This window comes from Oncorhynchus kisutch, linkage group LG4 (assembly GCF_002021735.2).
Source record: "Oncorhynchus kisutch isolate 150728-3 linkage group LG4, Okis_V2, whole genome shotgun sequence".
In the NCBI taxonomy this organism is placed as follows: Eukaryota; Metazoa; Chordata; class Actinopteri; order Salmoniformes; family Salmonidae; genus Oncorhynchus; species Oncorhynchus kisutch.
The window spans coordinates 65060511-65131573 of NC_034177.2; the positions used below are offsets into that span (position 1 = coordinate 65060511).

The 71063-nt window shown below is 41.9% G+C and overlaps 5 protein-coding genes and 1 long non-coding RNA gene across 18 annotated transcripts in view; 4 read left to right on the top strand and 2 right to left on the bottom strand.

The window, feature by feature from the left end:
* qkib (QKI, KH domain containing, RNA binding b) overlaps window positions 1-9016 on the top strand; it is a 104399-nt gene extending 95383 nt beyond the window's left edge. For 2 of the 4 annotated variants that reach the window (XM_020481583.2, XM_031823407.1), the window contains exon 7: window positions 1-4683. This exon is cut by the window's left edge. Coding sequence is in view for 1 of the 4 variants with exons in the window: in XM_020481584.2 (XP_020337173.1) it covers window positions 1387-1461; window positions 5492-5508 (92 nt within the window). In the remaining 3 variants the exon portion in view is untranslated. Of the gene's footprint in view, window positions 4684-5491 lie in introns of those variants that run through there. The other 2 variants (XR_004209821.1, XM_020481584.2) reach the window with 2 other exon arrangements.
* A 6498-nt stretch (window positions 9017-15514) lies between these two features.
* On the bottom strand, window positions 15515-20675 carry LOC109889842 (zinc finger protein 883). Of its 4 annotated transcripts, none has more exons than XM_020481588.2 (2): window positions 20493-20675; window positions 15515-19243 (listed from the first exon to the last, which is right to left on the bottom strand). In XM_020481588.2, the coding sequence occupies exon 2, from the start codon at window positions 19165-19167 to the stop codon at window positions 17767-17769; it is 1401 nt and encodes a 466-aa protein (XP_020337177.1). In that variant the 5' UTR covers window positions 19168-19243; window positions 20493-20675; the 3' UTR covers window positions 15515-17766. The 4 variants fall into 4 exon arrangements, with proteins under 4 accessions (XP_020337177.1, XP_031679270.1, XP_031679269.1 ...); XM_031823410.1 differs by lacking the exon at window positions 20493-20675 and adding an exon at window positions 19555-19617; XM_031823409.1 differs by lacking the exon at window positions 20493-20675 and adding an exon at window positions 19427-19527.
* On the top strand, window positions 19674-29554 carry LOC109889843 (uncharacterized). 5 transcript variants are annotated; one of them, XR_004209824.1, is made up of 5 exons: window positions 19674-19840; window positions 23338-23396; window positions 26196-26254; window positions 26396-26511; window positions 28968-29554. It is a non-coding gene; the product is annotated as an uncharacterized LOC109889843 (long non-coding RNA). The 5 variants fall into 5 exon arrangements; XR_004209823.1 differs by lacking the exon at window positions 19674-19840 and adding an exon at window positions 22334-22739; XR_004209822.1 differs by lacking the exon at window positions 19674-19840 and adding an exon at window positions 22336-22841.
* An 825-nt stretch (window positions 29555-30379) lies between these two features.
* ncoa4 (nuclear receptor coactivator 4) lies at window positions 30380-43431 on the bottom strand. Of its 3 annotated transcripts, none has more exons than XM_020481585.2 (10): window positions 43111-43431; window positions 36027-36153; window positions 34899-35039; window positions 34639-34727; window positions 34276-34384; window positions 33600-33701; window positions 33344-33466; window positions 31990-33159; window positions 31741-31833; window positions 30380-31649 (listed from the first exon to the last, which is right to left on the bottom strand). In XM_020481585.2, the coding sequence occupies exons 1-10, from the start codon at window positions 43146-43148 to the stop codon at window positions 31644-31646; spliced, it is 1998 nt and encodes a 665-aa protein (XP_020337174.1). In that variant the 5' UTR covers window positions 43149-43431; the 3' UTR covers window positions 30380-31643. The 3 variants fall into 3 exon arrangements, with proteins under 3 accessions (XP_020337174.1, XP_020337175.1, XP_031679268.1); XM_020481586.2 differs by lacking the exon at window positions 43111-43431 and adding an exon at window positions 37979-38180; XM_031823408.1 differs by lacking the exon at window positions 43111-43431 and adding an exon at window positions 37602-37852.
* A 6581-nt stretch (window positions 43432-50012) lies between these two features.
* yipf3 (Yip1 domain family, member 3) lies at window positions 50013-58646 on the top strand. The gene is made up of 9 exons (XM_020481593.2): window positions 50013-50273; window positions 50624-50833; window positions 51037-51143; window positions 51257-51302; window positions 51429-51521; window positions 51810-51941; window positions 52049-52162; window positions 52731-52854; window positions 57673-58646. The coding sequence occupies exons 1-9, from the start codon at window positions 50202-50204 to the stop codon at window positions 57810-57812; spliced, it is 1038 nt and encodes a 345-aa protein (XP_020337182.1). The 5' UTR covers window positions 50013-50201; the 3' UTR covers window positions 57813-58646.
* An 8111-nt stretch (window positions 58647-66757) lies between these two features.
* lrrc73 (leucine rich repeat containing 73) overlaps window positions 66758-71063 on the top strand; it is a 9423-nt gene continuing 5117 nt past the window's right edge. Inside the window, exons 1-3 of the mRNA XM_020479936.2 lie at window positions 66758-67836; window positions 68220-68380; window positions 68873-68995. Coding sequence (XP_020335525.1) covers window positions 67565-67836; window positions 68220-68380; window positions 68873-68995 — 556 coding nt within the window. The 5' untranslated portion in view covers window positions 66758-67564. The remainder of the gene's footprint in view (window positions 67837-68219; window positions 68381-68872; window positions 68996-71063) is intronic.

Genomic DNA, 71063 nt, shown 5'->3' on the forward strand with positions numbered 1-71063 from the left:
GAGAATAAGCACTGAGCCCCACACTGCTGGAGACCCCCCTTGGGGCGGGGTCCCCCGTCACCCTCTCTCTTGGGTGTGGCTCTGGGGCATCGGGAGAGGTAACATGCGGAGGTCGGGACAGAGTGGTTACGGAGCCAAGGGAGTGGTGGGGTGTGTTGGTGACGAGGTTAAAGCATCTACTGTAGGCTTGACAGGCTTTATTCACAAAGGGATTTTAGGACTTTCTGTCCCCACACTGAGTCTTTACTTCACTCTTATCATAATATTCACCGAATGATTATTTCAGCTCAAGTGTAGCCACTCGAAACAACAGTATGTGAGTGAACAACATGGCCCTTTTGTATAGAGCTTTTTTGTATCGACTCAAAAGGAATGTCCTAAAATGGCTTTGGGAATAGGGCCTGGTGATGCTTCTCAAAGGACCGCCGGACACTCCTGGCACTAATTCCCGGTTCCCTTCCTTTATTCTATAGGTGTGGCTTTCCCCACGAAAGGCTAAAAGAATTTCAAGGATCCTTACTGAGCCCCTCATTCGATCTAAGTGTTAACACACAGACACTTTTGTTTCCCAAACGGCCTCTTAGTATATCGAACCATGAGTCAGGCCTATAGCAGTCAGACAGACAGACCCCCTCACTACTGATGTTTACACTGGCCCAACCTCCCCAAAGAGGCACAGCTCTTTATACCATGCATGATGTGTGTGTGGTGGTATGTGCATCCTGTACACACGCAGCCACACATGTATATGTTGTTTCACTGACTGCTATGTCTGGGCTTGAGAATCTCGACAAATACTGTCTCGCTTTACTAATCACTTAATTCATTGCCTTTTTTCTTCTTTTTTTTAATAAGAGATGTTACTTTTTTTATTACTGCAAATGTGCCTAAAAGCTTTCGTCTCTGGGCTTTAACCAGAGAGTGAGTGATCAGTATTATATTTCAAACGAATAACTAGAGAGATGCACTTCCTGATGCTCAACCTGAGATTATGTGACTAGTAAAGCTACCCTCTGTGTGTGTGTGTGTGTGTGTGTGTGTGTGTGTGTGTGTGTGTGTGTGTGTGTGTGTGTGTGTGTGTGTGTGTGTGTGTGTGTGTGTGTGTCTGAATGCATAAATGCCTAATGTCTGTGAATCTGTAGCAAGGACTCGAGTAAACAATGCTACTCCATTGTCATGGATGTTAAGTCCAATATTTCTCCTTGTTGGAACAAAATATATGAGTATAATTTGTGCCTTAACATGTATTTCTAATGATTTTTCCTAATTTTGTTAGATGTATGGTCATATATAAGCCTTTATGATATGATGAATTGAATTGATGGAAATGGTGAAGGATGAAATGACCTAATCCTTGTTTTGGTCATGTTGTTGCAATCCGAGCAGGTGCAGTGACTACTAAAGTTCGAAGGCACGAACTGCGGGTCCATCCTTACCAAAGGATAGTGACCGCAGACCGAGGTTAGTTTAGCTCCTATGCTTTTGTGTTTTATTGCTAATGCCTGCTCACTGTTGGTCCTGATCTGTTTTGCAATATGTACAAATTGTTAAGCTAGTCGTCCCAGTTTGTGATGTGATGCAACATACTGCACCCCCTTCCTACTCTTGGCCTCTGAGAACGTTTATTTAGGTGATTCTGAGGAATAGTGACCACAACACAGTAGGATAATGATGCTTTTGCTATCTAGGTAGAGACACAAACACGCATACCTGCATTTATAAAACAAACTACTCCACTCCATTATTTCGATGACTTTATGAATCTGACATGATGTTGATGACAAATAATGGACTATACCCCTTCTAAAAGAAAGAAGATACAATTATCTGTGTTTTAGTTTCCCCCTCTGTTGAACGAGAAGTTTGCAATTTTATGCACTTAAGTCTTCAACTCCTTATTAAGTGGATAATGTAACACTATAATTGATCGAGTATGTCCATTTGTATTTATTTGTTTGCGGAAATTACTTTTTGGAGAATCTGACCCATTTTATTGTCAAAGACAACACACAAGTGGGTGTAAACCTGTCATGTCCTATTTGTTTTTTGTTTTCACTGTCTAATTGGACTGCAGTAGCTTCCCATTTTTACTACAGTAATTTAGATACAAAATTACATTGTTTATTTAGTGTCAAAAGTCTCAACAGCGGCCTTATGAGTAGAGAGGGGTGGACACGTGGTGGGCTTTAGACTGGAAATAGCTTCTTCTGCAGATAGGTAAACAAACACAACCGCCAAACCCTTTACTCTCTGAAGTCTACCCATTTCCTGCCCTCCTTTTTTTTGAGTCCATGCAGAACTTTTACTACCCTTACTGAATAATTGAGAATAATTGAGGAAGTTATTGGAGAAGGAACCATGTGTGAAGTTACACAGGCAACTAGGAATTTGCGGGATCTGTAGTCTACAGTGTCTTCTCTTTTTTAATCCTTAGACCTCAGTGCTTCAAACAACAAGTGTGCCTTGTACATGCACACACTGTGTATCATCACATTTACATTTCATTACAGATCATTTCTCGTACCTAATCAAGGAAACGGTTGCAATGTGCCAGGGGATTTGATGCCAATGCCAATTGAAAACAGCCGACAAGCAGTGTATTTATCAATAAGGCTACATTTTAGTACATACATTGAAATAGAACAATCCAGTGAAATTAAATGAAAGTTCAATAACCAATTTTTTTGCTGCTAAATGATATGGAACACTTAAAGAGAGAGTTCACCCAAATTACAAAATAACATATTGGTTTCTTTACCCTGTCAGCTGTCGGACAAGGTATGACACAGCAACACATGTTTTGGTTTAGTTTCCCAGACACTGTGTCCACAGTAATCCATTTTGTAATTTGGGTGAATTATCCCTTTAACATATAGCACTGTATGTTCATCATGTACAGTCATAGTGTCGCACTTTATACGTTGTTGGACATTGCTTGAATCCTTTTACTCTTAAAAAGAAAACGTATTTATGCCTATCATCAACATGACCCGTCACAGTAATGAGAGTCAGTGATTGTCTTTACAAAAAGAAGTTCAGATACACACAGTATATTATACAGACTGTATCTAAGGATATTCAGATTTCACTGTAGAGCAGACTGTGAATTGCCTCTGAAAACATTACAGGACGAATCTGCCCTAAAACAAATAAGTCATGTAAAAAATAACTGTAACATGGAGTTCCTTAAGAAGTGCATATTATTACTAAAAGGTCAAACCTTAATCAACAGTAAAAAAAATCTGATAATGGTAACGGATAGGTAACACTGACTTAATTAATGAGAAACCAACATCAGATTAAATTGCACAAAGGCCTGTATTTAATCTACCTCTTCATAGGTTTGGGCCCCATACTCTGATTAACAGTTTTACAACATTAAAAGTTTGGACAACACTTTATCCAAACATTAAGGTAATACAATATAATATGATTGACATTTGTGATTCAGCGCGGTTCAGATGGTGAACCATGAGGCAGGTGGATTGAATGCAGGCCAACCAGTCAAACCTGTGTGTTTAGAGGTAGGCTGTCTCTGATGGAGACAGATGTAAAATGGCATCTGAAATGTGGGTTTCTTTATCAGCTCATGTTGGCAAAGATGTTGAACAGTCTCAGTATAGTATCAAATAAGTGCATCAATTGGGTCTAGAGATTTATACAGTATATTCTGATTTAGATTTTCCTCTGGACATTTTACAGTGCATTTGAAAGCGTTTACAACAGCTCTCAACGATACACAGTTTTCTCAAACTCTTAGTACAGTAGGATTTACAGTCTCTTGTCAATCTGGTGAAGAAACCACACCTTTCTGTTTTCTTTACATCTGTTGCACTCTGCTTCATTTGAAAAGAGAGACTTTACGCCACAGAACTTATTTTGCACTGAATGATTTTAAAAAGTTAAAAGTTTTAAATCTCTTCTGCTCCAGTCAGAAGGGCAGACATGTTTCAAAAGTGACAACTACGACAAACCTCAGACGATGAAATAAGTAAATGAATACATGTATGATCTAAGCTGAAGAAGTCTTAAACGGACCACTGTGGAGTGGACAGAGAATTCTAGGGTTCCACTTTATGGGTGAGAAATTGCCAGAGTATGAATGCATTTATTAAGAAGGAAACAAATCACCTTGAGACATTTTTTTTAACGTTTTACTGTAAGCTTCTTTTTATTTGTTGTTGTTGCAAAGAAAATAGTATATACTTGTGGCTTCTTGAAATATATATATAAATATATATATTAAAAATATAAAGCAGGAATGTATATGAAATGTCAGATTTTACTTGTATTTTGCAAAGAAATAGCCAGGATTATTCTAGAGGGCTATTTGTAGGAAAGACACATAGCAGCTTTATAGAACCACTTTAGAAAATGTCCTATATTTTTGAATATATTTTAGGGCTTTATACAAAAGACAGGACCTTTTCAGTGTTTATATGCAAGTGCATTTTATATTATGTGTCCTGTGAATTGTCTATTGTCTCCTAAGCTGAGGGTACCGGCTGAAGTGACAGCTTTAGCATGCTCACGGCTTCAACTTCCATGGCTAGTGTGCTATTCTAGAAAATACCATGTAGTGTTGCTTTGTACCATTAAGGCAAGGATTTTCATGTTTGTTGTAAATAGAAAACATACTTTAAAAAGGCAATAAAAAATTATATTGAGTAAAAAAAAACTATACACACTGTTTTGGCCCTAAATGATTTTGTCCACAATGATGTGGTCTTCTTGAATTTCTCATTGTATCCTCTCTAAATTCATTTATTCTATAACAATAAGACTTATTAATATTCGTTTCCATCACTACTAGCCGCTTGACTCTTGAACATCTGAAGGGCTCTAATGACTCTTAACAGTCAGTTAACAATCATTTTACTGACTGTTGTCCAAGACTATTCCTTCCTCCATCTCATTTTGATCTTTTCTTCTGCCTTGATTTACTGTCTATTCACTTGACTGCTACTAACAATTAGACATACTGTTATTGTCTTATTTAAATTTCCTCCTTTTTAACATTTGAGCTATGGGGGGGTGGGGCTGTCGTTCATATTATGTAAAATCATGCTTTCATGATTTTATGACACTGTATTAAAATATATGAAGAGTTATTCCTGAATTATTGGATTCAATCAACCCACCATATGAATTGTCCTGTATCTATACTAACAAAAGAATGCCTTCCTTTTTTTTCTCCTTTTTTTACACAACATTCTCGCTCCAGCGCTCTGGCTTTGGTCAAAGGTGTTGTGAAAGATATGGAAACACATTGTGACACGTGTAAGTTGGTCAGTCCCAGTTATGGAGAAATCGTATGGTGGGTTGAATGGATGCAAGGTATAGCTCTGATTGGTTAAATCATATTGTCATCCTGCTGTCACTAGCCGAGACTAATCTCCTCTCAATCTTTGTTCTTTCCTTTCCTTTTTGTTTCTCTCCTTTATTATTTTTCTCTCCTTTCTGTTTGTTTGTTTCCTAACCCTCCCCCCAGCCGCCACTGGCAACTAACCCCTGACCTTCTGACCTCTGAACTCTTCACACATGATGACCTGGCCATTGCCTGCCCGCAGATCAGTTCTCCGGTAGAAAGAAAGAACACATAAAGCAGCCTTGGCTTGTTACAGTCAGTCACGGCACAGCTTCTCATCAGCCGAATAATGGACACACTATAATGGCTTGGCGGGCCACTCCTGCCTGCCCTGTCTGCTTAATAGGGGGACTGACCCTGGCTCTAGACCTGCACTGAATCATTGTTAAGCAATAAGGTCTGAAATGCCCCCTCTGAGCATCACTGAACGAGTCCCCAGCCAGGCAACTTCCAAACACACCACACCATACTCTAAAACACCCTGGTAACGGCTGGTCGCCTCATCCGGACTGAAGATGAAGAAGGTCGACACCCTCCCACCCCTCCGACCGCCCAAACCCACCGTACGCATGTCGCCCAGGTGACTTTTCCACTGTCATGGTAACGGAGCTGGCTCTGAATGTATAGCAGCGCGGTGAGGCCTTCCCGAGCAGAGTGCATGCACCTCTCTCTGTCTCTCTGTCTCTGTCTCTGTCTCTGTCTCTCTCTCTCTCTCTCTCTCTCTCTCTCTCTCTCTCTCTCTCTCTCTCTCTCTCTCTCTCTCTCTCTCTCTCTCTCTCTCTCTCTCTCTCTCTCTCTCTCTCTCTGTCTCTGTCTCTCTCTCTGTCTCTCTCTGTCCACCCATATATCCTTGCCAACTGATTACCCCTCTCCCTTCACTGACTCTCTATGAAATCCTGGTTCTGTTTTGAAATGGAAATTGAGGGGGGTTCATTCTAGCAGGACTTGAAGAGAGACTAGGGGTCAAAAAGAGTATCAAGCGTATAGAAGGTGGAGTACCTGTCCCGTTACCTGGCATTGTTGTTGTTTTTCTACCATGAAGGAAGATCTTGCAGTCAACTGTTTTTTTTTAGGATGTAAAAGCCATGCTTGCCTATCTGCTGTACAAATGTATTGAAATTGTAGATACATGTGTAAAAATGGGGGAGAGAACACCCTATGTAAAGAAAATAGACACTTTTATTATACATGGGTGCTCATGGCAAAGAGAAATATCTATTTTTCAAAAACATAGTCTTTTATATCTTCAAGTATTGTAAAGAGAAATTAAAAATTAAACCCTTTATGTCATGAAAACAATCCTGTTTTCTTTCTGTGGATGGAGAGGTGAAGACCAAAACAACCTTTCATTTGATTTCGGGGTTGAGCATTTAACTGAAGTGGAAAAACAACAAAGTGCCTTATTATGGTTTCTGATATCTGAATGTGTCATCCTCAGCCTTTAAGCTGCAGGCCAGGTCAGTACACACAGTCTGTCAGCCACAGAGATGCCCTTAGACGGAGTCAGTCACCTCAGCCTTGTTGCTACACTAGTCAGACACAGTAGGTCTCCTTCCACCATCATTTAAGTGTGACTCTAGGTAGGTACACAAGTTATTTTTGGTGGCTCCATAGAGTAGTAATATCAGTTAAATATTAGTAATATACCAATTGTGTCGGAGTCTAGGTCATTAGACCCTTTGGTACAATGTCCTAAAGCAGGGATCATCAACTAGATTCAGCCACGTGACCATTTATTTTTAAGTGGATGGTCAGGGGGCTGGGACATAAATACAAATAATTTGTAGACTGCAAATGTACTGCAAGAAGCCCAAACAGAAATCATATTTGACTAAAACATAATAGTTTCAAACTTTGCTCACATTTATATATGATCACAAATATCACTCTATTACGCGTGGTAATACTTTGGAAGAGATGTCCAAAATTAAAATCACTTGGAGCTGATTTGCCTGTTTTTACAGTCTTGTGGGGCCAATTAATATCTCCTGTGGGCCAAATTCAGCCCACGGGCCAGTTGGGTAACCCTGTCCTAAAGGGACAAATATATGATAAAAGAGAGCTGTAACATGTCCAGTTCGTATCTGAACTGAGAAAATGATTGGCCTTATAGTATTTCACTGTGACGCCCCTGAGACTCCGGTTGTCTTTGTCTGTTGAGGATGGCCTCAGAGTTCCCCAATTATTATTTCCAGTAGTATGGTACTCATGCCAGTTCCTAGGTTTTACACACAAGGACATCTTGACATGCATCGTCTTTACAGTTAGTAGTGTTAGAAGTGTCATTTTGGACTGCCTTATGTAGGAGTTGTCATTGGCATAGACATCCCACTACCCGTGGAGCTGACATCACACATCCCTCTACCATGATGTATCTCTCTACCACCTATCCCATTAGATGAGGACGTGTCTGTTTCTGCCCTCCTGATTTACTTCCTATAAAGGAGTATTGGGTCTGTAGTCTTATTGCTGACTCGACACGTGCTGTGTTAATTGGAGGAGAAGGGTTTATGTGATTGTGGTACCTAGTGATTGACTGTAAAGCCTGTGTGTACTTCCTGGTCTGCACCAAAAGATTGCTCCACATCCCCCTCTTTATTTACTATGCAACAGAATGGCCTCTGGTGGTGTATGAAGAGTTTCTGTGTCACAGATTGTCTTCATGTGTGCCATTTCTTTTCAGTTACAGTATTTATGTTTGCGAAATGATTCTGCAGTAAAATTGCATATTATTATAATCCATTATAAATGATGAATACGAATGGATTCTCAATCATTACTATGATATGTGTTATTATCATTGTTATCGGAAGTCATTATTATATAAGACAATGGATTGACTTTGAAGCGAGGCGAATATGAATATTTTACATATAATTGTACTGGTGATAAAAGAATGGTAGCAAACAAATGGTTTCCTTGGTTGTGAGTGAAGAGACATCAGAACCCATATAGAATGGCATCCCATCCCTAAGTAATGTTACTGTTATGCTATTATCTGAGATTTTTTTTTATCTGTGCCATTTTGACAGCATTATTCTTGACCTGGTGTTTTTTTTCCGAGTGTGCAGATCAAGCGTGTTATTCTGTAGGACCCCATGCTGTCGAACAACTGATCCTGTTAGCATTTACTCCATGGATGGTGTGCGACCATACCCAAATGATTTCCTATGAGAAAACGATATGTGTATTTGCAGCCATTGTTACAAGTTTATAATGTATTTTTCTATCTTGTTTTATATGTGTGTAAGGGAAAAAAAATGTTAAATGACTTACATAAACGACAAAAGCAGCTACGTTGTTTGTTTGATTTTGAGATTCTTTGTAGTTTATTAAATCTGTTTTTTTTTTCCCTAATCCTGGTCCTGGGGAACCAAAGAGGTGCACACCTGATTCCTCTAACGATCAACTCATCATAAAACCTTTGATTAGTGGAATCAGGTGTCTAGGGCAAAAACAAATATGTGCACCTCTTTGGGCCCCCAGGACCAGGATTAAGAAACACTGCATTAAATTGACTCCTTGACAAAGTCTTATCTCTATTACTGACTCAGATCATTTAACTTTTTCCTTTCCTCCTATGTTTTGTTGTGACGTGTTAGACTTAGCCAGTATTATTTAATAAATGATTCCAAACAGACGTATTAATGAAGATGTTCTGTTTTATTAACATTCTGAGGGCACTGCATCATTTTAGAAAGAGAGGCTATAGGAGTTATGTACTGGGTGGTTTGAGCACTGAATGCTGATTGGCTGACAGCTGTGGTATACCACGGGTACGACAAAACATTTATTAGTACTACTCTAATTACATAGGTAACCAGTTTATAATAGCAATAAGGCACCTCAGGGGTTTGTGGTATATGGCCAGTATACCAAGGCTAAGGACTGTGTCCAGGCACTCTGTGTTGCGTCGTGCTTAAAGAACAGCCCTTAGCCGTGGTATATTGGCCATATACCACACCACCTGGTCATTGCTTAATTATCATGCATCTGTATACTGTAGTGGTAGTTTGCAGCTATGAAATGTTAGATGACACATGAACCATATCTATGAAGGAATATAGCCTCTTAGACCATTTAGCCATTTGATTCAATCAAACATAGCAGATGCTTATTTTATAAGCATGTTGTTCTCTTAATAGTAACTTATGCAACATCCCTCAATTTCAGAGTTCTTGAAATAGTTTTGAAAAATCCTATTATGACTTGTCATTAACTTATTTTCTTAGGCCAAAGTATTAATCTTTGTTTCATTTCAAACCCCCCATAAAATACCCAAGTTGGAAGTAAATATGAGATGCTAAGTCAATGTTTTTCAGGGTGGCTTTGTTGACTTCACTTTGCTACTCCCCTCTACATCCAGGGTAAAAACTCAAAAGGAATTTCCATAGTTTGTTATGGATACTCTGAAGTTTCATGGAGGAGTCCTATCGAATCCTAGAAAATGGGGACATCCCAGGAGAAGGAAGCTCTATGTCATTGGCCTAGAAAGTTTATGGAAATGGCGGAAAATGCAAGCGGTGGGTGTGGCACAATTTTGGTAGGTCAAGGGTCATAAACAAATTTAACTTCAGGAAATATTACTGCAAGAACTACTACTTAGTGTAGAACAACATTTTATATTCAACACTGGCTTAACCAGAATAACAATGAGAAATGATCCTAGTGAGTTGACAAAATGGTGAATTAAGCAATAAGGCACGGGGGGGGGTGGTGGTATATAGCCAATATACCATGGCTAAGGGTTGTTCTTAGCACGACTCATTGCAGAGTGCCTGGACAAAGCTCTTAGCCGTGGTATATTGGCTATATATGCAATCAACCCCCGAGGTGCCTTATTGCTATTATAAACTGGTTACCAATGTAATTAGAGCAGTAAAAATAAATGTTTTGCCCTACCCGTATTATACGGTCTGATACCTACAGCAGAAGACCTATAGCATCTGATGTCACAGGAAGGCCAAAAAGATCATCAAGGACAACAATCACCCGAGGCACTGCATGTTAACCCCGCTACCATCCAGAAGGCGAGGTCAGTACAGGTGCATCAAAGCTGGGACCGAGAGACTGAAAAATAGCTTCTATCTCAAGGCCATCAGACTGTTAAACAGTTATCACAGTGAGGCTGCAGCCTACATACAGACTTGAAATCATTTGCCACTTTAATAAATGGATCACTAGCCCCTTTAATAATGCCACTTTAATAATGTTTACATATCTTGCATTACTCATCTAATGTACATACTGTATTTTATACCATCTATTGCATCTTGCCTATGCCTCTCAGTCATTGCTCATGCATATTTTTTTATGTATATAATATTCTATTCCTTTACTTAGATTTCTGTGTACTAGGTAGTTGTTGTGCAATTGTTAGATTGCTTGTCTGATATTTACTGCACTGTCGGAGCTAGAAGCACATGCATTTCGCTACATTCGCAATAACATCTGCTAACCATGTGTATGTGACCAATAAAATTAGATTTGAGTTGATGTCATATGCCATGGCTGTCAGCCAATCAGTATTCAGAGCTCGAACCACCCAGTCTATAATGTATCTTATACAATGAAGGACACCATAAAATGGGCTTCGAAATAGGGGGTAAAATGATCTCCGATCCCTGATGTAGAAGCGGACAGGAACACAGTGTGGTACAGATGTGAGGTGGAGTGCAAATCAATACCCTCCTTCACACTATCTGACATTGGAAGGCATGGAGGATATGTAATTGGGAATTGTGTGATTACTATCCGCTGTCATCTTTAAGTCAATGGAGCATCCTCAGATGCTCAAATGTCTCTCTCTACTCAAAAACACACAAAAACACCTCTGCTCTAGCAACCTGCTGTTATGAGTTAAGTTATTGTTATACCGGTTACGCCTGTCAACATTTTCCATATACAACTACTTCTTAGCATGGCAACTAGTCTACAAGTCTCCCTCCATCAGAAACACACACACATACTTTGTCCATATCCATACCCGCACATTACAACCCTCGCCCTTTCTGGGTTCTCATTCCTTGTTTCACTACTCATTCTCTTTTTCCCCGGTCCTCATCCTCCAATCCGGAGCTTTCCAGGGGAATTGCCATGTCTATCACAGGGTTTAAATTGCCTGGGCTGCAGTGGGCCTCTGCTCTGTGTTGATAAGATGTGCTGGGGTTCCTGGCGGCTATTTTGGGGAAGAAATCGCATCTTGTGTTGCCACCGGGTGTTGAGCCATGAAAGTGTTTGTGTAGAAGAAGTAAAAAGCTTGGCACCCAGATCTCTGATTGAGTTGTGGGATTCTGTCTCTCTCTCTCTCTCTCTCTCATTATGGAGTGTTAAAGTACATGTGAGGCTCCCTGGGCATCAAATTTTAACTGCTGAGGAGGAGAAATGAGAAGTAAAATGTTGAAGTTCACCCTGCCATAGATCAACAGCAGCTATAACAGCAACGCCGCCATGCCATGGGGTAGACGAGGAGAAGAGGATGAGGAGGAGAGGAGGGTTAGAGCAGAATACTGGCGTCTCCGCTCTGCGGATTGATCTGTAAATTGCTTCAGCCACTCCCAGCAGAAACCTACATGTCGTGCAGAAACCATGCAGTGATCATAGTGTACTTTGTGCTCAACGTGATTGAAATGTAAAGTCTATGTTCCCATGTTAGCGGAGACTGCATCGACGGTGAGCGCTGCATATGCCGGCTCAATCGGAAATGACCTTTACGTTTCTGACGTGGAATCTGTAACGCTTCAGCGATACAGATTGAATAGAATCTTTTGTCTTTCCCTGCCATTTGTTTTATTCAACAGAACAGTACCAGACTCTGGCTGTGATACATCCAATATTCTGCCCCAGAGTGGGGATCAATCAGATCAGACAGAAGTACTCATCCACTGCTGCTCTGAATCTACATATGAGAGAGAGAATGGTTGAAATAATGTTCCCCCTGAATCAAAATCTGCAGACCTCCCATCCCCAACTTGGAGAATGCCCCCCCCCCCCCCCTAATAAGTAGGTAAGTGTCCTCAAGGGAGGGTAGGGAGGGGTAGACAGCACTGGCAGTGAGGAGGAAAGCGGAGCTTGCAGGGGACTGGGTAAAGAGTCCTGGGAGGTGTTCAGTCGCTGCACAGGATGAATTTAGTATGTCCCAGAGCAGATTTGACCTTCATGTTGACGCTGGCTGGGATCTTGGTCAGCTTTCTGGTGGCGGTTGGGAAGACTGAAAAGTGATGCATTGCTACACCTTATTGGCGTCAGTCACGTCAATACCATATTACCATTACAAACTCTTAGCTCTGTTAGTTTCTTTTAAATGTGTCCCCTGGCCGCTCTTAGAAAAGGTTATTAAAATATGTTATTATAATGCAGCGGTCTTTTTAATGCTCTGTATTCAGTTCTCTTCACTATTTTATAATGGTTTAATTTCCATCCGTTTGAAAATACCCTTCTCACTTCGTGTTCTCCAACCAAAGCAAATTAAACGCATCTGATTGAGAAGGAAAACAACGCCATGGAACACTGTTATGGACATGTGTAGTACTGTGTGCCGGGCAGAGCTCCCTTTCTCCGTATTTAGCCGAACCCTTGATTTGAACGTGGCTGCGGGGAGATGTTGTAGCCTAAACATCACATAAGAGAGAATGAGCTCCACTTGATTGTGAGAGTGAGTAATTAGCTTGTTGCTTATCTAATCGTTTTGCCCTTTGTTTGGCACTTGTTGGTTTTCACCTCATTAAAATCAGCCTTATCAGGGATTGGCACAATGCACCACCACCTACTGAGCTGTGTGACCATGTTAACAGGGTAATATGTTGTTTGTTTGTTCTTCCTGCCCGTAGGGGCATTTATATCTTTATTCAGTCTGTATCGCTGCAGCGATAGATTGCGTGATATAAATGTAACGGTAATTTCAGATTGAGAGGACATACGCAGCGTTTACCGCCAATGCAGTCTCCGCTAACACGGGAACATTTTTATCACGCTGTACCGCTGATTGAATAGAGCCCTTAGTCGGAGGTGGGTGATCAACCAGATTAATGGGGAAACGGGCATTTTGCATGACTGCAATCACACCATGCAGGGCCTTCGGTATGTGGGGAAACTAGTGGAAGAGGATGACATGGAACAACAAAGGATGGAAGAAGATCAGATGCTGAGAAATACATACAAATTAATGGAAATATAAGAACATTATTGATGTCAGGTTCTCTTTACTGCACCAACCAATAAATGATGGAAAAACTGTCATTTTCATTTCTCTCCACAGGCATGTGGTAACAAGTAGCATTCATTATTCAATGAGGGAAGTGAATGAATAGGTCCTTAATCTCCAAACCAAGAGTGAGCACAGGCTGGATCCAACTTAAAACTCCTTTGTTCAAGAAAGAGGCCCATAAATCAGTGCTTACAAATGTGTTTTCTAAGGTGTCCAAATTCCTACTGATCTGCCCTCTCTCTCACCCTTTCCTCTATCTCATGTCCTCCACACTGGTCTCAAAGAGGAACTGACGCCCCACAGCACTGTTTTCCTGTTTCCACGGAGACCGTGCCTCGCTGAGGTCCTGGGCACTGGGCTTTAACTTATTATTTATTTATTTTTTGCATTGGTCGGCTCCCAATAATGGAGCCCAAATGAGACAGGAAGGGCACAGTGGATGGGGGGGGGGGTTTCGGGACAGGGATGGGGGCAGAGAGAAGTAAGCAACAAAAACATTCAGAAATGCATTCATAATGACATCACTACCATTTCCCACAGCGGTTCTCATAGAGCGAGCCCTCTGCCTTCATTCATTGGCTCGGAGTTGGCTTTTCAGGAGCCCGGGGAGGCCATCTCTCCCCTCATCTCAATGCCCTTTTTGTTGCAGAACACAGAGCTCGTTTCTAGGCCCACAGAAAAGCCTGGGTAATTTAGTTTAGGGTTGCCAGGAAGTCTGAGCCCTCTAGCCTGGCAACAATGGCAAATGTTATTGCCTCACTTTGAGGGCCCAGAAACTCCACAGCTGCAAAGCCTGAATTCTAATAGAAACTTTATTTTTTTTGGCCCACTCTCTCACTCTGTCCTTACAAATTCCTTTGAGTGGTTGCAGAGTAGCCTAACAGAAATTAGAAGAGCACTTTTCTGGGCGGTGTGGGTCCCCTCAAGGTTTTAGTGTGCTATAGTTGTTTGATTCAAATCGCTGTCTTTCTCAATGTGACAGAGGTTGTTGTCTGATAAGCTGTCCCAATATCTCTAGATAAAATAGCATTTGACTTACTATTTATGTAGCTGACACAAATCTGAATCAACATAAATCAAGAGGAACAGTGAGTAGGATTCCTCTGGGACAAATAGCCTGGGTCCCAGTCTGTTTAGCTATCATTCCATTCCTTGCCCTGCTAAACGTGTTTTCGGCAATGACAAGGAGTACAAAGAGCGGAATGTTAGCAAAACAGGTTCTGCATTTCAGGCTGTGAGACAAATACTATTAGTTGCATGTCTTTTACACACGAAGGGCTCCATTCAATCTGGATGGTGGAAATTCAGCGTTACAGCCTGATTGAAATTGACAGTCAATGTTCCTGCGTTAGCGGAGACTGGATTCACGGTAACCGCTGCAGACGAGGGTTCAATAGGAAATGACCTTTACATTTCTAGTGTGCTGTCTGTAACACTTGGGGCGATACAGATGGAATTGAGCCCTAATTGTTTGTGGCCCTGTGAGATATTTTTGGAAGCAGATAAAGAAAACAAAATGTCATTATAAAGTTGAGTTAGCCAATAAACATTTAATTGTCTTAAATACTAGTAGAAGACCTGATAAATAAAATCTGTGCAAAAACAATTCTCTAACAATTGTTTGTAAAAGGAAGAAAAACGTCTTCTGTTTCTGTAATGGGTCAAGCTGACAGACTTCTTTTTTATTTTATTTGAAGTGTTTTGCTGCCATCTAGCTGGGGGACATCAAATCACAGGTGAATTATCAACAGTAGCTGAACAATTTAACTCATTCAACATAATCCACACAACAAAAAATTATACTCATTAGTCAAGAACCACTGAATAGTGGTAACGCACAATCGAGTTATCAACTTAACTGATTTAGTTGTTCCAATATTCTGTAATCAACAGAAGGCCTACTCATTTTTAAATATATCCAGGACATCATGGAGCCAGCCTTTCTTTCATGAATGGTTTATTACAAAAACGCAAGACAAAAACAAGTCAACTGTATTCTAAATGGCAAACACAATACAAAAAACATACACCTCTCTATAGGATGTAGGTCCGCTGCATCAAAAAAAAGAAAGAATGACAGCGAAAAAAGAAAACGATATGAGTTTCAGAATCTAAAAAGGCAGAGATTACTGAAAAACAAAAGAGAGGAGAATATTGTTTGCCACTGGAGAAAAAAGGCCAGAACCACAACTGAAAACCAAACCAAATAAAACTGAACTCAATGAAGGTCTGTTTTGAAGGGAACCAGGGGAATTTAGCTCTTCAAACAAACATTAACTTACATAAATACAAGGAAGGTACCAAGTTTTTTTTCATCATTTTTTTCCTCTTCAATTATCAGTGTGGATGCAATAGACCGGGTCTGTGCTCGATACATGCCTCTATACACTTTCAAGAAATAAGAAAAAGAAACAGAGGTTAGATGTGACAATTAAATTCCAATTTAAACAGTAAAAATGGTATTCACAAGGTCAAATGTCAATAATTGTTTAGAGTACCCTGGTTGTGTTTAAAGCAAATATAAACATCAAACAAGGAGATAAGTTGAGCACTTTCAACAGATAATTGAACAGTTTAACTGGAAAAGAAAATCCATCTGGCTATGCATGTATACAAGCATTATTTGAAAGCTTTGATGATATACAGTAAGTAGTTGACAGCACTTGATAATATTTCTGTGAATAGTAATGGATTTTGTGAGAGGTTACATCTGAAAAGGTGGAACTTTGGGGCAAATGGGGAAGGCTTTGCCACCGAAAAGATGTTTTCAACTATAGCCATTGTGAATCACATTCACTGCCATTTAAATTGCACCTTTGTTCCCAATTCATAAATAAGTAGTGCAGTTTCCCCTATAACCTCAATAGACAAATACTTGTACAAAATATGAAATCCCTAATCCCAGGAATATTTGAAGGTATTTGTCAAAATACACTGCACATATTAAATATCTCAATTATTCTCACTTTCACAATTGCAATGTTTTACACACACGCACAGCAGATGTAAAAACAACATATATTGTAACTATTCTCAAGTTATATTCATCATGCATACATATATATGGAGTCAATTTTATACTTTGTGGTAATTGCAGTCAGTATATGTTGACAAATACCACATATAGTATTTTCAAGTTCTAAGGATATGATTGGACTTCATATTTCGACATTAAAATCCTTAAATCAACAATCTGAATGTTCATCCGAACTCTTTGTAGTAGAACGAAACTGTCTAAGCACTCATACTACATAAAAACTTGGTTGAGCACTCGATGCTAGCAATTTTCAAAAAAAAAAGATGCAACAACGTAATTAAATCCCAAATATATAGAAAAAGATCTATATTTTGTTTTGTTTTTTAAATTTCACCACTGTGTGTTGCCATTGAGATCATAAACAAGTGATGTTGAGTAGGGGATGGGAAAGTAACACGTGCCAGTTCTGATTGAAGGATTAATCTTAGCACATTTATTGGAAATGCCTGGATTCAATCAACCTTCTTTAGTTTCTCATAAAGTACTTCACTGTTTTGATTTTATTGATGGTTGGTTTGAGCGTCATAGATTACTTGCGTGAACTGAACAGATACAGTAAATCTTGAAGATAAACCATAGAAGCTTGATTGAACCAGGGACTATGTGTGGTGTCATGCAGACATCACATCACATCCCCTAGAGGTCAAATCCTGATTTAGTTTGATGGCAAGGTTCCTTTTGACCCTTGTCATGTCACAGAGATAAAAAATAGATTATATACAGAAAAAGAGGAAATGGGTTTGCTCAACAGCAGAAGCATTTTATAGCAGTTTTATTTTGATGATGTGTAGCAAGGGTGGCTTCCTAACACGGCTGATATACTACACAGATGGTACAGTATACTTCACATCTGGCAAGACTCTAGCAACACTTTCACCCTAACCCTGTAGCTAACCCAGACCAAAAGGGAATGTGAACAAAATAAATCTAAATATTTATTTGCATGGGCAGCAGAGGACAACACAGTCAGTGTAATCTAGGAAAAGAAATATGCAATTTGCTGATACCATACCATAAGTCATCATCACACACACGTTATATACTCAAGAGTAATGCCAATTTAAGTCCGAAACAAGATCCCCAAAAACCTCCCAACCCCTGAAAGCCAGAGTAGTAAGCTGTGTGTGGGTAGTTGAGAGCAGACCACTACTGCTCTCACTCAGAGTCTGAATCAAGTGGTGCCATCTCATCTATGCCCTTCCACTGGCGCTGGTGGGCCTCCTCGGCATGCTGCCGCTTGTGCCTGGAGTAGCTAGACGAGTGCACAAATGTCTTGTTGCAGGTGGTGCATTCGTACTTGCCCCCTGTGGAGTGAGATCTCTCATGGTGGTGGAGGTTGGACAACCTGGCGAAGGTCTTTTTACAGTAAGAGCAGCTGAACTTGTCTCCCTTGTGCATTTGCTGGTGCCTGGCGAGGCTCTGCGCCTGACTGAAGTGCTTGTCACACTGCTCGCATGCATATTGTCCTTCCTCTTCCTCAGAGACTGATGTTTGGCGCTGCCGCTGGCGCTTGGCAGCTCTTGACCGCTTGTTTTTCTTGCAGAGGGTGTAGAAGTTGGGTTTGTCCCTCGAGCACAACTTGAGGCGTATTTTCAAGTCTGAGGACTTGGTGAGACTGTCTTTACCCTGGGCATAGTTATTCAGAAGATCCTTGACATGAGAGACTTGGTGTTTCGAGAGGCCAATGGAGTTCTTGAAGGTCATGTCACATTGTGTACACGCGTAGAACTTCTCTCCGGAGAGGTTCTTCACGATCGGGATCTTCTTCTCGCCAGGGATCTTCTTCGCGCCAGCCTGCTTTTTATTTTTCCTGCTGCCTGGCGGGCGGCGGACATAACTGATTTCTGCAGGTCGAGCACCAGAGGGAATACCCTTCCCTTTTTTGTGAATGAGCCTATGACGCGACAAGCTGGAGCTGTGGTTAAAATCCTTCCCACAGATGTTGCATGGGTAAACTCTCATGCCCCGATGTGTTCTCATATGAGTGCCGAGAGCTCTTCTGCTTTTGAATCGCATTGCACACTGTGTGCATTTATATTTGTTCCCCTCACCTGACCCTGCATCCATTTGCTTGTTTGGGGGTAGGGGTGCCTTTCCTGTGTGCAATTGCTGGTGTCTTGAGAGGCTTGAGGAATGACTATAGCACTTCCCACAGTAGTTGCAGCTGTAGTTTCCCCCTGGTGAGCTATATTCCCCTTTCTCCGAGCCTGAATCAGAGCCATCTCCAACAGGGACCAGATGGCTACTCCCTGGCTCAGTGTGGTCGTCCTCATCAGAGTCGTTTACTATGACACTCTGTTCTGCAATGTCACAGCCAGGGAACTCCTCCTCATACTGGGCAAAAAAGGGCTCATCTGGCTCTGCCTTCACCTGGTCAAGATTCAGGCCAGATCCCTCATCCGCCTCCTTTTTCACACAGGATATTGTGAACTTGGACCCGACCTCTGCCCACTTGACAACATATTCTATGGGCTGGGTGTCCAGTTCCACTGTGATGAAGTCTGCACCAAGTGCGTCCGGTTCAGACGAAGTCAAATCAGTTTCCGAGTCCTCCATTTGACCAGGCCCTAAATGTCAATGTGTGTAACTTGTGGTCTTGTTATAATTACAGGGTCAACAGATTCCACCACTCCTAAAAGAGAGAGAGAAAAAAGTAAAAACTACTGTCAGCTGCCTAGCTAGATAGCTGTATGTCATCGTAACAAATTAACATCACATCCAATATCACAAATAAACAAGAACGGTTGAATATCACAGGTTAAAACATTGACATAATTGTACTTTCACTATCGAAACGTGGAGTTGAATTGTGTACCGAGGAAGTGCTTTGCATTACGTTGCCTAGAGGAAATGAAACAAAAAAACGACTGCTTAAGTAGGTGTGGTGAGCTTGAGCAAAACAACAAATTATTGATAATTACAGACTGTTAGTTAATACATTACATTTGAGGTTGATTTACGCCACAATGACAGAAAATTACCAGACAAAGCAGCAACAATAAACAGGAAATACAGTAAGGGCTGGGATGAGCACAATGCATGATGGGAGTGGATTAAATCGGCTGTGACTAAAAGGCCGCATTACAACAGACAGATGTATAAAAAATGATTGCTTTCTTGTGCCCAAAACATAATCAAATCCTAAAATGACATCCAAGAACTATAGTGAATGACAAAGCAACATTGTCGCAGGGCGGATGCCGGTAGCTATATCGACCAAAGAGAGCTGGTAATGTATGTTTTATTAATTCCGCATTTTTAGCTCAGAAGGCGCTCTAGCTCAGACTAGACACAAATACTCAAAGCGGCGTGAATTCATCCCCCCCGCCATAAAAATAGCACCGAGCATTCATCATGGACTGTTTTTTTGTTGTTGCGTATTCATGCATTATTCAATTGATTTTCTCAGACACATATTTCCCTATTGATCAAGCAGCATAGTACTGATCATAGAAGCATAATACATTAAACAAGGAACATGTCTTCAGTCACTGATCATGTGGATCATCTTGGAAGGTTGACAGACTCAAATACAGCATCGATGACACATGCAGCTAGAGGGCATAAAACGAGAGCCAAGGCTCGAGAGCTGGCTTCATACGATTTTAAACAGCAGATTCAGTGTCATCAGAAGTCCCCCCCGTTACGAGAATGATTTTTTTTGACAGGAATTGCCACCAAACCGTGGCCCGAGCATATCACCCGGCATAATGCTCATTGCAATAGACATGGCAAGATGGCTATATTTCGCATAACCAAGACGTTGTATCGTCATGTTTTAAAATTATAAGTCTGGTTATGTAGTCAAATTTGACGTATGAACAATTATACCGAAATAAGCGATGGTGCAAGTTAATAATGTTCTCGAGATGACTATTTACCGGGCTTTTATCCTTCTAGATTCGTTGTCTTGACCCTCGACGAAATTAGTCGATTCTGCCGCACCTCTGTCAGATCACAACCAGCGTCCACACGGATATCAAGCCTTGGCAATGGCTGCGTATCGTCACTGATTTTAAATACTGTGGATTGTCTTAACGCGTTGGAGGACAGTGTGTGGCAAGCCAGCCATATGCATTTTCAATCCATGATATATACCGCTCCTGCGCAGCACGCAATGTATCTCGAATTTCATTGGGCAATGAACCAGAGAGGAACAGACGTCATTGGACAGGACATAGCATGTGCCTGGTGTCGTGAAAACTGTCGCAAACACTATTAAAACAGTTACATTATTCGTCTTCAGTCTATTACTTGTTAAGATAACATTTAAATATTACACATTATTAAATTAAATCGTAATAACCTCCACCCTTTCATTTTCGAACCACCTAAATACCAAATGTATTTGTCGAGCCAAACAAAGGACATCGAACCTTGGCTTTACGGCTTTTTGAGTGACGTCTTTTGGTGGCTGCAGAGACGAAAGGGGAAGCAAATGTCTACTGTTTGCTGATGATCTGGTGCTTCTGTTCTCAACCAAGGAGGGCCTACCGCAGCACCTAGATCTTCTGCACAGATGCTGTCAGACCTGGGCCCTGACAGTAAATCTCAGTAAGACAAAAATAATGGTGTTCCAAAAATGGTCCAGTTACCAGGACCACGAATACAAATTCCACCTAGACACAGTTGCCTTAGAGCACACAAATTATACATACCTCTGACAAACATCACCGCCACAGGTAACTTCCACAAAGCTGTGAACGATCTGATAGACAAGGCGAGAAGGGCCTTCTATGCCATCAAAACGAACATGAAATTTGACATACCAATTAGGATACTTGAATCAGTTATAGAACCCATTGCTCTTTACAATTGTGAGGTCTGGGGTCCGCTCACCAACCAATAATTTACAGAATGGGACAAACACCAAATTGAGACCCTGCATGCAGAATTCTGCAAAAATATCCTCTGTGTACAACGTAAAACACCAAATAATGGATGCAGAGCAGAATTAGACCAATACCCGCTAATTTTCAAAATCCAGAAAAGAGACGTTCAATTCTACAAACACCTAAAAGGAAGGGATTCCCAAACCTTCCATAAAAAAGCCATCACCTACAGAGTAATTAACCTGGAGAAGAGCCCCCTAAGCAAGCTGGTCCTGGGGCTCTGTTCACAAACAGACCCCACAGAGCCCCAGGACAGCACCACAATTAGACCCAACCAAATCATGAGTATAAAGGTGAAATTAAATAAATAAATAAAATGAGAAAACAAAAAGATAATTACTTGACACATTGGAAAGAATTTACAAAAAAACAGCACAAACTAGAATGCTATTTGACCTTAAACAGAGAGTACACAGTGGCAGAATACCTGAACACTGTGACTGACCCAAAATTAAGGAAATCTTTGACTATGTGAAAGGCCGCTGAAGGCAGACCTGGCTCTCAAGAGGAGACAGGCTATGTGCACACTGCCCACAACATGAGGTGGAAACTGAGCTGCACACCCTAACCTCCTGCCAAATGTATGACCATATTAGAGACACACATTTCCCTCAGATTACACAGACCCACAAAGAATTTGAAAAACAAATCCAATTTTGATAAACTCCCATATCTATTAAGTGAAATACCACAGCGTGCAATCACAGCAGCACGATTTGTGACTTCTACCACAAGAAAAGGGCAACCAGTGAAGAACAAACACAACCTACATTTATGTTCATTTATTTTCCCTTTTGTACATCATTACAACACTGTATATAGACATCATATGACATTTGACATGTCTTTATTCTTTCTGAACTTTTTTGAGGGTAATGTTTACTGTTATTTTTTGTTTATTATCTATTTCACTTGCTTGTGCAATTTAAACATATGTTTCCCATGCCAATAAAGCCCCTTAAATTGAAATTCAATTGGAAGCGAGGTACTACACTCGCTGTTTTCCCCCAGCTTTTTTCTAGTTTAATGAACGTCAACTAACTATGTAGACCAGACCCAGCTGCTATTGCATTGATGTCTAAGGGAGACACACCCAGTTAAGTAGACTGAAACTGTCAACGCTAAAAGGCCTGCGTGAACTCTCTTAAATTTATCCACCATCTTTGGTGGATGTCTTAAACAAGTCTGCTAACGTTACTAGCTAGCGGTCACTCTACTGTGTGACTAACTAATACTGTAACTAGCTACATTTTTTGAAACTATTATCTAACTGTGTCGGAGTTGAGAAACTAATAGTACACCCAACAATTTCAAAGAAGCTAACGGTAGCTAGCTAAGGTATAGAGATAAGTATTTAGTAATAGTAAGTTAGCTACCGTACCATACTCAGAAGATAGCTAACGTTAGCTAGCTCGCGTTAAGATAGCTAGAAACAAGACGAGGAAGCGCTAGCTAACATAGCATAGATAGCTATCAAGCAGCCTGGGTTTGAATTAAATGCTCCCCAGAATAGCTGGTATATAGGCTAATGATAAATTGCAAGCCATCTAGTTACCTTTACCTAGGTGCGCTAATAGCTAATTCCTTGATTAAAGTAAGTTAACTAGATAATTTCACTAACTGAGACAGGAAGGAAGACATTCACAGGTAAATTAGGAAACATGGACAATACATCAAGTGGACCCAGTAAGGGTGGAGCATCGCCTGAATATCCAAACACTGAGTTCGGCGTAAATTGTTTCTCAACGTGATATGGAAAGACTGCAATTCAATTCGACCTATGGCCATGAGCATCAGCTGACTATTTTCTGTGTGTTTTTCTCTCCTCACGCAGTGGCTGGGATGAGCCCCCTCTCACCGTATCTTAATGTGGATCCAATATATTTTACACATGTGAGTTCCAGTTAGTATAATGAATGACTTTGGTTCACAAATTTGGAATCTGCCAGATTCAGGACCTGGATCTACAATACAACACATCGGGTGTGTTTAGTTTTACTGGGGGAGGTCGGGTAATGTAATTATGTGCATGAGCACAACTGTAATTTTAGTCCCGTCCGAATCTGCCATGGCAGGAGAGTAACAATACCAGCCAGAATAACCTATTGTTTTGGCAAACTCCAAGGTCCTCTGATAATGCTAGTCCCGTGTTTCGAGAGAAATGTCTGAGTTTGACAGGTGTTGCTCGTGGTTTGAGAAATAAAACAATAACTGATCCTATCAACTTAACGAAGTGATGCGCATGGGCTATATACTGTATGAAGGCCTTCATGTATCAACTTTCACAGTGAATGCTTTTGTTTTACGTTTGCGAATGCATAACCATCGCCAAATGCATCATTTAAAAAAATAGCGCAAATGTAATGCAACCTTTGCTGTTAATAGATCGCAAAGCCGCATACAACTGCGCTAAACGTTTGGAAATTACGAGTTCGCTTTCTCATCCATAGCCTAAAAACGCATATCAAGTGCGCTGTTTGATGCACATCTGAAGGCTGGGGGGCGTTTAGGACGTCTTCTACTAAGGATCGCTAAACTATCCTAATGATTATGATCACACTTCCTCTATTCAAATATTATGGCGACTATATATGGTTTAGAAACTTTGGAACCAAGCTCAGTGTAGCCTGTTATCGCCTGAACCTGTTGAAATATCTTCACGCCTAGAAAAAAAACTCCATATTTCCGTCACAATGTCAATTTATTAAATAATCCGAATCGTCCTCTGGAATAACGCACATTATGGGGGTAATAATTACATACCCAACGTTCTCTAGTAATACTAGTCCGGTGCTAATAACTTCTAATAGATTTGAACATTGCTTTCTTCACCATCGGAGGCTGTTGTATTACATGTGAAATCTTGTTTTTACCCTTAGTCTCGCTCTGGAGCCTGTATGAAATTTCAATTATACGTGTGTAAATTCTTGTTTGTGTTGCTTTTTATGTGCTCAACGGGCTCCTCATAGGACTATCCGAGACCAAAGACATGGCTTGGTCTAAGCCACGCAATGTACAGTCAATCCCCCGTCTTTGCACAAATTAATGGTCTTTTGGAGGCCGTGATTAAATTGGATCTCCTTCACAAATTATTTCTGGATTTGAAAGACAAAGCAGATTAAGAGTTATGTTCGTCTCAATCACTTTTTCAGTATACGATAAATACTCATTCTGGTATCAACCAGCAGAGGGCAGTCTTCACCAATTTGTTCAGTATGTGTCAAAATATTTCATATGGCTGGTTGATAACTTGTCATGTTCTCCATTATGATTGCGCTGGCACAATGATTCAAGGGTTCCATTTGATCTTTTTAAAGGTTTAAAGGTATTTAAATGCATCTATATGGGTAATAATGTAAGCAGCAAGATTTTTTGCCAACCTCAATCTTATCGGTTGTGTGAACAATCTGCATTCTGTATTGGTTCCAACTAAACTCCAAAAGGATAACCACTTGAAAGGTTAGTCTTGGCTTTCCCTTACAGATATGAGGCGATTATTTGGGACTTAAATCTACTCAAAGTATATGCTGCTCCACGCAAAGAAGAAAAGCTAAGTGACATGCATGGACAATCTGACGTGACATGGCATGATATTAATCCATCATGTGTAATTATTAACACTGGACCTCCTGCTTAGTTCACAGTGAGGATCTTACTCTGTGGTCCAAAGGTAAACTGCCGATGGGATCAGACCACCGCTAGAGAGGGGGGGGGGGGGGGGGGGGGGGGAGAAGCACTGAATTCTATACCTCTACATTTGCTGAAATTGATTCTCGCCAAACCTCTTGGCTGAATTTATAATGCTGATAGGCAGCATCATCATTTCCCCCAGTCGGTATCAGTAATAACACATTGTTCCATGGAAAACTGGATATAGTAGCCCTATATGATGGTGTTTTGTTGTAAATCTGACCTACGCTGTTGCTTTCACTGAGATTATGTCACACTCACCCGGCCATTGAATGACCCTGTGCTTAACCCTCTAGAAGAAAAAGAACCGCACACCTCCTTAGACGAGGTGCTGGCCAGCGGAGCAGAAAACTTGAAAATAAAAGAGAGCCGCACACTCTAGGAGCTCAGGTGCAAAAATGTATGTCTTCATCAGGGTATAACCTGTGCTTAACACACCTTTGTCGACACACCTGACTTTTTAGTGCTGTGTAACACAGCTGGGTTTATAGGCCTTGTCAGCGCTCTTGACATCCCCAGCAATCACATGACTTAGTCCCTGTCAGGACAGGAGAAGGAGGGCGAAGTCTGCCTTGGCCACGGGTAGATTGTGTTCACTGTAATGCCGGCTCCAGTTGGAATATTGGTTTGACCAGGGTCATTCTTTTTCCAGCTGTTCGCTGTTTGAAGATAGACAGTGTCATGTGCAGTTTTACTGTTTGTGCATGTCTGAAGCTGAATCAGATCAATCATGAAGGTACAGCAGTCTAACTACATTTTCATCTGACAGGCTGTTCGTCACTTTGCCTGATCACCTCAACGCATGGTTAACATTTTTGATATAGGATCTCCATATAAACTGAAGCATAACTTCAACGGGCATGTGTCAGGTTTTCAATACGCGGCCATTTTACTAGAACCCCTAATCGTAAATCAACCCTTGTATCACATGGACTTTGTCAGAGTTGATGTTTAGACTGTAGATGTCTGTGTTTTTAATGGATATGATATCCTCACTTTTAGGCTCCTAAATCTGGTAACCCTCCAAGGAGCGACATGGGCAAACACACTTGGCTCACTGGGTGAGTGCCCGTCATTCCCCACCAGAGGATTGACGCACTCGTTGGTGTCATTTGAGCAGTGCCACACATTGACATACTGTTATTGTTGTTTCTATTGAGATAATGTGGCATTAATTCACCTGTATGCTTTTGTGTCCTCAGCTTTGATGTACAGTGCGTTTGGGGGTGGCCATCGAGAAGGCACGGTTAGCAGAGGATGACATCAACACTGTTGCTGCTGGGATTATGACAGGCATGCTGTACACAGGCTGGTAGAGGTACTTTTTTTGTACAGTACAATAGCTGGCTGGATAGTATGATGTTGAATACAGAACGGAAAAATCCGATTTCCTGTCTGGAAACATTTCCTCATGTCTCCTCATCCACACAAATGGGGGGGGGGGGGGGGGGCACTTGGGATCAGACAATGATAAACACTTCTATATTTTCCCCCAACATATTATTTTTAGTGGAATCTAATAGAAAATACTAATCTAGGACTTTATGGTTTGGTCGACCAGGAAAGCCTGATGGTTTATCTCAATAGTTAAACAGGTTTTGACATGCTTCTAATTTTCCTTGTAGATTCCACCTAAAACTCCACCCAGATGTCTGCATGTGATTGAAAGAGGTTGTTGCAGACACCACTTCCTGGTTAGACTGATGACGGTTTTTGTTATCATCTAGACAGGACAACCCTCTGCTGCCTACATTTCCCAGCATGCGTCGCTCCAAATTCACAAGGGGAAGTTTTTTGAAAGCTCGCACAGGACTACACTGCTATATCACTGGGAGGGAGGGGCGTGGGTACAACATCAGCCAAAGGGGTTTAAGGACACCCAACTAAATATACAACCGTGGGATCAACAACAGGTTTCAGCTTTAGAGTTCATGTACTGTTAAGGTTGTCACATGAACACTACTCCTCTGTCCGAGTTGACCACCGTGGGTTTTCTTTGCCAGACAACTATTATTTCTGGTCTGAACATGCTTGAAACTCATCAAACAGACATGCTGTCTGTCACATTTTAAACGTTAGACTTGCATGTAGTCTCTGTAAAATCTTTCCCTTTCTGACTTTTTATGGTACAAAACAAAGTCTAGTTATGAATGACTCTTGTTTATACTCTCTCCATCTGTGTTAAAGCCCTGCTGTAATAAAAACATAAAAAAAGTGGTTTAATCACATTGAAGCCGTGCTGCTGAGTCAAATGTCAAACTAAGGCCATGGTCATAATATCTCTGTCACTGATGTGTTCAACGTCTAGAATTCCACTCATGCAATGTGTCCATTGGAAATGAATCAAGTGAAGAGGTGCCTGTTTCCAGTTAGGGTTTGTCTTGTCTAGACCAGAGTAATTTCTCTCTGTATGGCCCTGACCTTCACCAGTAGGAACACTCAGATGGAATCAGATCAACATAAAAATAAAACAATTACGGACTTGCATTTGTGTGACATGCTTACACACGTCACTAAACCTTGCAGGAAAACATCTAGACATGCAGATCATTTCTTACGTCCATTAGGGAAGTAGGATAAACATAGCTAGTTGGACTTTTTTTGAGGCAACTGGCAACCAACCTGCATAATTGTAACATTATCCCATTGTGCTGATGCCTCTGCTGACTGAGTCTGCCTCCCATTCAATTTGGTTTCAGACTAGTGGTTAATTGAGAAGTCTCTTAATAGTAGTGGTAGTGATTCACACAGCGTCATAGTGGGATATTAATAACAATCCTGACAGACACTGAGGAAAATAAATGTTTTGTATCTAGCTACAGTGCCCAACCCTATCACATAGCCTAATATGAAAGGTTCTTAATTCTTTTAGAAAAATTCCCTGCTGGTGCATACGGCATATGGAAATTATCCAAAAGCAGTTCAATGTAGTGTTTTTGACAATGACAGCATGTTCTGCATTCTCCTTGCATCAGTGCTCTGCTCCCATGGTTGTGGGCTCCCTTGTGTGGGTAGGTGGGGTGTTGTAATTCAAGCAACCTCTCTGTCTTCCTGCCATGGTGACATAAGCACCCCTACTGCATCACACACACTTATCTAGGGGCTGTTGGTTGTGGGTGTGGGCCTGTGGCTGCAGTACGAGAGAACTTATCAGTCTTGTACCTTACCGCTGTATGGGGCCAGGGACAGCCAACCACGCTGCCTCTCAGCTCTCCTGATACACTCTGAAGACGTGTTGGGTCTGCCTTTGCTTCTGTGTGCCCATAGCAATGGCTTCTCATTGATACGCTTTGCCATTCAAGGCTGACGCTGAACTGTAAGCTGATCCCGTGTACTTTCCTATGTATCTATGTGTAATCATGCTTAGTGCTGATGATTTACACCATCGTGGTAACCACCACTCAACCCCGACTAGTACATAGGGCATCGTGTTAACTAGGGTTCCATTAACCAATGAAGACATATCCCAATGTTGCTGTTAGCTGTGCGTACTTTCCAGGTTCTATAGGCGTGTGCAAATTCCCACCAACAAACTGCCCTTTCACAATGCCTTTGTCAAGAGTCAGTGTTGAATGTAAACTGAGGAAACATACCTCATGTCTTTGTTCTATTGTGGCTGCGAGGGGGATGGTCAGCTGCTAGCGGTCTCTGTGGTACTAGAATTCCAGTCTTTATTCCATTACTGTTTATAAGTCGGTGTATGATATTGGTTTGATATCAGTGTAGGCTGGTTAGATTTGACTTGTGTGACTGACAGTTTTTTTTTTTTTATAGGGTGTGTACGTGGACCAGCGCGAGGGGGCCTGGCTCTGTCAGCTCTCTGTGTAACAACTGGGACCAACTGAAGGGAAACCCTCCCACCCGCTACTGAGCTCGGCATTGAACATGGACCAGTCAAAACATTTCCCCAAATATATCTTGATACCTTTGTAGACATATCCTCCCTTTCCATAACTTCTCTTGTCCCTGAGTTAGGCCCCATTGAAGGGTGGCCAGAGGTCTGGAAGATGTCAAGTGTTAGACCTAATTTATGCTTCAATGCACATCAACGCTGCACATTGATGTGTATCAATGTTGCTGGTGTTAGGATTCATTGCTGTGAATATCTGATCAACTGCCTATGCACATCTTTTTCCTAAATTGCACTGTGTAAATGAATCAGTATTATTGACAGAGTTGAATGTTGTTGCAAAGATTGAATGCTGTCTTACTGAAGTGAAAGGTGGAGTTGCTTCCTATGGATGTCTACATAAGTATCTCATTCCACAACTTTACATGTGGTAATTTACAAATGTTTGCTTTATGCCAAGAGAATGTTACTGTTAATTTTATTAAAGACAGGTCACAGTTTGTTAAACTTAGGGAACATAATGTCCTGCTTTCTATAAAATGTGATTTCATTTATCAGAAATGTCATACCAAGCCATCTTGTGATTTCACCTGACTTGCACAAAGATAAGATGGAAAAAGAGGCTCTCAAGTTGGTTCACTGTAAACAAATCTCAGAAGTAATGATTATTTTGCTTCGATTGCCATTTAAAAAGGTTGCAGTCATCGAGTTCAATCATATGACACCGATCTGTGTATCATAGCATATTAGATTGGTCTTCACATTCGTTTACTTGTGACAGGTTTTGCGACATGAAGTTTCTGCAGTTCCAGAAAGAAAAATGGTAACGGGGCAAAGCAGTTAGCCCACTTGTCTTTAGTCGTGGCACGGTTCTATTGGTCGAAAACCCTTTAAAAATAGATTGAAGTCAGTTTGCAGATTCTATATAGAACACTTGCAGCAGTTGTAGGGTATTCAAGAAATTTGAGCTATGCACTTCTTGACTCAACCCATTTCAGTGAGGGGGTGTCTGAGTAGATATAGGCCATAGGTTGAGGCCGTCACATGCAGGGAGAAACAAAGACGCCTGTGCATTGAGTTCAAAGTATGGTTGAGCCTGTGGCCAATGTCTGTAATCATGGAAAGACTGGTGAAACTTGGTCTGACATGGCTTATCTAATCCACGATAGTTGGGTACACAACCCCATTGTGACAGCAGCCAATATTGTCATCAGCACAACATTGGTTAATGCTTCACTGTGCAATTCTCCAGACCAACTGCCCATGCTTGCAACTTGGTTTGGGAAATAAAAAGAAGTTCAAACAACACTTGAGTTACAAAAGAAGGAAGTCCAAGAACAGAACTCAATGTGTTGTTTTTATTAAGAGTTAAATATGGTACAGGTACAACAGCAGAGAAAGTTAGATAAGCGATCATATGGATAGTACTTCATGGTAATATGTTAAAAATGAACAGGGAAAAAAACTGAAGCATTCATCAAGCACCATTGTGTTTCTCCTCTCCTACCCAACTCCCAATTGCACTTCAAGAGCCATATACAAATACCTTTGGGTTTACCCACTATGGAGAGACATCTACAGAGGTAATATGCAGAAAGACATAGTGGTTATCAATACAAGGTGTTATTTCTGATCGGTTCTACCGTGATTACGCAGTAGTCGTTTGCTTCGTTCGATTCAGCCAATCGAAAATCATTTCAATGGAATTACTATATTGGGCACAACATTTTCAGCTTGCATATTTGCAACATGAAAACAATCAACTCTTGCACGGCAGTGATACAATCTCAACACACAGGTGATACCGGACAGGAAAACCAACACTGTTTTCACAACGTATCCACTAAATACAATGAAGCAAACTTGAGGCACATAAACCAGAACTACAGAGTTATGGTAGTGCGATAAAGGAAGATGTATTGGTCATGGAGAACACCTTTAGGTTAAGCTTGTAATTCAGATGACTATTTTGAAGCCATTGAAGAGAAAGCTATACTGGTGTTTAAGACAAGATTTCACCAGATCGGAAGAAATCATATACTAAGAAATAGAAATCAAAGTGTAGCTTACATTACCTGATAGTCTTATTTGAGTATTGGTGGGGGGGGGGGGGGGGGGGGGACTAGATATACCCGCAGTGCAGTCAGACTGATGGAATTCTGTGAACAGCACTAGTGATGTATGTGTGACAACTCTTTACCGCATTCCATAAAAAGGGTTTCTTAAAATATGGTTGATTAAAATAAAATCTCACCTCCCTCAAACCAAACATTAATGTATTGAGCTGGTACTTTCCAGAATAGAGATTCTCAAAAATCACATTGTGAGTTAGCTTTAGATCCAAGTGCCCATCTTGCTAGCTTGACATTGAGAACGCTATGATTATAGAAGACAAATTCAAAAAAAATCCAGATGGCAGTACATCCAAACCCCAGTCTCTACTTCAGACTAGAGGCACATCTCAGAGAGAGAGGGGGGAAGAGACCCAGACGAGCATTGGAGGAAAAAGTTAATCAAGACATTGTGCGCGACGATCAGCATTAAAGTGGCTCCACAATAGAATCCTAAAAATCTCCTCAAAAAGCTACTGGTTACAGCTTTTACATCTGGAAAGAGAGGGAAAAGAAATAAAGAATTCAGGAACAAATAATTAACAAATTAGTTCAGATAAATATGAATGCCTATTGAGATTCTTACTTGTATAGGTGCCTGGTGTAGCCACTTCTCTTGGTCTCCACCGATTTTCATACAGGAAAATAGATCACATACTGTGGGAGGGGCAAGTCGCTCCTGAAATCAGACCAAGGAACACAGTATTGTGAGTATGACCCAGCTTTAGCTTGAGGCTAAAAAAAGATTCACTGGTTAACCAGTGGTTGAGAGATTTCAAAACTAAAGAATGCAAAGACTGAGTTTTTCCAATCAGTTCATTATCCATAGCCTTACCTGAGCATTGGCCCGCTTGCGTAGAAGCCACTTGTCCTCCTCTGGTTCTGTGCTGGGTTTCTCCTTTGTGACAGCAGCGCTACTGTGAGTCTTCTCAGGTAAGACCCAGCACTCTGGATGCAGTGGTATGCTGAAGGGGTTCTCCCACTTGGGGGCTTTGAACTGGGAGCTGTGTTCCACCCTGCTGGCCTTCTCCTCCCCCTGGGAGGCTGGTTGAGACACCCAGGCTGAGAGGGATAAGGCTTGGGATATGGGGCCTATGGTCTTGCCATTCTTGCTAGGGTAGAGCCAGGCCTCCAAGATGCCCTGAACCTTCTGTTCTTGCTCTTGGTGGTAGAGGGTGGACTGCTTGCTGGGGTTGTTTTTGTCCACCGAGACCCCGTTCTTGTCCCGACCCTCCTTCTTGAGGAGCCAGGTGGAGAGGGCCTCTTTGCCGCAGTTCTCATCACACACACACTGGGAGAAGCTGGCGCAGGACTCGTTGGCTTTGCAGGACTGCTGGACTGGAATGGCCTGCTGCAGCCAGTTGTCTACAGGGCTGGGTGTCTGGGGTGTGGTGACAGCAGAGGTGGGGGTGGTTTTCAGGCACAAGATTTTGCCCAGGTTCTCAATCTCCACAGACTTGTCACAGCAAGTACCGCAGTCTGATTTGAGCAGCCAATCGCTGGTGTTGAAGCCCTCCTGGAAAGGCTTGAAGACCTGGGGTATGTTGGGGGTCTGGGGTGTGTTGGCAGAGGTGGGGGTGGTTTTCAGGCACAAGATTTTGCCCAGGTTCTCAATCTCCACAGACTTGTCACAGCAAGAGCCGCAGTCTGATTTGATCAGCCAATCACTGGTGTTGAAGCCCTCCTGGAAAGGCTTGAAGACCTGCTTCCACCTGTCAACATCAGAGGCCTGGCAGCTCTCGCTGGTGGTCTCCTTGGCAACAGTAGCTGGGGTGATGAGCCAGTCACTCAGTTTCTCCATCTCTGCCCTCTCTTCCTCCTCAAGAGCCATGTCTAACTCAGACTCATCAATCTTCTCGATGGAGAAGGTTGAGCTGCTGCTGGTGCTACAGATACTGTTGGTTCTCTCTCTGATGGGAGTCTCCTCCTTCAGCAGCCACAGCTCCAGGTCCATCAGGTGGCCCCAGGACTTGTGGAAGTCAAAGGGGGCCTTAGGGCAGGATGACTGGACGACAGAGGAAAGAGAAAAAACATTTACCTTTTTTGACTTTGTATTAGTCTGGGTATAAAATTGGACCAAATATTTTCTCATGTAAAAATAGACGTAATTAAATATTAGTTTTTCTAGGAGCCGTGTCTAGATACATTATAAGCAACAAGAAAATGTATTTTGCGCCTTCTGGTCTCACCTGAATATCGCTGCAGGGGATCAACCAATCCTGTGGGTTCTTGCTTGGCTGGTATCCAACTGGGGTAGTAGTCACTGGACGGTTTCCAAGGAGCCAGTCGGAAAGAGGTACAGACGTCGCACTCTACATATAAGAAAACAAACAGGCGTGCATGTCAGTACAGTGCATTTCCTTGTGAGTGAGGACTCCATGCATGTAGAACCAGGAAGGAATCACAACTTCACATTGAAAGGGTCTGTGTCATTATGGTACAAACCTGTTTCTTAGCTGCGATTGGACAGCTCTGCTGAAGCCAAGATTGCTCACTAGTATTCGATTTTTGAGGAACAATATTCAGCACGGGTCCTACTTCCATGTGCTGGGGAGGGAAAGGGGGAAGTTATGAACATTCTATCCATAGTTAAAGGACATGTGGGAGATGTCAGGGTTTTATGTAAGCAGTAACCACATAGATTGAGTAACTAGGGCCACAAGGCAGTCAGCGAGGAAAGCATAACCAATACCGTCACCGTGTTGTTCTCAAACTGCAATTCCCAAGATTCCCCCCAGAATATTGATAGCATGCAACTGTATACTATACCTTCATACAACATGGGACTGTACACCTTCATACAACATGGGAAATCTTTTCTAAGACTCTTTCCTTGACGACAACTGATATCAATTTACATGTCTAAATCTTATGAAATGTACCTTTAACATTAACACATTCACAAAGACTGGCAATGAGTACAGTTTTATGCCTCTGTGTTAGTTGTAAACCTCCTTTAAGAGCAGATAGGGCGCTTTATGCGGGCAGGGTGACAGAGAAGAGGCTCAACCGGTAAACACACAGCCAAAGTTTAGACTTGGGCTAAATCCAGTCTGAAGTGAATTTTGTTAGTAAGATGTGTGTGTGTAATTCTGCTTGTAGCTCCCAGAGGATCATGTACCTGGGTGGCAATGGTTCCAAAGGAGGTGATGGCCTGACGCAGGGAACGAGTGTCAGCCTGGAAGCTCATTTCAGGGGTTTCCTCAGGAGTCAAGTTCAGGGAAGATAACCTGAACACACAGAAGTAGACATTTCAGCCCACCCCTCCCACAGTCAACTACATCTACCTACTTTACATATGCCAAACTTCAGGTTCTAACATGACTATGCCCAAGTTAATTAGAGGTATAATGGAAGCAAATACTGAGACTGAAATGATTGCTCAAGCACCATGACTTAAACACCAACTGTAAACAATAATTGCGAATGCTGACTCCCAAAATTACATTCAATTCAAGACAGAGGCCATTGTGGCAGCTCTTACTTTTCCAAGCAGCTGGTGAGCTGGTTGTCCAGATTGTTACTGTTGGATTTCTCTAGCTGATGAATGAGAATGTCAAACTGGCCTCGGAGCTGTGGGCAGAAGAGAGAGGGACAGAAAAGGAGAAGATCAGACATGACACCGGTAATGTGAGGAAAAGGTAAAAAGAGAGAGACTAAATGGAACTTGATCTTCAGAGGTTTCTGAGCAGACACTTTGCAGTGCAGATATTGTTGTGTTGCAGACATGGGGGTACTACTCACACAGTGAAGCTGATGCAGCTGCGTCTGCAGAGCCTCTCCCTTTAGCTGCTCCACAAGGTCAATCTGCTCCAGCAGCCACACCTCACGGGAACGCATAAACTCCAGGTGTCTGCTGATACAGGTGTGAAGCTGGGACTTCACCTGTAAACACAAGAGAAATTAACAAATTAGTTTGCAAAAATAAAATACCTGCATACACACACTCCCAAGTCATGGCTGGGAGATGTCGCTCCTGCTGCTGAAGCTAAGCAAAGTCAGACACACAGACAAGACAGCACACTGACCTATACACCCATCAGAAGTCTGATTCTAGCCTCCAACACAGTCAACTACTATATCCACGGCAAAGAGTAAGGGAAAACACCTTTGCTTTTACCTATTCCTCTGCTGGGTAGTCAGAAACAGGCTGGATGATTCGCTAAGATGCAGTGAGACGTGAGCTGCTGCTGCATTAGTGGATCCTCTGTCGTCTGTGTCCTCAGACTGCAGTGACCTGCCCTCTCCCTGCTACTGCCTTATAAAGGCGGGTCAAGGAAACTATCCGGTGGTCATGTTTCAATTGTTGGTCTCTCCGGTCCCTCTGCTCGTCCTCATCACATGAGCCACATACTAATCGTTAAAAATGTGGTCACGTCAGGAGGACAAAGACGTTTTATCACAGCTCAAAAGACCCATTTTAACATCACAGCTCTAACAGGGCTTAGCATAGCTGCCACAGTTATGACATACAATAATGCCATGGATCAGTTTGTGGAGAACTAATGACTACTCTGCCATGTTGGCTAGGCTTCCCAGCACATCAAAACATACACGCCCTATACCCATCTGCCTTCCTTAATCCTGTGGTGACTAACCATGTTGCTTGTCCTAAATCCCTGAAAACCACTGTGTTTACAGCATATAGACCATTGTATCAAAATCAAATGTTATTGCTCACACACATATTTAGCAATGTTATTGCGGGTGTAGCGAAATGCTCGTATGAGCCCGGCTGTGTGCCCCTGACATAACCAGAGCACAGACTGACCAAGTTGCGGTTCCTTCTGATCCACTAGAAGGGGGGGGGGGGTGGGTTCAACCCTGGGTGGGACCACAGGCTGTAAGAGGGTCCCCTGGTGGCTTACTCACCTCTCTGGAGTTGTCCTTGAGCTGGGCCTCAGCCCTCGTCACTCCACCGATGGCCTCCTCCAGCTGAGAGCGCGCCTGCACACACTGCCTGAGGGTGGCCTTCTCTCGCTCCTCCACAAGAGACATTCTGCAGAGACACCGTTTTTGTTACAGGGTTAGACTGATAACACGAAAAAAAATGCTGTTCTTTCTTTCCAAAGACCTAAATCCTCCCTTGGTTCAGTGAGCCACTGTCTGCTTTCAGGGATCGATTGTGAGCCGAATAGGGGGTGCTCGAACAATCAAGTTCATTGCCTATACACTAATAAAGCAAATGCTAGTCTAATTAATGCACGAGTATGGAAATATTGTACCGTCAGCACTGAGGCTCAATTTGTGTTCCCTTTTACGTTGAAACCAACAAACTCTCACTTTCCTGTTTTCTGTCCCTTTTCACTTCTGCTTCACAGAAGTGGGGGAAAATAAGTATGAGACGTAAGAAATTAAACAAGGTGCACACTCCCATCACGGTACTCATTTTGTCATTGTGACCACCAACAGGTATAACTACAGTGACCGATCAAACCCGGAAGACGCTGGGCCAATTGTGCGCCGCCCTATGGAACTCCCAATCACGGCCGGCTGTGACACTGCCTGGAATCGAACCAGGGTTCTGTAGTGACGCCTCTAACCCTGAGATGCAGTGCCTTAGACCACTGTGCCACTCGGGAGCAATGACTGAGGTAAATTTTAGCGAGGGAATTAAGTTAAAAGGACTATTTAGGCCTATTAGTTCTGAATTAGTCTCGTGGCTTGTTGTTAACTGGGTCTTTACACCAGCTTTGAGGTCTCACATGACATCCCTCACAGGCATAATGGAGCCCACAACAAAACCCCCATCCTAAAACTGCTGCTCAATCACTACCTGTCATACACATTTTGCTGGGCTTTTGACAGACAATGGACAACTGTTATAGTGAATGTTCAGCATGCCCTCTAGGTCAGGTTTCACCAAACTCAGTCCTGGACCCCCTCCCCCACTGGGTGCACATTTTGTTTTTTGCCCTAGGACTTCACAGCTAATTCAAATAATCAAAGCTTGACGAGTTGGTTGGTCATGATGAGTTGATGATTTGGTCCTGGGGCGGGAAATAAACAGTAAACTATGTGATTAGATGTGTTGCAAAATACAGGTCCAGAATCAGACAGGATGCCCATCATTGATTTCAGAGATCACCAAGTGGGGTTACTCTGGTTGTATTTGAACAAAGGTTCAATAAATAGTTAAAAATTGACACTCCAGTGTTGGGCCTATAGTTTAAGCAAGTATTTCAATGCAGCTTAAATTTTAGGCCATAACATCTCACTCCCACTTAGAAAGGGAAGTGTTTTATACCTCCATCCATGTGAGTGCTTGTTCAAGCAGCTGACATTGGATTGATTTATTCAACTTTAAGGATCAAGCTGCAAAGTTAATGAACTACACTGTTTAAACATACAACACGATTAAGTATTTGATCAAAGTAAAACGTAAGAGTTAAAAAATCAGAGATCTTAGTACAGCTTCAACCATAAATAAATATATATAACCAGTACCTTGCAACAAAGTAACTGATACAAACGTCAGCTTTAGAGACTTGTTTGATAGTTTGTTTAGAGTAAGAGTAAGCGGTCTCCTGAAGCCGGGCAGCTTGCTTTTACTCTTTCCTTTGGTCATTAGGAGACGACAACACACATTTAAAAAGGTATTTCTCATGTTAAAATAGCACCGTCTTCGGCAATTAACCGGTTGGTCAATACATGCATTAGGGTTTAAAATGTCATGTAATATTAGCTCATGTAAAAAAAAAAATGGGAGTTCGCCTCTACGTGGCTTGAATCGTCAAGGCTAACTATGCAAGAGACCGGCGAAAAATTACGTATTCTTGAAAATCAGCTGTACAAAGCCAACCAAACTCCAAAGTCATAGCTACCTCATGTTAAGGACTGTCCAGCGATATCTGTCCGTTTAAATCCGCTGATGTTGCTCCCTTCTCTCATAAACAAAGGATACCAGTTTAAGTGTTCGCTTTCATGATTTATCGTGCCACGAACCACGGCTGATCGCTTCGTCATTGGCTGAGTTTCTGTCTGAGCCTACGTTCAAGCAACCACCATCATGCCGCGTTCAAATCAAACGGGAACTCGGAAATCTCTGACTTCCGATCGTTCCAAAAAAAAAGAGAGAACACTTGGGGGGGGACTAGCTCCGACTGGGAAAGTAGATTTGAACGGTCATCCAACTCGGGCCTCTTCCACGAGCTCAGACTTGCCGACCTGAATCAAATCAAATGTATTTATATAGCCCTTCTTACATCAGCTGAAGATCGCTGACGTCGTGATATGGGCCACATATTTTTCCGAGTACCCAGATGTCTTGAACGCGGCATAAGTCTCGCATTCCGCACGTACACCACTAATAGGAAAACAAGGGCCCTTCAAAGGCGGTTCTAAGACCGCCAAGCGAATACTTGTCAGCATTTTTCCTTTTGTCAATCACACCAATGAAATGCAGAGCAGGCACAGGATGCAGAGCAGGCACAGGCGCGTTACCGACACAAATAATGATTTGGCTCATTGGCTGGCTGTAATAAAATTACTCGTCTATTGGAAATCCCAAAGCAATCAAGTGAATTCGACATTTCTTTACATTGTAATAACAAACTAACAATTTCCATGTGGGCAACACACTTGCAAAGTTATCAGTGAGGGTCCAAGTGACAGGCTGCCATCCCCAAAAAGTGGGTTCAGTGTTTTAACTATAGTGATTCATTGTATCGTGTAATGTTAACTAGTTAATATGTTTTGGTAATCAGTAAATTGCCCATCACTGTGTGTGTGTGTCCATAGATAGACAAGGTTCACAATCATGTGTTGACAATCTGCTACTGTGGGGTGCGGTCTTCCTAGCCCAACATGTACTATTTTAAGGGACCGTTACTCCTTAAAGTCCAAGATTTAGACTGGCTCTGGCTGCCAAAAACTTCATCTAAACGTGAATCGATTCTCAATTGCGATACGGTTCTATAAACATAAAGCCCTATACTTTCATATCACAAAATATACACTTACTTTACACTGTTTTAACCGGATTTATCACAGTTGCAGCTGTCAGTATTTTTCAGTGACAACACGTTTCTGGCGGCCTTCGAATCCCTCATGGTGTGCCCGATTTTGTTTTAAATGTGGACTCACATTATTTAAGTATTGTGTTGGGAAGAAAAGTACAATCATCACCTTGAAAGATTAGGAGCTCAATTCAATCCAACACACAATGCAGTATTTACAAAGTAACTTTTTCCCCAATGTCAAATTAACTCACAGATTGGTCTTGGGTAGTGTATAAAAATGTAAAACTACCCCCTCATAAGTATGCTTTCACTTTTAAGAATTAGAAGTGTGTGGGCACGGGATGAATATTGTAAATAAAGGATTAAAAAAACATCTTCCCCATGTCGGATTAGATCTCACAATAATCGAACTATGAGCCAACTGTTTTTAATATTTAATATTGCGGAAAGATAGCTGCTTCCGTCAATGTAATGTTTTGCATCCCCATATATTTATATACACAAACACTCATACATATACACCTTTATCATTCCCTGCAAACCCTACCACCCCTCCCCCAATTGGAGTAAACTAATAAACAATTAACACCTAGGCTTCTACCTTCAGTTTATACACATTTTTACAATCTATTTTACAATAGTTATATTTTGTTTGTTTTTAAACCTTCCTCTATTTCTGATGTCCATCCATTTTGATTTATATTTGTAACTGTGCTATTTCACAAAATTTCTGAACCTATATAAACTTTACAGACCGTATGTTTTACATGTGTTATCTTGTTATTAGTCCCACAATTGAGCTCCATTCAACCCCTCCCATCTATCGCTTAACACCATCCATTTTGGATTTCTATTTGCCATATATTTTTCAACTGTGCTGCGATGCCTCACAAAATTACTGAACCTTTCTATTATCATAGCTTCTACAGATTGTAAATTAAAGATAAACCTTTTTGCTAAAATAATTATTAGATTATTGATTGACTGACAATGACTTATCAAATCACCCAGTATTGCTATCTGCAGCATTAGTTCTAGGTTATTGTTGCAATTATTAATGAGCATCGCAAGCTGCTCCAAGAATTTAGACAGGTTTGACTTCCCAACAGCAGCAGCTCACTGAGCAGGCCAAGGTCCGCAGCAAACAAGTAAATTACAGGCAAATTATTGTTCGTCAGGCATGGCTATCAGCTTTGCTTCCACCCTAGGCAAGATTAACATATGCCACCCCGTGTCATGTATAGTATAAAGTTTTGGAATCGATTGATTGACTTGAGTAATGATGTGTATCATGCGCAATTCATGTATTTTAGTTATGCCACTGAATAAGCTCTTGGAAACAAAACATTGTTGCCAACTATTCACATCGGAGGTACAATGTTGCAATCACTAGGCAGCCAACTGCCTATAGTAGGAAACAGAGTTGTTATCAATAAGCCACATATAGCATACATGAGTCACAACCCAAAGACATTTATTAACATCATCCAGTAGAACTATAAAAATAGTGAGAATTTGAGCTTCGGAAATAAGTGCGCTTCATTTCACAGGAGCAGTGTAAAATAAAGGTTCTCTCTCAATGAACCAGCTTTAACAAACCCTGGTTTTGGAATATTTTTATTCTGTACAGACTTCCTTCTTTTCACTCTGTCAATTAGGTTAGTATTGTGGAGTAACTACTAGATGTGTGCCGAGTAGTCGGACAAAACAAGTATCGTAAAGGATATGGCCAATTTTCTGGATACAATTATGATCAGGTTATTTGTTGTAATTATTTGTGATCAGAAAAAAGTAAGCACACATCTTTCTCATGTCAGTCAGTCAAGTGAGGTGCTAATTGGTTTAAACTCAACTGGCTGGTTTGTTTGTCTGTAAAGAGAAGAGTACATTGATCCTGCTGCTCTGATTGGATATAGTAAAGCTGCAATTGGTTTCATAATTTCACCCGATCACTTTCACTTCTCTGTTGCGGTCTGTTGGGTTCTAACTTGAAATATCCTTATTCATGTTAACATATTAGAACTGGCTGTATGAAAATTTACTGAGTGAGAAAGGGAAGTGCAGAAAGTTTACCTTCTGTCAGAACATGTTATGGTTAAATCTCATGTACCCTATGGAGTGGAGAAGGGCAACGTCTGGTTTCAGTCACTGATAAGGTATGACAGTTAGGGCTGTGAGTTAGAGAGGAGTGAGGAATGTGGGTCGAGGTCAGGTCAGATATTGTGAGGAGGAACATGACATACACACATACATAGGAGCCAGGGCCATGCCTACACCAATGAGAGGAACCATATAAGTTCCTGCCTAGCAACATGGCTGTCTAGATGTGCAAGGAGTTGACGCAGACCAGTAGAGCGTGTAAATATGTGTGGAAACATGTTGAACACTTTACTCAAGCCATTTCAGCTCTTGATTTTGAACTAATTTGTAAAAATGCCAAAAACAGAATTACACTTAGACGTTATGGGTTATTGTCCATAGGACAGTCAAAAAAATACCAATTGAATCTACTTTAAATTCAGTCTGTAAAAACAAAATGTGGGAAAAAGTAAATGGATATGAACACTTAGTGATGGCACTGTATAACAATCAAGCTGATATACTGTATAGCTAGATAGCGATGTGCCGCATACCCCTTTTCCCATTTTGTTTGACACCAGGCCTCAAACGATACCTCGATAAAGTTTTGGCTAACACCTTCGGTTATTACCCGCATGTGTTAGCTAGCTAGTATAATTAAACAAATGCCGTCTCCTGACTGCTTCAATGAAGTATGAATACTTTTACCTACTAGCTAGCATTAGCGTAACAACAAGATCATTCTCTCCCATACGAAGGCGGAGGAGGGCAATTCATGAGTCTCGACATAGAACCCGTCGGGTGATTGGTAGAGCCTTCGAGTGCGTGACGTCTCACACATGCGCTTACAGAGCCATCTGATTAGCTAGCTCGCACTGCCGGCATGAGCAGTTAGCACCAGCCAAACAACAAGCCCACCAATGTGTTTGTTTAACCTTAACACAAACGGTCTAGTATGTGTTGCTTGGCGCAGCGGTCTAAGGCACTGCATCTCAGTGATAGAGACGTCACTACAGACCCTGGTTCAATTCCAGGCTGTCACAAACAACCGTGATTGTAGGGCGGCGCACAATTGTCCCAACGTTGTCCAGGTTAGGCCAACATTGCAAATAAGAATTTGTTCTTAACTGACTAGTCAAAAAAAATAAAACATGAGCAAGTTAACACAAACGTTTCAAAGAATACGTCATGCGTCCACTGCCTGGCCAGTGAGCTAGCTAGATACATGTCAGTAATGAGTTATTCTCCTAAATACGGTCACTGGATACACTAGCTGAGTTGAACACATTTGGCTGAACACAAACTAGTCGCCAGTTGTTGCTGCCCATGGTGGAATCATATCTAACCCATTGGCTCCTGGATACTATGCTATGTCCACATGGTCTCATAACCATGTGTACGCGAATTAGCATTTTGCAAGCTAGCTAGCTGAGCTGTTTTATAAGAAAAACGGATGACGTGAATCAAACACTGTAGTTAGCTAGCACGCTCTCTTCTGCGACAATATATTGTCAGATTCGTATTATAATGTTAACTGTAATTGAAGATGGTGGTTACTACTGGATTAAGATCCGATGGAGATAAATTGTCCGCCACGGTTTGGAAAGGGCTCAGGCGCAAAGAAACTCGACCAATCACCCGATGGGTTCAATATCGACTCCTGAAATTCCCCTGGTCATGGCTTTTGTCAAATTAACGTCAGATTTGACTTTTTGTAGCAGGTTATGAGAATAAGCTTAAAGCTAGGAGAAGGGTCAAATCTACATTTGACGTTAATTTGATAAAAGACGGATCCCATCTAGGCATGAACATAACTTTCGTGCGCTTACGTGGTTAGCTAGCGGAGCTAACGTTAGCCAACGGAATATTTTCAAAACCTTTTAGCTAAATGTTCACATGCCACCGACCGCACCTACCTTTTCCCCTTGTATTGTACTCTTGAATTCGAAGACATCGACGTGTATAGCTAAGTTAGCAAGCTGTTTTAAAATAATAACTATAGTCAACTGTTTTTCTTCTACCCAGATAAAACGTCCCGTGTCAGGGTCGTAAACTAGTTAGAACAGCAACAAAGTCTTACACCCAGCTATCTCTACAATGTATCTTCTTAAAATCTGATTTTAAACCTAACATTAACCACACTGCTGACCTAAACTTACATTTAAACAAAACAAAAACAAGTGTTTTCCTGAATTTAAATTTGGACTTTGTGGCTGTAATATCTTGTGGAAACCTAATGTGTGAGGCAAAACGATATGTTGTCTCGCACGGAAATCTCTCGCGATAGTTGTACCACTACAAATAAGTGTTTATGCTTTGCTGCTATCTAGAGGTCTTTTTATTTTAAATGTATGTCTCTGCATTAGATCAGTAGGTAGGGCAGGCTAACACGAATGAAAGCACTGAGCTACTACTATATAATAACACAGATGAAAGGGGTTATCATAATATTTGCTGGACTATTGTATTTAGCCGGTATGTATGACATTGACAGTTGTTTTTTTTTGTCAGCCACTCCCCCTGAAATGCATTTGTGGAGATTATTATATGGATGAGGGTGGGCTCATAGAAAGGATATGAGAAAATAAAATTGTATTTGTCACGTGCTGAATACAACGGGTGTGGATTTAACCCTCTAGAATCTATGCCTGGTTCGACTAAGCTAACAAATAGTCATAGACAAAGGAGATGATTGTGGACTACAGGAAAAAGAGGATCGAGCACGCCACCATTCTCATCGACAGGGCTGCAGTGGAGCAGGTTGAGAGCTTCAAGTTCCTTGGTGTCCACATCATCAACAAACTAACATGGTCCAAGCACACCAAGACAGTCGTGAAGAGGGCACAACAAAACCTATCCCCCTCAGGAGACTGAAAAGATTTGGCATGGTTCCTCAGATCCTCAAAAGGTTCTACCGCTGCACCATCGAGAGCATCTGGTTGCATCACTGCCTGGTATGGCAAATGCTCGGCCTCCGACCGCAAGGCATTACAGAGAGTAGTGTGAGCGGCCCAGTACATCACTGGGCCAAGCTTCCTGCCATCCAGGATCTCTATACCAGGCGGTGTCAGAGGACTCCAGCCACCCTAGTCATAGACTGTTCTCTCTGCTACCACACGGGAAGCAGTACCAGAGCGCCACGTCTAGGTCCAAGAGGATTCAAAACAGTTTCTACCCCCTCAAATGGCTACCCAGACTATTTGCAATGACCCCCCCTCTTTTACACCGCTGCTACACTCTGTTGTTATCATCTATGCATAGTCACTTTAATAACTCCACATGTACACTACCGTTCAAAAGTTTGGGGTCACTTAGAAATGTCCTTGTTTTTGAAAGCAAAGCATTTTTTTTGCCCATTAAAATAACATCAAATTGATCCGAAATACAGTGTAGACATTGTTAATGTTGTAAATGACTATTGTAGCTGGAAACTGCTGATTTTTAATGGAATATCTACATAGGCATACAGAGGCCCATTATCAGCAACCATCACTCCTGTGTTCCATTGGCTCGTTGTGTTAACTAATTCAAGTTTATCATTTTAAAAGGCTAATTGATCATTAGAAAACCCTTTTGCAATTAAGATCTCGCTTTTCTGTTAAAAATTAAGGACATTTTTAAGGGACCCCAAACTTTTGAACGGTAGTGTACATATTAGCTCAACTAACCGGTGCCCCCGCACATTGACTCTGTACCGGTGCCCTCCTGTATATAGTCGAGCTATTGTTATTTTACTGCTGCTCTTTAATTACTTGTTACTTTTATTTCTTATTCTTATCCGTATTTTTTTAAACTGCATTGTTGGTTAGGGTCTTGTAGTAAGTAAGCATTTCACTACTCGGCTCATGTGACTAATACAATTTGATTTGATTTGATACCAAGGATCATTTAGCCAGTGGCATAAAGTACTTAAGTAAAAATACTTTAAAGTACTACTTAAGTAGTTTTTTGGGGTATCTGTACTTTAATATTTCTATTTTTGATTACTTTCCCTTCACTACATTCCTAAATAAAACAATGTACTTTTTACTCCATACATTTTTCTTGACACTCAAAAGTACTCGTTACATTTTGAATACTTAGGAGGACAGGAAAATGATCAAATTCACACACTTATCAAGAGAACATCCCTGGTGTCTCTGATCAATAAACGCAAATGCTTAGTTTGTAAAGATGTCTGAGTGTTGGAGTGTGCCCCTGGCTATCGTAAATAAATAAAAACCAAGAAAATGGTGCCGTCTGATTTGATTAATATAAGGAATTTGAATGATTTATAATTTTACTTTTGATACTTAAGTATATTTGAGCAATTATATGTACTTTTGATACTTAAGTATATTTAAAACCAAATACCTTTAGACTTTTACTCAAGTAGTATTTTACTGGGCGACTTTCACTTTTACTTGAGCCATTTTCTATTAAGGTTTTTTAACATTTACTCAAATATGACAATTCTTCCACCACCGTAGCTATTTAATTTAGAATTTTAGGACCCCAAATGCATTGAATAACAGATTAACTAAGACCGCACTCAATGAGCTGTTTGCCATAAGCAAACAGGAAAACGCTCATCAAGAGGTGGTGCTCCTAGTGGCCAGGGACATTAATGCAGGGAAACTCAAATCCGTTTTACCTCATTTCTACCAGCATGTTAAATGTGAAACCAGAGGGTAAAAAACTCGACACCACCTTTACCCCACACACAGAGATGCGTACAAATCTCTCCCTCGCCCTCCATTTGGAAAATCTGACCATAATTCTATCCCCCTGATTCCTGCTTACAAGCAAAAACTAAAGCAGGAAGCACCAGTAACTCAGTCAATAAGAAAGTGGTCAGATGAAGCAGATGCTAAGCTACAGGACTGTTTTGCTAGCACAGACTGGAATATGTTCAGTGATTCTTCCGATACCATTGAGGAGTACACCACATCAGTCACTGGCTTCATCAATAAGTGCATCGATGACGTCGTCCCCACAGTGACCGAACGTACATACCCCAACCAGAAGCCATGGATTACAGGCAACATCTGCACTGAGCTAAAGGGTAGATCTGCCACTTTCAAGGAGTTGGACTCTAACCCGGAAGCTTATAAGAAATCCCGCTATGTCCTCCGCCGAACCATCAAACAGGCAAAGTGTCAATACAGGACTAAGATTGAATCATACTACACCGGCTCCAACTCTTGTCGGATGTGGCGGGGCTAGCAAACTATTACAGACTACAAAGGGAAGCACAGCCGCGAGCTGCCCAGTGACACGAGCCTACCAGATTAGCTAAATTACTTCTATGCTGGCTTCGAGGCAAATAACACTGAAACTCCATGAGAGCATCAGCTGTTCCGGATGACTGTGTGATCAAGCTCTCCGTAGCCGATGCGAGTAAGACCTTTAAACAGGTCAACATTCACAAGGCCACAGGGCCAGACGGATTACCAGGACATGTACTCTGAGCATGCGCTGACCAACTGGCATGTGTCTTCACTGACATTTTCAACCTGTCCCTGACTGAGTCTGTAATAACAACATGTTTCAAGCAGACCACCATAGTCCCTGTGCCCAAGAACACTAACGTAACCTGCCTAAATGACTACCGACCCATAGCACTCATGACTGTAGCCATAAAGTGCTTTAAAAGGCTGGTCATGGCTCACATCAACACCATTATCCCAGAAACCCTAGACCCACTCCAAATTGCAAACCTCCCCAACAGATCCACCGATCATGCAATCTCAATCGCATTCCACATTGCCCTCTCCCACCTGGAGAAAAAGAACACCTATGTGGGAATGCTGTTCATTGACTACAGCTCAGCGTTCAATACCATAGTGTCCACAAAGCTCATCACTAAGCTAAGGACCCTGGGACTAAACACCTCTCTCTGCAACTGGATACTGGACTTCCTGACGGGCCGCCCACAGGTGGTAAGTGTAGACAACAGCATCTGCCACGCTGATCCTCAACACTGTGGCCCCTCAGGGATGTGTACTTAGTCCCCTCCTATACTCCCTGTTCACCCACGACTGCGTGGCCAAGCATGACTCCAACACCATCATTAAGTTTGCTGACAACGATGAGACAGCCTATAGGGATGAGGTCAGAGAACTGGCAGTGTGGTGCCAGAACAACAACCTCTCCCTCAATGTGAGCAAGACAAAGCAGCTGATCTTGGACTACAGGAAAAGGCAGGCCGAACAGGCCCCCATTAACATCGATGGGGCAGTAGTGGAGAGAGTCGAGAGTTTCAAGTTCCTTGTTGTCCATATCACCAATTAACTATCATGGTCCAAACACACCAAGACAGTCGTGAAGAGGGCACAACAAACCTTTCCCCTTCAGGAGACTGAAAAGATTTGGCATAAGTCCCCAGATCCTCAAAAAGTTCTACAGCTGCAACATCGAGAGTATCCTGGCCGTTTCCTGCCATTCAGGACCTATATAATAGGCAGAGGAATGCCCATAAAACTGTCAGAGACTCCATTCACTCAAGTCATAGACTGTTTGATCTACTACTGCATGGCAAGCAGTACCGGAGCACCAAATCTAGGACCAAAAGGCTCCTTAACAGTTTCTACCCCCAAGCCATAAGACTGCTGAACATTTAATCAAATGGCCACTGGACTATTTACATTGACACCCCCCCATCCATTTTTTTTGTACACTGCTGCTACTCACTGTTTATTATCTATGCATAGTCACTTCAACCCTACCTACATGTACACATTACCTCAACTAACCTGTACCCTCGCACACTGACTCGGTACCTGTACCCCCTGCATATAGCCTCATTATTGTTATTTTATTGTGCTACTTTTTATTATTTTTTACTTTAGTTTGGTAAATATTTTCTTAACTCTTCTTGAACTGCACTGTTGGTTAAGGGCTTGTAAGTAAGCATTTCACGGTAAGGTCTACACTTGTTGTATTTGGCGCATGTGACAAATGTTTGATTTGATTAGGGATGGTGCCAGGTTTCCTCCTTTGGCATTCAGGCCAAAGAGTTCAATCTTGGTTTCATCAGACCAGAGAATCTTGTTTCTAATAGTCTGAGAGTCCTTTAGGTAAACTCCAAGCAGGCTGTCATTTACATTATTTTAATTGAACCTTTATTTAACTACGTAAGTCAGTTAAGAACAAATTCTTATTTACAATGACGGCCTAGGAACAGTGGGTTAACTACCTTGTTCAGGAGCAGAATTACAGATTTTTACCTTGTCTGCTCAGGGATTCAATCTAGCAACCTTTCGGTTACTGGCCCAACGCTCTAACCACTAGGCTACCTGCCGTCATGTGCCTTTTACCGAGGAGTGGCATCCATCTGGCCACTCTACCAAAAAGGCCTGATTGGTGTAGTGCTGCAGTGATGGTTGTCCTTCTGGAACGTTCTCCCATCTCCACAGACGAACTCTGGAGCTCTGTCAGAGTGAACATCGGGTTCTTGGTCACCTCCCTGACCAAGGCCCTTCTCCCCCGATTGCTCAGTTTGGCCCGGGCGGCCAGGTCTAGGAAGAGCCTTGGAGGTTCCAAACTTTTTCCATTTAAGAATGATGGAGGTCACTATGTTCTTGGGGACCTTCAATGCTGCAGAAGTTTTTTGGTACCCTTCCCCAGATCTGTGCCTCGACACAACCCTGTCTCGGAGCTCTATGGACAATTCCTTCAACCTCATGGCTTTTTCTTTGCTCTGACCTCCACTGTCAACTGTGTGGACCTTGTATAGACAGGTGTGTGCCTTTCCAAATCATGTCCAATCAATTGAATTTACCACAGGTGGACTCCAATCAAGTTGTAGAAACATCTCAAGGATGAGCAATGGAAACAGGATGCACCTGAGCTAAATTTCAAGTCTCATAGCAAAGAGTCTTATTTACATAAGTGTTAAGGTATTGCTTTTTTTATTTTTATAAAAATGTGCTACGAAAACTGTTTTTCACTTTGACATTATGGGGTATTGTGTGTAGACTGTTGGGGGAAAACATTCATTTATTACAATTTAGAATAAGGCTGTAACGTAACAAAATGTGGAAAAAATCAAGGGGTCTGAATACTTTCCAAAAGCACTGTATTTACATAAGTATTCAGACCTTTTGCTATGAGACTCGAAATTGATCTCAGATGTCTACCCTTACTAAGCACTTAAACTTGGCAATGACGTACTGTCCTCATGAGTGACAGAACACTGAGCCAATCACGGCGCAATGCTCCTATTTTCTGCTGGCTCACCCCACCACCACAGAAAGCACTGTGCTAGGCTGAAACACCTGCATTTTGGAGCTGCCTTATTCAAGAAAACAAAAAAGAGACAATGTGTGTATGCAGCTTTATTCACTGAATTATATATATTTGTACATTGCTTGCAAACTGATATGTGACACGTATTACTGCCAAAATAACATGCAAAACAGGCCTCCCAAAATATATATATTTTTTTCTCTGAAAATGTGGGTCTCAAAACAGCCCCACCTGCACTGAATGACGTGTCGCCACTGAATGTTACCCACTGACACATGATTCAAAATTCAAAAGGCATTCGTGCATCTGAGCTATCTTTTTTGCAGGTGCATGGCAACAGTTGAATAAAATGAGAGAAAAAAAGAAACAGCAGCGTGCGGGTTTCTTATTTTTTACCCACTGACATATGAAAACTCTGAACACAAAGCAACTATAAGCATAAACCATATGCACCTGTGAACTAAGATCTGAAAGGATTTGGTCATTTTGATTTGGAGCAAAGATATTTTTGCTAATTGTTTGGAGCAACATGCGATGTTTTCAATTTCAAAGTCGCGCGATGTTATGTTTGCACGTAGTACGCACGACGTGTTACGCGTTGAGTCTGAGTGACGCAGCCCCATCTGATTAGGCAGTGTGTAATGCATTTTTGGGAACAAATATTTATCTTTTAAGCGCCCCTGATGCTGTAGTTGACAATTCATTTGGTTGTATGTGAGATTGAAAGTGCAGTTTTCTTTTTACAAGGGATCAAGAACACGTTCACCTGCTCTAAAAGATGGCTTCGTCTGATGGAAACAAAAACACGAACACGGAACCATGGGGTGGTTTTGAGGACAACATTATCCAGGTAACATTAGCTAGCGAGTTAGCTAGGTAGCAATAGCCAGGAAAATACTTGTAATGTTTTTACTATTATTTTCCTAGCTACATCGCGATAATGTTACATCTTCTTTAGTGTTGCCAAACGACATTTTTCTGTGCAATTCATATAGTACAGAGATAGCTAACGTTAAAGTTTGTCCAACAACAATGTTATGCTAGCTTGCTCGCTAATCATAAACTATGAAACATTTATTTATTTTCTTAGCTAGCTAAATTAATTATTAACTTCACAGTTTGTGACAGTCTGATGAAAACGTGAAACAATTTCACGTACAAGGATGTACAGTAGTTATGTAATAAACGATCTATTACTAGGGCACTGGGTCAGCAGTGATTGACATGGAAAACATGGATGACACATCAGGCTCCAGCTTTGAGGACATGGGGGAGATGCACCAGCGCATGAAGGAGGAGGAGGAGGTGGCAGATGAGGCTGAAGCAACTGAAGAGGAGACTGGAGAGGATGGCGAGTTTCTGGGAATAAAGGGTATCAAGGGCCAGCTGGGGAGACAGGTGGCAGATGAGGTGAGCTGAGAAAGCTTTGTGATGCTGATGGGCAACAACTTGTCACACACAACATTACCTTTGTTATAAAAAGGGCTTTGCCGTTACCCAATATTGTAATTTATATCTCAATAGCCTTGTCTGGTTAATTTTGCTGTCATAACTTTGACTTTCATCACACCGTTGTCAGCTGATTTATATTGAACGTTCCCTCATCCTCTTAGGTGTGGCAAGCAGGAAAGCGGCAGGCTTCCAAGGCTTTCAACCTATATGCCAACATAGACATTCTCCGGCCGTACTTTGATGTGGAGCCTATGCAAGTTAGGAACAGGTGAGTCAGTAGAAATGTGTTTTGTAATCACAACTTGGAGTCCTAACATGTATAGTTTAGCATTCACATTTTATGACACTCTTCCTAACATGTACGCCTCTTTTCTACCCTAGGTTGATTGAATCAATGATACCCATCCGTATGATCAATTTTCCACAGGTGAGTGGGATTTTCTTTTCCCATACTATTTTCACAGGCTGGGGAAAGATTTCAATCTAGAAGTTTTCAGAGCTTTAAGAGCCAATTAACATAAATGTTTTTACTGCTCTTCTTTTTCAACTGCAGAAGATTGCTGGGGAGCTGTATGGGCCCATGATGCTGGTGTTCACGCTGGTGGCCATCCTCCTGCACGGAATGAAGACATCAGGAACAGTTATTGTAAGAGAGCCCAACTTATACTGTCTTCATAAATGCATGTTAATATACAGTATACAGATGGATATGGCGTATTAGGTGTAATGAACACTTTTCTACATACAACTGTAGATGAAGGTCGCATCAACTCAACCATTTTGACATTACGAAAGCATAAAGCATCTGTTCAGAGTCTCAGACATTAGGAACTGCTTATTTAGCACTCGTGTGGTCTGTTCATCCTGCATTGTTATTATTAGTTGTCTATCTAACCTTGATTAGGCCTAATAAATGTTTTTCTTCCCTGGACAGAGAGAGGGTACTCTGATGGGAACAGCCATAGGGACATGCTTTGGTTACTGGCTGGGAGTTTCCTCCTTCATCTATTTCCTGGCATACCTATGCAATGCCCAGATCACCATGCTCCAGATGCTGTCTCTGCTGGTGAGTCAACAGTGACCATAACTCTCCTCACAGCATCCCTGTGTAATCCGTTTGCTATAAAAGCAGTGTGGAATCTCACCGTCTGTTCTACTATGTGCCCCCAACAGGGTTATGGTCTTTTCGGGCACTGCGTGGTTCTCTTCGTCACCTACAACGTCCACTTCCACTCCCTATTCTACATCCTGTGGCTGGTCGTAGGAGGTCTCTCCACATTGCGGATGGTAAATAGGCAGATTAATTACTTCAAATCCAAAGAGCCCTTTGACACACTCTGTCTGCGTTTTGAGTGGTAAGGCTAAAGCAACAGACTAGACGAACGTCGAGGAGTGAAGTCGGACACTAATGTAGTTTTCCAACAGAAAGGCTCAGATTAACATGGCAGTGTTGCCGTTGTTTCTAAAAGTTTTTGTTTATAATGTTGAAATAAGTATGTCAAACTGAAATCACATGTGTGTAGATTGTTAAATCAAATAGTGAGAGCCTAAAATATCACATTAATTTGTATATATCCACTGTATAGGCCTATATGAATCGCGGCAAAGTTGGTTCCTGTCTCAGTCATTTCTATGCCTGGGTCAAACAAAAACACCCGAATGACTGGTTGATAATAGAGCCTCCCACAATGCAGGCGAAGGCTGCAGGATGAAGTTGGTGAAGAGCAACTGTAGGTGCAAGTCAGACAAGTTTTATCCCCATAATGCAACACACAAAATATATCCGCTCGAATGCGCCCACTATGTCAGTGATAGTCAGTTTCTCCCCCTGGCTCACCTTCTCCCTCTCTCTCAGGTGGCTGCTGTTATCTCTCGGACTGTGGGCCAGACCCCACGCCTCATCCTCTGTGGAACACTGGCTGCTCTGCATATGCTCTTCCTGCTCTACCTGCACTTCGCTTATCACAAGATTGTTGAAGGTAAGATTCCCCGGAAGGCAAACCAGGACTCGTCTTCACAAAGCGTCTCAGAGTAGGAATGCTGATCTACACTGAGCAAAAATATAAAACGCAACATGGAACAATTTCAAAGATTTTACTGAATTACAGTTCATATAAGGAAATCAGTCAATTTAAATCACTTCATTAGGCCCTAATCTATGGAATTCACATGAATGGGAATACATATATGCATCTGTTGACCACAGATAACTTAAAACCAGTCAGTATCGTGTGTGTGACCACCATTTGCTGCATGCAGCGCGACACATCTCCTTCGCATAGAGTTGATCAGGCTGTTGATTTTGGCCTATGGAATGTTGTCCCATTCCACTTTAATGGCTGTGTGAAGTTACTGGATATTGGCGGGTACTGGAACACGCTGTCGTACACTTCGATCCAGAGCTTCCCAAACATGCTCAATGGGTGACATGTCTGGTGATTATGCAGGCCATAGAAGAACGGGGACATTTTCAGCTTCCAGGAATTGTGTACAGATCCTTGTGACATGGGGCCGTGCATTATCATGCTGAAACATGAGGTGATGGCGGCGGAAGAATGGCACGACAATGAGCCTCAGGATCTCGTCACGGTATCTCTCTGCATTCAAATTTCCGTCGATAAAATACAGTTGTGTTCGTTGTATGTAGCTTTTGCCTACCCATACCATAATCCCACCACCATTGGGCACTCCGTTCACAACATTGACATCAGCAAACCGCTCGCCCCCACACGACAGATGTCTGCCATCTGCCCGGTACAGTTGAAACTGGAATTCATTCGCGAAGAGCAGACTTCTCCGGCATGCCAGTAGACAGCAAAGTTGAGCGTTTGCCCACAGAAGTTGGTTACGACAACGAAATGCAGTCTAAGACCCTGGTGAAGACGACGAGCAAGAATCTTCCTTGAGACGGTTTCTTACAGTTTGTGCAGAAATTCTTCAGTGTGCAAACCCACAGTTTCAGAAGCTGGATGTGGAGGTCCTAGGCTGACGTGATTACACGTAGTCTGCGGTTGTGAGGCCGGTTGGACGTACTGCAAAATTCTCTAAAATAATGTTGGAGGTGGCTTATGGTAGAGATCTGAACATTAAATTCTCTGGCAATTCCAATTGCAAGCTCCCTCAACTTGAGACATCTGTGGCATTGTGTTTGAGTGGCTTTTTATTGTCCCTAATACAAGGTGCACCTGTGTAATGATCATGCTGTTTAATCACCTTGATATGCCACACCTGTCAGGCAGATGGATAGTCTTGGCAAAGGAGAAATGCTCACTAACAGGGGTGTAAACAAATTTGTGCGTAACGTTTGAGAGAAATAAGCTTTTTGTGCCTATAAAACATTTTTGAGATATTTTATTTCAGCTCATGAAACTTTATATGTTTATATGTTGCAATTATATTTTAGTTCAATGTAAGATCATTTTAGCCTTTTAAATCTTTAATGAAGGATGGGGGGACCAAGATCAGCACTCCAACTTTGAGACGCTTAATGAATACAGGCTCCCCTTGTCCAAATATAAACTTCTATTCAATGATCCTCCAAGTTAGGCTTGGGCAGTGTACCAGGGTATTTTTAAATAGTTATAGTATGATTTTTCAATACTGTCAAAATAAATAATATATAATAACCTCTGAGGTAGTGATAGGCGTTTAAAATAATTTCCCTATTCAAACAGTATCATACATTTTTGTCAGATATCCAGACATTCAAAATAAACATTTTCTTCACTGCTTCGCGTTGGAGAGAGGCTGGCGCTCTATTGCTGCAGCTACAGAGGTCTGTGTGTGTGGCAGTGAGCAGACAGAGGAAGAGCGAGAGACGCAGTAGCTGACTCGGCCACATCCAAGACTAGCTAACTTGTAGGAGCTACAATGTTATTTATCCTCCCATACAGTGCATTTGGAAAGTATTCAGACCCCTTGACCTTTTCCACATTTTGTTACGTTACAGCCTTATTCTGAAATGGATTAAATAAATAAAAATATCCTCATCAATCTACACACAATGCCTCATAATGACAAAACAAAAAGTTATTTTTCTCACATTTTTGCTAATAAAAAACCTTATTTACATAACTATTCAGAGACTTTTGATATGAGACTCGAAATTGAGCTCAGGTGCATCCTGTTTCCATTGATCATCCTTGAGGTGTTTCTACAACTTGATTTGAGTCCACCTGTGGAAAATTCATTTGATTGGACATGATTTGGAAAGGCACACACCTGTCTATATAAGATCCCAAAGTTGACAGTGTATGTCAGAGCAAAAACCAAGCCATGAGGTCGAAGGATTTGTCCGTAGAGCTCCGAGACAGGATTGTTTAGTATTGAAGGTACTCAAGAACACAATCGCCTCCATCGAAGTTTGTAACCACCCAAGACTCTTACTAGAGCTGGCCGTCCGGTCAATCTGAGCAATCGGGGGAGAAGGGTCTTGGTCAGGGAGTTGACCAAGAACCCGATGTTCACTCTGACAGAGCTCCAGAGTTCCTCTGTGGAGATGGGAGAACCTTCCAGAAGGACAACCATCTCTGCAGCACTCCACCAATCAGGCTTTTATGGTAGAGTTGCCAGACGGAAACCACTTCTCAGTAAAAGGTCCATGACATCCCGTTTGGAGTTTGCCAAAAGGCACCTCAAGGACTCTCAGACCATGAAAAACAAGATTCTCTGGACTGATGAAACCAAGATTGAACTCTTTGGCTTGAATGCCAAGCATCACATCTGGAGGAATCAAGTCACGGTGAAGAATGGTGGTGGTAGCATCATGCTGTGAGGATGTTTTTCAGCGGCAGGGACTGGGAGACTAGTCAGGATCGAGGGAAAGATGAACAGAGCAAAGTACAGCAATCCTTGATGAAAAACTGCCCCAGAGCGTTCAGGACCTCAGACTGGGGGGAAGGTTCACCTTCCAACAGGACAACGACTCTAAGCACACAGCTGAGACAATGCCGGAGTGGCTTCGGGACAAGTCTCTGAATGTCCTTGAGTGGCCCAGCCAGAGCCCGGAGTTGAACCCGGTCGAACATCTCTGGAGAGACCTGAAAATAGCTGTGCAGCAACGCTCCCCGTTCAACCTGATAGAGCTTGAGAGGATCTGCAGAGAAGAATGGGAGAAACTCCCCAAATACAGGTGTGCCAAGCTTGTAGCGTCATACCCAAGAAGACTCGAGGCTGTAATCACTGCCAAAGGTGCTTCAACAAAGTACTTAGGAAGTGGTCTGAATACTGAAGTAAATGCTTTTTTATTTTTAGTACATTTTATAAAAATGTCTCAACCTATTTTTGCTTTATCATTGTGGGTTTGATGTAGGTTGATGAGGGATTACAAAAATTTAATCAATTTTAGGACAAGGTTGTAACGCAGCAAAATGTGTAAAAAGTGAAGGGGTCTGAATACTTTCAGAATGCAATGTATAACAGTGCCTGTCTTGACTGGAGTAGCCTAGAGAACCTAGCCAGTTATAGCTAGCTAGGCTAATTGAGGCCACATTCTGCGCTTTCTCCCCCACCCCATTAGGATAAACAACAGCCTACATGTTGGTTGCTCATTGTAGACTACTCCTTCTCATTTTGCAAACTTTTTAATTCCATAAACTTGCATTGCATTAGTGACCTATCACTCCACTTGCTACATATTGAGCTGCTTTGATTGGCCAACCTAAACAGAAAGCTACACACCTGAAGGCTACCGGTCTTTTTATGGGCGCACGTCATAAAAACAACATTGGAAAGTTTGTTTTATTATATTAATAGTTTGAAACATAATGTATTGTATGTAACAATGTCACATGGATATTTTAATTTAATTTAGAATAAGCCTTTTCAGTGTTAAATAGACGTAATAAAAATGTATACTCACACACAATACTCTGTATTCGAATACTATTGTCCGTTCGAATATTGAAATATCTGTGCACATCTCTACTCGGGGGCACACCCGCTTTGAAGGAACAGTGGGGGTGCATGCTACGCCACTGCTGGTAACTATCTAAGGTGCCAAATAAATTATCTCCAGCTCAGGGATCCAGCTAGGCATTTGGTTTGATAACTTGCTAGCTAAGTGGCTAGCTTGCAATACCAAGCTTCTTGGTTACAGCAGAGACAATCAATCAACTCCTGGATCAAGATCCCTGCTCCCTAAATTAGTTTTGTGCGTCAATGTGTTTTGTGCTGGTTTTTTTTTGTTTGGGAAGGAATAGTGCCCCTTGTGTGCACTGCTGGTAATAACGTATGGTACAGGGACGGTATGAAAATCTGGATACCACCCAACCCTATGCCAAGGTATATTCCTAAAAGTCCAATGCAGATGTTTTTATCTCAATATCAAATAATTTCTGGGTAACAATGAATTATCTTACTGTGATTGTTTTAAGTTAAAATGGTAATAAAAAATAGCTTTTTAGCAAAAAGCTATTTCTCAAGCAATCAATTTTCTAGGACTGTCTGGGAGTGATCTGAGGGAGCTAATTGGAGGGATATGTAATTTTAACTGATGTTATTAGCAGAGAGGTTTGAAACTCTTTGTAATTGGTCTATTAACTTATACCACCTGGTGAGATCGCAGGCCAAAACTCAAGCCTACCAAAACAGGCTGAAATTCCATGTTTCTTTTCCAAACAGCTCTTGTATTAAAAGGTAGTTATCATAATTGTCACAATATTATTTCAACCTCAGAGTGGAAATACCATACAAAACACTGGAAAATCAGGTTTTTGACTCCACTGCCCTTTTAAACTGGGTCTTGAATTTGATTAAATAAAAATGAGACATTTGTTTTGCATTTTTTTTGTCTGAAGGTATCCTGGACACATTGGAAGGACCCAACATGCCCCCCATCCAGAGAGTGGCCAGAGATTTGCCTGTGGTGGCCACTGCTGCTATGAATGCTGTGAATGCCACAGTGAAGACCCTTGGTGTTATCCTGAAGTCACAGTGATGTTGTGTCCAACATCAACGATGAGACCATAGGCTCATGAGAACCTGAATTCCATGGTGGTGGTGTTGTGTAGATAATACAGACTGATGTGAAAGTCAAAGACCATGGTGGTTACTGGTTATAGTTGACATTCATCATGATACATGAACATTGTCTCGGCAAACAAATCATCATCAGTTCACAACAACTATTGGTTGTTTATATTGAACCAAATCAAAAAACTAGTGAATGTCATGTTTGTTCTCTTCAAATGATTGACTCCCTTTTTCATCGGGATCTTGTATTTGTTAAAGCAGCTTGAGTGCATTAAGATTCCAAGCTGTTTGCATTTGTTCTCATGTTTAGACAAATTAATATTCAACTCGTCACTCTCCTTTTTGTAGGCTTTGTTACACAGGTTATGGTGATTCTATAAAATTCTAGACATTCAACAGGAGGACAGTTCCCTAAGGCTGTGTGGTGCCTTCTATAGTTTCTTCAAAGGAATTATTATTATTATCATGTATGATACGGGGTAAATTTAGAGTTTTATCTAGCTTGTTTTACACAATGCACCTCTCTTGTCTGATAACCTAATGGGAAAATAACCAGATATGCAGTTGATATGTCACGAGATACTGCATTAACTTATGAATATTGTTCCTTCTAATCAGCTTTTGTTTCACCCAGTCATTTGTGCTGTGCATTATTTGTACTTCCTAACATTTGGGTGGGATGCAAGGTAACCTCTCCTCCTTTTTATTTAAATGTGAAATTGTATTTATAGGGTTATTGTACAAAACGATACAATGGAAATAAACTTTACGGACCTAAGACATGGTCTTCTGAAAAAAATCAAGAAGTCCTGCAATTAGATCCTAATCTATGATTTTCACATGCTTGGGAATACAGATATGCATCTGTTTGTCACAGATACCTTAAAAAAAACAGTCAGTATCTGGTGTGACCACCATTTGTCTCATGCAGTGCAACACATCTCCATTGCATAGAGTTGATCAGGCTGTTGATTGTGGCCTGTGGAATGTTGGCCAACTCTTCAATGGCTGTGCGAAGTTGCTGGATATTGGCTGGAACTGGAACATGCTGTCGTACACATAGATCCAGAACATCCCAAACATGCTCAATGGGTGACATGTCTGGTGATTATGCAGGCCATTGAAGAACTGGGACATTTTCAGCTTCCAGGAATTGTGTACATATCCTTGCGACATGGTGCCGTACATTATCATGCTGAAAAATTAGGTGATGGAGGTAGATGAATGGAATGACAACTGGCCTCAGGATCTCGTCATGATATTCTGTGCATTTAAATTGCCATCGATAAAATGCAATCGTGTTTGTTGTCCGTAGCTTATGCCTGCCCATACCATAACCCAATCGCCACTATGGGGCACTCAGCAAATGTTGACATCAGCCACCCGCTCGCCAACAATGCACCATACACGTTCTGCCATCTGCCCGCTACAGCTGAAACCGGGATTCATCCGTGAAGAGCAGACTTCTCCAGTGTGCCAGTGGCCATTAAATATGAGCATTTGCCCACTGAAGTCGGTTACGACGCCAAACTGCCGTCAGGTCAGGACCCTGGTGAGGACAACAAGATGAGCTTCCCTGATATGGTTTCTGACAAGTTTGTGCAGAAATTCTTTGTACAAACCCACTGTTTCATCAGCTGTCCAGGTGGCTGGTCTCAGGATCCCGCAGGTGAAGAAGCCGGTTTTGGAGGTCCTGGGCTGGCGTGGTTACATGTGGTCTGTGGTTGTGAGGTCAGTTGGACATACTGCAAAATTCTCTAAAACGACGTTGGAGGTGGCTTATGGTAGAGATCTGAACATTAATATCTGGCAACAGCTCTGGTGGACATGCCTGCAGTCAGCATCTAAATTGCACTCTCCCTCAACTTGAGACATCGATGACATTGTGTTGTGTGACAAAACTGCATATTTTAGAGTCGCCATTTATTGTCCACAGCAAATCAAATTTATTGGTCACATACACTAATTTAGCAGATGTTATTGCGGGTATAGCTAAATTCTTGTGTTCCTAGCTCTAACAGTGCAGTAGTATCTAACAGTTCTCAACAATACACACTAAAAGTAAAATAATAGAATTAAGAAATATAAATATTAGACTGAGCAATGTCAGAGTGGGACTGACTACAATACAGTACAATAGAATACATGTATATACATATGAAATGAGTAAAGCAGTATGTAAACACAATTTAAACATTATTAAAGTGGCCAGTTATTCCAAGTCTATGTACAGTTGTGGCCAAATGTTTTGAGAATGACACAAATATTAATTTCCACAAAGTTTGCTGCTTCAGTGTCTTTAGATATTTTTGTCAGATGTTACTATGGAATACTGAAGTATAATTACAAGCATTTCATAAGTGTCAAAGGCTTTTATTGACAATTACATGAAGTTGATGCAAAGAGTCAATATTTGCAGTGTTGACCCTTCTTTTTCAAGACTTCTGCAATCCACCCTGACATGCTGTCAATTAACTTCTGGCCCACATCCTGACTGATGGCAGGCCATTCTTGCATAATCAATGCTTGGGAGTTTGTCAGAATTTGTGGGTTTTTGTTAGTCCACCTGTCCCTTGAGGATTGACCACAAGTTCTCAATGGGATTAAGGTGTGGGGCGTTTCCTGTCCAAAATATCAATGTTTTGTTCCCCGAGCCACTTAGCTATCACTTTTACCTTATGGCAAGGTGCTCCATCATGCTGGAAAAGGCATTGTTCATCACCAAAATGTTCCTGGATGGTTGGGAGAAGTTGCTCTCTGAGGATGTGTTGGTACCATTCTTTATTCATGGCTGTGTTCTTAGGCAAAATTGTGAGTGATCCCACTCCCTTGGCTGAGAAGCTGGGAAGCAACCCCACACATGGTCTCAGGATGCTTTACTGTTGGCATGACACAGGACTGATGGTAGCGCTCACCTTGTCTTCTCCGGACAAGCTTTTTTCCGGATGCCCCAAACAATCGGAAAGGGGATTCATCAGAGAAAATGTCTTTACCCCAGTCCTCAGCAGTCCAATCCCTGTACCTTTTGCAGAATATCAGTCTGTCCCTGATGTTTTTCCTGGAGAGAAGTGGCTTCTTTGCTGCCCTTCTTGACACCAGGCTATCCCCAAAGTCTTCGCCTCACTGTGTGTGCAGATGCGCTCACACCTGCAGGCTGCCATTCCTGAGCAAGCTCTGTTCTGGTGATGCCCCGATCCCACAGCTGAATCAACTTTAAGAGACGGTCCTGGCACTTGCTGGACTTTCTTGGGCTCCCTGAAGCCTTCTTCACAACAATTGAACCGCTCTCCTTGAAGTTCTTGATGATCCGATAAATGGTTGATTTAGGTGCAATCTTACTGGCAGCAATATCCTTGCCTGTGAAGCCCTTTTTGTGCGAAGCAATGATGACGGCACGTGTTTCCTTGCAGGTAACCATGGTTGACACAGGAAGAACAATGATTCCAAGCACCACCCTCCTTTTGAAGCTTCCAGTCTGTTTTTCGAACTCCATCAGCATGATAGAGTGATCTCCAGCCTTGTCCTCGTCAACACTCACACCTGTGTTAATCACTGGCATGATGTCAGCTGGTCCTTTTGTGGCAGGGCTGAAATGCAGTGGAAATGTTTTTTGGGGGGATTTAGTTCATTTGTATGTCAAAGAGGGAGATTGCAATTATTTGCTATTAATCGGATCACTATTCATAACATTCTGGAGCAAATGCAAATTGCCATCATACAAACTGAGGCAGCAGACTTTGTGAAAATGTATATTTGTGTCTTTCTCAACTTTTGGCCACGACTGTATATAGGGTAGCAGCCTCTAAGGTGCAGGGTTACGTAACCGGGTGGAAGCCGGCTAGTGATGGCTATTTAACAGTCTGATGGCCTTGAAATAGAAGCTGTTTTTCAGTCTCTCAGTCCTAGCTTTGATGCATCTGTACTGACCTCGCCTTCCGGATGATAGCGGGGTGTACAGGCCGTGGCTCGAGTGGTTGATGTCCTTGATGATCTTTTTGGCCTTCCTGTGACATCGGGTGCTGTAGGTGTCCTGGAGGGCAGGTAGTTTTCCCCCTCTGGAGAGCCCCGAGGTTGTAGACGGTGCAGTTGCCGTACCAGCCGGTGATACAGCCCAACAGGATGCTCTCAATTGTGCTTCTGTAAAAGTTTGTGAGGGTCTTAGGGGCCAAGCCAAATTTCTTCAGCTTCCTGAGGTTGAAAAGGTGGAGTTGCGCTTTCTTCACCCCACTGTCTCTGTGGGTGGACCATTTCAGATCGTCAGTAATGTGTACGCCGAGGAACTTGAAACTTTCCACTGCGGTCCTGTTGATGTGGATAGGGGCGTGCTCCCTCTGCTGTTTCCTGAAGTCCACGATAAGCTCCTTTGTTTTGTTGACGTTTCCTGGCACCACTCTCCCAGGGCCCTCACCTCCTCCCTGTAGGTTTTCTCATCATTGTTGGTAATAAGGCCTACTACTGTTGTGTCGTGTGCAAACTTGATTGAGTTGGAGGCTGAACAGGAAGTACAGGAGTGGGGCTGAGCACGCACCCTTGTGGGGCCCCTGTGTTGAGGATCAGCGAAGTGGAGGTGCTGTTTCCTACCTTCAACAGTTGGGGGTGGCCCATCAGGAATATATTCTTAAATCCATTCCTTTACTTAGATTTGTGTGTATTGTTGTGAAATTGTTTGATTTTACTCGTTAGATATTACTGCACTCTAGGCGCTAGCATTTCGCTACACCTGCAATATCAGCTGCTAAACACGTGTATGTGACCAATAAAAAGTTATTCGATTTTTATTTGATTTTGGAGCAGCCTCTGGAATAAGTTAAGTTGGGGCAGCACCCCACCATGTCATCATGTAGTACAGCTGTGAGTGAGTACTTCATGGCTGAAAAACACCACGTATCTCTGAAGAACTCCTTTAGGGTCAGCTGAATGACATTGAAGTTGGATTTTCAGGCTGACCTTCAAACCCCTTGGAGTCTATTTCTCTGCTGACGAGTAAATATTGGCCAGGGCCCGGTTTCCTAATAGCGATGGAATTTAGGCTTTTGTTTTAACGATTCTTGCGTTTCCCACAACACCATGCAGAGAATGTTTGTCTGGGCACACCAAGTCATTTCAACGTGGATAATTGGGTAATATTTGGTTGAAACAATGATTAATGAGAACTATATTAACCCACTCAAAAAGACAGCCAAAAGTTAGTTGAATTTCCATTGTGTTCTCACTATGCTTTCAACCATCTAAAAGCACAACCAAATTCCAATGAAAAAACAATGTCTTATTTTTGGTTTAGTTGTCACACAAATCACCACGCTTTATATAATTACATTGGAATCAAAATGTGACCATGGGATGTGTTTCTTATTTTAAAGTTGAGTGTTAAATTAGTCTGTAAGATAGCCTTAACTTTAAACTATTTACGGTATTAAAAAAGTTATATTGAACTGTGTTTGGTTGTCAACGCAACATTTGAAGGAGATGCATCTTCTGTTTGGATAGTTCCATCTGTGCTGCTGGCTTTAATTTAAGTTGGTCTACAAATGAATTAAAACCAACCAGAAATCTAATTTAAAGAATAGAACTAAATAAAATCAAACTTTAAATGCACTTTAAATCAAATTTGATTTGATTTAGTCCTATTCTTTAACTTAGATTTTTGGTTGATATGGAGACGTGAATCCAGCATATTAATTATTAATTTAAAAACAAACTGGTATTAAAGCCAGACTAATTCAGTGGCACAGATGGAACTATCCAAGCAGAATATAAATATATCCTTAAAATGTTGATATTGAAACAATTCAATAAGACTAAATATAGTTATATTTGAAATCAATTAGACCTTGAAACCCTAGGCCAGTGATTCCCAATCTTTTTATAGCCCTGTACCCCTTCAAACATTTTAACCTCCAGCTGCGTAGCCCCTCTAGCACCAGGGTCAGCGCACTCTCATATGTTGTTTTTTGCCATCATTGTAAGCCTGCCACACACACACTGTACGATACATTTATTAAACATAAGAATGAGGTGGGAAGTGACAAAGAGCTCTTCCCACGGCTCGTGGGAAGTGACAAAGAGCTCTTATAGGTCCAGGGCACAAATAATAATAATCAATAATTTTGCTCTTTATTTAGCCATCTTACATATAAAACCTTATTTGTTCATCAAAATTGTGAATAACTCACCACAGGTTAATGAAAAGGGTGTGCTTGAAAGGATGGGCATAACTCTGCAATGTTGGGTTGTATTGGAGAGAGTCTCAGTCTTAAATAATTTTCCACACAGTCTGTGCCTGTATTTTGTTTTGATGCTAGTGAGAGCAGAAAATCCACTCACATAAGTATGTGATTGCAAAGGGCATCAGTGTCTTAACAGCACGATTTGCCAAGGCAGGATACTCTGAGCATAGCCCTATCCAGATATCTGGCAGTGGCTTCTGATGAAATTACATTTTCACAGAACCGTTTGTTTCGATAAGGCTCTCTTGTTCAGATATCGGTAAGAGGACTGGAGGCAGTCTCTCCATTCATAAAAACATAAAATACTTTGCCCCTTGATAACCAGCGCACTTATGTATGTTGTGAAAGCGTTACATGGTCGCTGCCCATATCATTGCATAATGCAGAAAATACACAAGAGTTCAGGGGCCTTGCTTTAACAAAGTTAACCATATTCACTGTTGTGTCCAAAACGTCTTTCAAGCTGTCAGGCATTCCCTTGGCAGCAAAAGCCTCTCGGTGGATGCTGCAGTGTACCCAAGTGGCATCGGGCCATCAGTACCAGATACCAACACATCTTGACCACCAAAGTCCATTTGATGTCACAACGCTGTCCAGTACTTTAAAAATATCCTCTTCTGTTATCCTGGTTTCCAGAAGAGGATGTCTTCCTTATTTGACCCTCAAACATAGCTGGGCTAGCAACAAATGTAGAATTACTAATGCTAGCATTGGATGTGCTTTTGGAAGCAGAACAACTTGTGTCGTCGACAGGTGCAGGTGTAGTACTGCTGGTAGTAGCAGTACTACCAGTAGAGCTGGTATGTGTCTCTATGGATGCGGGCCTTACTTTTTTTGAACCATTTATCAATTTTCAAGCAAACGGAATGAGCAGCAGCTACGTTTGGCTACATACAGACCATTAGTGGAATTCCGCCGAGAGAGTAACAGGTCATGTGATTGGATGTGAATTATTTGACTAGGCTACCTGTCTTTGACATTGTGTTGTTATTTCGCTGAACACTAGATGGTTTAATTTTATTTTTGCCAGTGAAATGTGGCTACTCAGGCGAGAAAAAAACATCACCCAAATGTATAGGAAAATGGAAAATCTAAATGGACTGTTTGAGAATGTGAATCACATTTTTATTTAGCTTACCCCTGGGTATACCCCAGTTTGGTCATAGCCGCCCTAAGCCTATGTGTTCTCTATTTTTTGTTGAATCGGAACAATAGCTATGGATGACTTTGCAAATGCTTTGTACTGTAGTCCTAAATAGCTTAATTGAGGATATATGAATGATAAAGTATGGTCAGATTTCATTTGCTCTGTTAAACCTACACTTTGGAATGGCTTTGATAGCAACAGTAAATCTATTTGGTTTTTAAGTGGAGATCGCTTAACAATCATTCTCACGATAGCACATTGGTAATAGTCAGTGATAAATATCATAGCTAAGCAAGGCTGGGCTTGGCTATAACCTTGCTGCCCAGCCTATTGAATTTTATTCTGATAGTGGATCTAATGTTGTTTTAAAGGTACAAATTCAACATATTTTATACAAGGTTTGTCTATGTTGAAATGTGGCAGCATAGCCATGCCCTCCACTAGTCCTCTCCGCTCACTAAGGGAACTCTGGGATGTGACTGCAGTCTGCAACGAGACATGAGATAGGCACAGTGGAAGGATACTCAACTGTCACACCCTCAACCTGGGTGACTACCAATGTGCTGGAGGCTATGGTTATTCAGTAATCATATATATATGTATATAGTACCAGTCAAACGTTTGGACACATTGTAGAATTATAGTGAAGACATCAAAACTATGAAATAACACATATGGATGTGTAGTAACCAAAGTCAAAATCAAAATACATTTTATATTTGAGATTCTTCAAAGTAGCCACCCTTTGCCTTGATGACAGCTTTGCACACTCTTGGCATTCTCTCAACCAGCTTCATGAAGCAGTCACCTGGAATGCATTTCTATTAACAGGTATGTCTTGTAAAAAGTTATTTGTGGAATTTCTTTCCTTCTTAATGCGTTTGAGCCAATCAGTTGTATTGTGACAAAGTTACATTCTTCAAGAATCAATGGCTATATATGAATACATTAAAAGTCCCTTTAATGGATTTAAAATAATTAATTAAATCTGATGCCAACCAGATGTCATCAAACAGGCACCAACTCACATCAACAACAACTCTCCAATCCATTAATATCTAACAATATCAACACAAACGCTCTCCTCGCACGCATACAAATACGTGATTCATGTGATACAGATCCTAAACATATCTCATAACAATGTCTTACTATCTCATAATTAACTATTTACTATCTCATAATAATGACTTACTATCTCATAACTCTTAGTTAGATTTGATTGTTTAGGTGGCGGGTACGAGCTTCCATAATAGTGTGTTTGACCCAGAGAACTGTGTAATTGGAAGGTTAAACTCATGAGAGTTTATTCTAGGCCTATTGATTATGATGCTTTTTATTTATTTTTTTCAAAAGTTTTTATAGGGAATAGTTATATGACAGGTCTATCTATTTGGTGATCATGTTGCATTATGCACTTACATTAATAATTTGAGGGGAAGAAATGTAAAGGCCAAGAGCTATCTATCTATGGGTGTGGTATAGACAGGTCAGGTGATGTATTTTAGCAGGACGAGACCAGCACAGCCCTGGTCAGACCAACGCCAGCACTGCACGTGATCAATAGCAATAACCTACTCTGTACTGAGACCACAGCTATATATATTCGCCCTCGACTTGCATTTTTTACTCCTGAAGAAACATTTGCTCAGACCAGCAATATTTCCCGAGGTCTGCAGCTACACATATTATTTGAGGAGGCTGCACGCGCCCTTGACGACTGAGGAAAACGAGCATTAGTAAACTAATTAGAGAGCAACATGTGACAGTCAGAAAAGGACTGATTGCAAAGATGTTTCTAATGACATTGAGAAGAGGGTGTCCATAGTAACCGCTACCTGCCGCAAAAGGGGCAAACAAACGATCGCCTTTGCTCCGGTGCCAAGCTCAAAAGATGACTGGAATGCAAACCGTGTGTTCTGCATGAGGACCTGAAACTGCACGACATTAGATTTTATTGGAGCCTGGCAAATATGTATCGACGAATGTACCCATTCACGGCCTGTGTAAGAAGAATCGCGAAGGGTTTAGCAAGCTACGTGGTAGCAGGAGGTTATGTCAGCGCTTGAAACGGCGCATGGGGGTTTAGGAACGATTTAACTTCAGAACACCTACCTAGTGTGCTCTTTTCCTATGCATAGCCTAATAAGAAATGCTCAATTAAACCAGCTACGATACAGACAGTCTTGCAAATATCGGATATCGTAAATAGCCTATTGACTTTGAAATGTAATTTAAACAGCCTACCGACGTTGGATAATTGTATGCCTACAATGCATGTCCATCTCTGCTGGGCACAAACCTTGAATGTAATGTAGGCCTAGTAGACAAACATTTACCAAAATGCTACCAGGTTCTATTCAAATAACGGGAGAGGCACTGTCGGGAGCTGAGATCAAGGATATTTGTGAAAGCCTGAAAGAGAACAGTGTGAGGCTTTTGTCTATCAGGGGATGTCAGCTTTCAGACCGAGACTTCGGACGGGTGTGTCGCGGAGTGACGGAGTCCCACTCACTGGCGCAACTCAACCTGAACCTCGGCGTGGTCTCCACCATCAACCGAACCAAGCATCTTGCCGATGCACTCAAGACCAACAGATCGATCCAGACCCTTTTGTAAGTAGTGGATTACAATTAATAAGTTGTCTGTCTGATTGAATGATTGATTGGTCTTAGTGGTTGATAATGATACGGCTACTGTCTCTATTCACTCATTTTAATCAGCATGGGTCCCTCAATTTGGCATCCATTAAGAGCTGTAGCATGTTTTCGCCATGGCATCACATGGGGGACCAGACTCTAATTGCCATGAGGATGAGCATGAACTCATGTCTATGTCAAGTTGATGCTTTATGTAGCTTGAAAGCGGTGCTCTGCATTAGGCTATATGTGTAAACATGAGTGAATGAATTGGGTGGTCTTCACTGGCACTTTCATATTGAATGATATTCTGCATTTTTTTCCCCTCTTTCTCTCCTCCCATCTCTCATATGCCACAGTCTCCACGGAAGCCCCCTCCTGGATGCAGGATTGGTCACACTTAACACTGCTCTTTCCACTCACCCTTTACTGGTCTCTCTGGACCTGGGGGACTGTATGCTGGGGGACGAGGCACTGCGGCTAATCTGTGGCATGCTGCCTCCGGACGGGGCCAAATCAGGTAGAGCCACGCAACACTGCCCTCATTTTTACTGGAGGTATCGGACTCTGAACCTGCTTGGCCGGCTGAGGGACTGGGGCCTGGAAACAGTAGGCTAGTGTAGAGGTCCTCTCTTGTTAGTGTGTGTGTAGGGGAAATGGAAGCAGAGAGAGAAACACATGTTTTAGTATAGAAAATACAGTCCAGACAAATTGCAACTTCTATAGGCTTTATAGAGCATTCATAAAGTTGTTATTAACCCCACATAGCTCTGTCACAATGATCTTTTTCCATCCTATATGTAACATGACATTTGCTTACGAGTGATTTCTGAAGCATCTTTATAGGCCGTATAAAGGGCTTTATGAAGGCATTATGTTTACAATTAGACTCATTTGACATGATAATGGAGAAAACACACACTAGCTAGTCAGAGCCTTTAATATATGGCTACATTCGGCTCTGGCTATAGCTAGTTGGTCATTTGATGGTGATGGACTGCCTGTCCCACAGGTCTTAGGGAGCTGACTCTGAGTGCAAACCCCAGCATCACCACAAAGGGCTGGGCCCGCTTGGCCATCGCTGTGGCCCACAGCTCCCAGCTCCGAGTCCTCAACCTGGACTACAACCCCCTGGGTAAGAACCAATCACGAGGACACAAAACCAATTACTGTACTTTATATCAGTGAATTTCTTTATATGGAATCTGCTTGTATGGAATCAAGTTCTTAACATTTGAAAGGAATATTGCACTCAACCCAAAGTGTTGCCATTAAAAATACTTAATCAATATGAACTATTGTGAACTTCAAGTGTTGGAACAACATTAATGTGTCATCATGCGTAACGGGCCCGTTTCAGAGGTGAAGCACTCTTCAGTTACCGATGATGTCCATTTTATGGGCCAGTTGCCTCCTGCATTACCCAATAATATTTGTTATCTCCATGACAACCACCTGGCTGCTTGCACTAGAGAGAGAGAAATAGGAAAGGAGGTCATCTGAACATAATGTCCCAAGTTAACTTAAGTTTACATTTTAGAGGGCATAGGCCTTCTTGATACACAATTATAGGGCTATGGTCATTTTGGGTTATACCGGGTATTTAAGTATATAGGGCATAACATTTGGATTCCACTTCATCCATCTGAATTATGGAGGTCAATGACACTCCTAATGACTGGCACATCAAAATCAATCAAATGTTATTTATTTAATGTCAAAGTGCTTTGCAGAAACCTAGCCTAAAAGCCCAAACGGCAAGCAATGCAAGTGTAGAAGCACGGTGGCTAGGAAATGCATGTGCCTTTAACATAGCAAATTGTAGGGGTAGACCAGACCAGGACTCAAACCCGGGTTCAGTGACTGTCAGCCCACCACCTTAGCTTTTACGCCAAGTGATCTGAATCCCTTGACGAGGTCACTAGGTGTTGGGTTATGGTGGTTACACTATAGCAAGTCCCTCATGTGAACTGCCCCGCCAATGGCCTCGCGGGCGCGTTCCCACTTCTGACACTGATGTAGTGAACACCGTGGGTAGCCCCACCTGGGACTTGTTTGGGCTCCTGAGTGGCACAGCAGTCTAAGACAGTGCATCTCAGTGCTAGAGGTGTCCCTACAGACCCTGGTTTAGTCATGGGCTGTATCACAACCGGCCGTGATGTGGAGTCCCATAGGGCGGCGCACATTTGGCCCAGTGTCGTCCTGGTTAGGGAAGGTTTTGGCCGAGGTAGGCTGTCATTGTAAACTTTTGTTCTTAACTGACTTGCCTGGTTAAATACAAAATAAGTAAATAATGACAAGAGATCCAAACCCTTTGAGGTCGCTAGGTGTTGGGTTAAGGTCACAATACTTATACTGTTGAAAAGATGTGCATACGCCTGATGAAGGTGAAAGCCGAAATGTACACTCAGTTGTCAGTTTATTAGGTACGCCCATCTAGTACTGGGTCGGACCCCCCTGTAGCCATGAAGGGATGCACCTGGTCAGCAACAATGTTCAGATACGCTTTGGCGTTCAAATGTTGCTCAGTTGGTATCAAGGGACCTAACGTGTGCCAGGAAAACATTCTCCACACCATTAAGCGTGTACCGTTGACACCAGGCAGGATGGGGCCATGGACTCATGCAGCTTAAGCCAAATCCTGACTCTGCCATCAGCATGACGCAACAGGAACCAGGATTCGTCGGACCAGGCAATGTTTTTCCACTCCTCAATTGTCCAATGTTTGTGATTGCGTGCCCACTGGATAGGAGTTGAACCTGGTGTGGTCTTCTGATGTAATGGCCCATCCGTGACAAGGACTGACTAGTTGTGGGTCTGAGATGCTGTCAATTCTTTTGACCCCTTTTTCTCCTCAATTTCGTGATATCCAATTGGTAGTTAGTCTTGTCCCATTTCTGCAACGCCTGTACGGAATCAGGAGAGGTGATGCTCGAGAGCCATGCTTCCTCCAAAACACGACCCTGCCAAGCCGCACTGCTTCTTGACATACTGCTCGCTTAATCCGAAAGCCAGCCGCACCAATGTGTCGGAGGAAACACCGTACACCTGGCAACTGAAGTCAGCCTGTGTGCGCCCGGCCCGCCACAAGGAGTCGCTAGAAAGCGATGGGGCAAGGACATCCCGGCCGACTAAACCTTCACCTAACCTGAACGACGCTGGGCCAATTGGGTTTCCCCCGGCTGCAACACAGCCTGGGATCA

What these genes read in the sequence shown, in the direction of transcription:
- LOC109889842 (XM_020481588.2), bottom strand. Translation starts at nt 19,167, where the DNA reads ATGGAGGACTCGGAAACTGATTTGACTTCGTCTGAACCGGACGCACTT.
- ncoa4 (XM_020481585.2), bottom strand. Translation starts at nt 43,148, where the DNA reads ATGTCTTCGAATTCAAGAGTACAATACAAGGGGAAAAG. An exon ending in TCAAGGACAACTCCAGAGAG is followed by an intron (nt 35,040 to 36,026) that starts GTGAGTAAGCCA and finishes TTGTGTTTACAG; the next exon opens with GTGAAGTCCCAGCTTCACAC. An exon ending in AGCTGCATCAGCTTCACTGT is followed by an intron (nt 34,728 to 34,898) that starts GTGAGTAGTACC and finishes TTCTGCCCACAG; the next exon opens with CTCCGAGGCCAGTTTGACAT.
- yipf3 (XM_020481593.2), top strand. Translation starts at nt 50,202, where the DNA reads ATGGCTTCGTCTGATGGAAACAAAAACACGAACACGGAACCATGGGGT. An exon ending in GTATGATCAATTTTCCACAG is followed by an intron (nt 51,303 to 51,428) that starts GTGAGTGGGATT and finishes TTTCAACTGCAG; the next exon opens with AAGATTGCTGGGGAGCTGTA. An exon ending in AGACATCAGGAACAGTTATT is followed by an intron (nt 51,522 to 51,809) that starts GTAAGAGAGCCC and finishes TTCCCTGGACAG; the next exon opens with AGAGAGGGTACTCTGATGGG.